The sequence below is a fragment of the Urocampus carinirostris genome, chromosome 10 (genome assembly GCF_059441175.1).
Source record: "Urocampus carinirostris isolate Australia breed hairy pipefish chromosome 10, RoL_Ucar_1.0, whole genome shotgun sequence".
NCBI classification, from domain to species: Eukaryota; Metazoa; Chordata; class Actinopteri; order Syngnathiformes; family Syngnathidae; genus Urocampus; species Urocampus carinirostris.
Window position 1 is genome coordinate 3,156,833 of NC_142358.1, and position 72,089 is coordinate 3,228,921.

Consider the following 72,089-nt stretch of genomic DNA (forward strand, 5'->3'; position numbering starts at 1 on the left):
CCTCCGTTCTGGTCCGGTCACCCCTTCCACTCCAACTCTTGACAGCTTCTTGAGTAACATTTCTGAAAAAATATTCTTAAAAGATCTAGATGTTGAACAAGTATATACCAAGAATACATAGTAAATGTGCATTTCATCCACTTTGATGAGATATTTCTTCTCTCTCAGTGGATAACATTATTAAATAACTACTTCACCATACACATGTATCAAACAAACATGAAGTATGCGCTGTTTGCAATTGTATTTATTTTCAATCTTTGTTTAGATGAAAGGCTCATAATTAACACCTTTAATTTACAATGGCTGAGGGAGGCGGGATAGCGTTTTGAGTTTCAGTATAGTATCATCCAATGTTCGCATGTTTTCGCCACATCACAAACCTTGACAAACACAGTAAGAGGATTCCTCAACAAATCTGTCGTAGGCTTCCATACTTTTGTAATTTTGAAAATCCTTCAGTTCACAAAAGGGACTTGGGTGGAAAATAAGATAGTTAACAAGTTCGATTTAAGTCACACACGGCAACAAATCGGGATCAGACTTCCAGTCCTTGTTTTTAATTTTGTAGGGATCCAATTTTCCAATAAAATGCAACTTCGCAGGTTACCGCTCGCGTGCTTGCTTGTCTAAACTCTCCACGTAGTTTTCCATAGTGTTGATGGACAAAATCCGTACACAAACGAAGCTAGTTGAGTAAATAAATAGACAAACTGAGTAAATATTTGCTCCTCTCGCTATCACCGCTTGTAATCGTCAAGACTTCCAAGATGCCGGCACGAAGCCGTGTTACTATTTTTAGCACAAAGCGCGGAGCCCTCTATAGGTCACCAACATCATTTACTCAAGGGCACAATATTTAAAAAACACCACAAAACAAAAATATATGAAATAATTAGTGCAGATTCTTATTTATCAAAGACGATAGTGTGACGTTTAGCAATACATAGCCTAACACTGCTTCTTAGTGTCGTAAATTCGCAATTGCAGTTGTAAATTGTAAAAATAATAGTTCCCCTTTAAGAACCACTGTCTTAAAGGGACAGAGTGTATTATTTGACCACGAAACGCTGCTGTATTGTGTCGTGCAATAGTAATCGAATGCTACAAAGCACAAGGAAGAATGCAAACTATGGAGACTCAAAGTTACCAAAACGCTCCTTATTACTTTTTAAAAGAAAATAAATGGAACTCGTTTACTTTGTTTTATGTTTTGCATTTGTTGTTTGTTTGTTTTATTTGATATATATTTTTCTTGATATCACTGTTTTATATACTGTGTACAATGACTTTGGGTGTCCTGAAAGGCACTTTGAAATAAAATGAATTATTGGTATCATTATTATTATTACAAAAAGAAAAAGCAAGGAGGAAATGATAAATATTAAAAAGGAAAAGTAAAGAGGCCAAGAGGAAAAACAGCAAGAAAACAACTAAAAAGAAGACAAAAGAAGAAGAAAAAGAAAGAAAGGGTGAAAAGGAAAATCTTTTTTTTTCTGTTTTTGAGGGGTACCTGTTGTGGCAAAACGGGCAAAAAATGTCAGCTGCCTCTTGGTGAGCCTCATCTCATATTGAATGAATATAAATTTCTTCATTTATGAATAATTCAGGAATGAATATTTATATGATAGCTCATGTTTTATTTTTGCTCATCATCTCAGCAGTGTGTTTTTTTTTATTAACGAGTGAAGTTTTTGACCAGTAGAAGGCGCTGAATGACAAGCTATCTCATACATGTATTGCTTACAAGCGGATTTGTTGGTCTTTTTCAGCTACTGGGCCGAAAATGAGCCCAACAACTGGCGCAATAGAAAGGAAAATTGTGCGGAAATTAAAAGTTTGAAAAAAAGTTTGAAAAGAAGGAATGACGACCTGTGCAGCCTCCGTCATCGCTACATCTGTAAACGTGCCATGCGTGAGTACATAACAATGGCTTTTTGTTTTGCTCATCTTGCTCTCAAAAAAGATGTTAAGATAGATAGATAGATAGATAGATAGATAGATAGATAGATAGATAGATAGATAGATAGATAGATAGATAGATAGATAGATAGATAGATAGATAGATAGATAGATAGATAGATAGATAGATAGATAGATAGATAGATAGATACTTTGTTCATCCCCGAAGGGAAATTCACATTTCCAGCAGCATCCCTGAGCTGAGAACAATCGAGAACAATCGAAAATAACACGGGAGCTGCTGGAGTGGCTGCCATTCAAGGGGACCTAGTCCAAAGGTTACCACCATTTATTATGCGTCGAGTTACTTTTTGTTACTTGTTGCATTTCTAAAATATCAACATATCATTCTACTACCAGGTTACCAAATTACCAGGTTGTAAAAATTATAGGGTTAACAACCGCTAAAACATGGGTTTTGAACATACTGCTTGTGAGCTAAATCAGGCCCGCCAAGCGTTTTTATCCGGCATTCGAGACAACACCCAGAGAAGCGCGGGAGAAAAACAAGCTTCAGTTTTTAATATGTCCACTGGATGTCACCAAAGCTTTGCCGATCCATTCCCAAAACAACTGCTGCATCTCTCTCTCTCTCTTTCTCTCTCTCTCTCTCTCTCTCTCTCTCTCTCTCTCTCTCTCTCTCTCTCTCTCTCTCTCTCTCTCTCTCTCTCTATCTCTATCTCTCTCTCTCTCTCTCTCTCTCTCTCTCTGTTTTTTCTCCATCTTCCTCTTCTTTCTTGTCCCTCCTTTTTTCTCCCTCTCTTTCTTCTTCTCTCTCTCTTTCTTTCTTGTCTTTTGTTCTCTTTCTATTCCTTTCTCTCTCTCTCTCTCATGTCTCTCTCTTTTTTGTCTCTTTTACTCATTAATTCTCTCTTTCACTTTTTCTATCTCCCTTTTGTCACCATTTTCTAACAGACCAGTTGATAAGAATTGGTATCAGTCTGAAAAAAAACATATTTGTCTATCCTTAAACGACAGTATCCCATGGGTCTACTGTATTAGATCAGCCCATTTGTGGCCCAGATGGGTTATTTTTGACCCAACTATTTTGCGAGCGTGCGTTTTTGTGTGGCTTTAACAAAGAGGGGGCTACCAAGGTTTCTGACGCTTTTCATGTTGTTTTCCAGCATTGACTTTGTGTCCACAAGGTTGGGACGAGCAGAGTGGCCATTGTTACTTCTTTTCAACCGTCGTGAAAAACTGGTATGACGCACTTTCCGAATGCAGCGACAAAGGAGCGAACCTGCCCAGCATTTGGAGTGAAGATGAGCAGGTCACATATTTCATTTTTTTGTATTTTACTAAGCGTGGGCGATATGGGAAATCTTGGTATCTGATTTCAAGTAAAAATAGAGTAGTAATGATTGATACCAATGGGGTACTTTTTTGCTTGGAACATCATGATCATTTGATAAGTGTTGGGAATAACTTCATTAAGAATAAAGCAGTAACGTTACGGCGTTATTCTTTTCAGTAACGGGGTAATCTAACAACACCCTTACCGATGGTGAAAAGCGGTGCATTATTTACATTTTTGTCTGTGTTTAGGTACGTTTTGTGTATGTTTATATTTGTTTTGTGTTCATTTACAGTGAAAAAATAAGTATTTGAACACCCTGCTATTTTGCCATTTCTCTCAATTAGAAATCATGGAGGGGTCTGAAATGCTCATCATAGGTATATGGCCACTGTGAGAGAGATAAATCCAGAAATCACAATTCATGATTTTTTTTAACGATTTATTTGTGTGATACAGCAGCAAATAAGTATTTGAACACCTGAATTTTTTTTTTTTTAAAGTTAATATTTGGTACGGTACCCTTTATTTTCTATTACAGAGGTCAAACGTTTCCTGTAGTTTTTCACCAGGTTTGTACACGCTGCAGGAGGGATCTTGGCCCAATCCTCAACACAGATCTTCTCTAGATCAGTCAGGTTTTTGGGCTGTCGCTGAGAAACACGGAGATTGAGCTCCCTCCAAAGATGTTCTATTGGGTTCAGGTCTGGAGACTGGCTAGGCTTTGCAAGAACCTTGATATGCTTCTTACGAAGCCACTCCTTGGTTTTCCTGGCTGTGTGGTTCGGGTAGTTGTCGGGTTGGAAGACCCAGCCACGACCGATCTTCAATGCTCGGACTGAGGGAAGGAGGTTGTTCCCCAAATTCTCACAATACACAGCCCCAGTTATCCTCTCTTTAATGCGGTGCACTCTTCCTGTCCCATGTGCAGAAAAACACCCCCAAAGCATGATGCTACCACCCCCACACTTCAAAGTAGAGATGGTGTTCTTTGGATTGTACAAACATGCTTAGTGGAATTCTGACCCAAAAGTTCTATTTTGGTCTCATCTTACCACAAAACTTTCTCCAATGACTCCTCTGTATCATACAAATGGGCCTTGACATGTGCAGGTGTAAGCAGGTGAACCTTTCGTGCCATGCATGATTTCAAATCATGATGTCTTAGTGTATTACCTACAGTAACCTTGGAAATGGTGGTCACAGCTCATTTCAGGTCATTGGCCCACTCCTGTAGTGTTGTTCCGGGCTGATTCCTCACCTTTCTTAGAATCAGTGAGACCCCAGGAGGTGATATCTTGCATGGGGCTCCACTCCGATTGAGATTGACCGTCATGTTTAGCTTTTTCCAGATTTTAATAATTTCTCCAACAGTGGACCTTTTTCACCAAGCTGCTTGGCAATTGCTCCATTGCCTTTTGTAGCCTTGTGGAGGTGTACAATTTTGTCTCTGGTGTCTTTGGACAGCTCTTTGGTCTTCGCCATGTTACAAGTTAAAGTCTTACTGATTGTAAGGGGTAGACAGGTGTCTTTATGCAGCTTACGACCTCAAACAGGTGCATCTGATTCAGGATGAGACATGGAATGCAGGTGGACTTCTAACGGGCGGACTAACAGGTCTTTCAGGTTCATAATTCTAGATGATACACAGGTGTTCAAATACTTATTTGCAGCTATATCACACAAATAAATTGTTAAAAAATCATGCATTGTGATTTCTGGATTTTTCTTTTTAGTCTCTCTCACAGTGGACATGCCCCTATGATAAAAATTTCATACCCATCCATGATTTCTAAGTGGGAAAAATATCAGAATAGCAGGGTGTTCAAATACTTCTTTTCTTCACTTTGCATACATTTTGTGTCCTTTTTACACACGTTTTGTGAGTATTTACGTAAGTTAAATGTGTTTAAGTACATTTTGTGCGCTTTTAGATCTGTTTGTGCGTGTTCACGTAGGTCGAATGTGTCTACGTACGTTTTTGTGCTTGTTTACGCACGTTTTTGTGCGTGTTTATATATGTTTTTGTGTGTGTTTACATACTTTTTTTGCATATTTACATACGTTTTTTTGTGTATTTACAGATGTTTTTTTTTGCATATTTTCATCCGTTTTTTTGCGTATTTACATACCTTTTGTGTGTACTTACGTTTGATGTGTACAACGCTAAAGAACCCTTTATATAAAAGTTCACTATATAATCTGTGTTCAGTGTTCAGATACTTTTTGAGTGGGAGGGATGGGTGGAGCTATGCAAAAAGTGCAAGCACTCCCTCCCATCTCTCGCCCTACTTCCGTCTGCGCCAAAGGTAAGCACATCAGGCTCCCTGTTCTCAGGAAGTTGTGACGTTTTTACAAAATAATTTGTGTAGCATTTTCATATTTCTACTTATGACAGGAGATATATTAAGGAGAGCAAAATCTTTTGGGATATAAGTTTTTTTTAATATATACATTGACATAGGAGCAAAGGAATTTGAATGTTATTTTAATGTTAAGTGGTTTAAGTTAAGTTCTAAGTTGTATAATTTAACAAGATATTTTTATTTACAACAAAATAATAAATACTGTATAAGTAATTTAAGGTTTAAATTTAATATTCTTGTCTGTTTTTATTCATATTTATGTTCCAAAAACATTCAGTTTAAGTGTGTTCAACAAATGTTTATCCGAGATCGGCGTGCAGACAAAAACTCGAACCGCGAGACCAAAACAACAATGGCGGATCTGCCTGATGAAAAGTTTGGAGTGCGGTAAATCTTTGTTTGAAAAAAAGTACCGTATTTTCCGCACTATAGGGCGCACCGGGTTATAGGGCGCACCCCCAAAAAATAGTTTTTGGTCCTATATCTTCCATAGATAAGGTGCACCGGATTATAAGGCGCTACAATGGGAACGTCGACAAAACAGTCAGATGATTCAGTCAAACTGATTACCCCATTAACATTCCCAAAGCTTGCAAAGAAGCAAATACGTGTCGTAGACACGTGCGGACGCGGTGTCCGTACGATGTCACTTAAATGCGTCATTTCAAATATCATTCAGAAGGTTGAAGTCTTGGGATTCAAGAAATGCCAAACATTTCTATGTTTCTATTTTCTTTTTCGCTCACAACTGTGCATATGACAATAAACACTTGGAATTGAGTTTAATTCACTCAACTCATCACAGCAACATCAAGATCTTTCTAAAACAAGATACCGGGAAAATATAAAGCCGCATAACTCACCTAAGTTCTCACGTTCAATAATGATACGCAATCATGGTCTTCTTACAACCATGAGTGAAGTAAATCCAGGAGAGTAGAATATTTACAAATACAGACTAATGAAACATGTTTCTTTATGGCGTACTGTAGCAAGCTTGCTACGCCATTGCTAAACTCGGCCAATTGCAGGGTTTGTTTTGGCCATCTAGCCAATCCGAGGCTCCGAATAACTTCAGCCAATAGTGATCGATTCAAATGATGATTGACACATTGGTTAGCCAATGAAACGCTGGTATATAAATCCCAGCATACACCGCGGACTTGCTACGCCATTGCTAAACTCGGCCGATTGCAGGGTTTGTTTTGGCCATCTAGCCAATCCGAGGCTCCGAATAACTTCAGCCAATAGTGATCGATTCAAATGATGATTGACACATTGGTTAGCCAATGAAACGCCGGTATATAAATCCCAGCATACACCGCGGACTACTCCACGTTCGGGGTAAAATCGAGTCGGCGTTGAGTAAGTTGCGAGACCTTGCGAATTTAATATAAGGCGCACTGTGTTATAAGGCGCATGGTCAGCGTTTGAAAAAAATTAAGACTTTTAGGTGCGCCTTATAGTGCGGAAAATACGGTAATCAGGTTATAATGACAATTATGTGTCAAAAAAGTTGCGTCCCGGGGACGCACGTTGATTTGACACTATGCGTCCCCAGGGAAAATGATGCGACTGGGACGCAGGGACGCGGGCAAACGAGAACACTGCACTTATACTCCTAAATTACGGCAGAAATGCTACAAAAATCTGACAACAGTAATACTACAAAACCAAATATCAATTTTGGTGCTTAAACAGGGATCTAATTTATTAATTTTGCCTTAACTGTAAGCATTTTAAAACCAATTTTATGTAACTCATCGATTTAAAAACAATTACACATATACATATACGTCTAAAATTCGGCATTATTATTTATTCCGGAATGAAAAAAATGGATAGGTCTTCATGATCAGTCCCTTGGCCAGAATCTATAACCGAATGCGAGCAACGATTAGTTGCCCACCCCTGATTTAGACAGTAGCAAATGGTGGTGGGTGAGAGAGAGCTAGAAAGAGAGACTTACTTAAAGAAGTGGTTCTTTAAAAAATTGGCGCTGAGCAAAGTATCGAACTCGGGACAATTGTACAGATCCGATCCAAGTACTTGCTTAGTATCGATAATATTTATATTTGGATCGATCTCCCAACACAGAATTGTTTTGCTCTAGCACATATAATTCTTGTCTTGTGACTTAGTTTCCTTCATGGTTTTGCAGCTCTACCTTGAAAAACAAACTACACAAGCCACTCACTGGATCGGTTTATGGCGCGACGACCCAGAAAGCTCGTGGAGGTGGTCAGACGGACGGCCTTATGTTTCCCTTCAGGCGTAAGTGTCCTTCCACAATAAAAAAAAAACGTTTAAAAAGTTTTGAGCCTTAAAACAGTAAAACACTGAACAAAAAAAGAAAGAAAAACTGAATTGCTATATTATTATCACGGGATGTTTGGCAGACCCAAATGCAGGACAAAAAGAGACGTAAAAGTTGCTCAAACCCCGATAGAACCATTTATTTAAGAAAAAAAAGCTTCACTAATCATAAGGGAGAATGGGACCGGGACTGCTGAGGAGTGAAGACTTGAGAGGGACATTTGAAAAGGAGGTCTAGGGGTGGCAAGAATCTTGAAAGGGAGACTTGCGCATAACTTTAAGACAAGGTTTCTCAAACTCAATTGAGTTGGCGGCCACTGAACCTAGGGTCCAGGTGAGGTTATATCAAATGGGGTTATCCCAAAAAAGGATAAAAATAGTGAAGTCAAGTCAAGTCATGTTTATTTGTATAGCCCTTAATCACAAAGAATCTCAAAGGGCTGCACAGACCACAGATTATTGCTAACCACGGTCTATTATGACACCATCCCCTGATCTAAAACCTACATGAGGGCAAATAATACACAGATATTGTCAACATAAAATATAGGTTTTTCATATGCTATAGAATAGAAGTGTGTTTTAAGCTTAGATTTAAAGACCTCCACTGAGGTTCCGCATTGAATCTCAGAGGGCACAGCATTCCACAGCACTGTTGCCCAAATGGACAACGCTCTCGAACCTGCGGGTTTCTTCTTGGCTCTTGGGATCACTAGTAGACCAGTATTTTCAGAGCGAAGGCTCCGGACCGGGACATAGGGGGAAAACAAATCTGAAAAATATGAGGGAGCAAGTCCATGTATGATTTTGTATAAAACCAACAGAACCTTAAAATCACATCTTAAGCTAACTAGGGAGCCAATTCAGGTGAGCTAAAATAGGGGTGATGTGATCAAACTTTCTTGTCTTATTTAAAAGTCTCGCTGCAGCATTTTGTACCAGCTACAGGCTCTTGATTTTGGACTTCGGGAGACCGGAGAGTAGTGCACTACAGTAATCGAGACGAGAGGTAACAAACGCATGAATTATAATCCCCGCATCCGACTGAGACAACATAGGATTTTAACGAATTTTAGCAATGTTGCGAAGATGGAAAAAAGCTGTTCTAGTAATATTCTTAACATGTGTTTGAAAGGACAGAATGGGGTCAAATATGACACCTACATTTTTGACTGAGTCACTCTGGGTGATATTACATTTGTCTATGTTCAGAGCAGTTTTTGAGAACAAGTCACGGCGTTTAGATGGACCAATAACTAACATTTCGGTCTTTTCGGAGTTAAAGCGCAAGAAGTTGAGTGACATCCATTCTTTTATCTCAGTGAGGCAGGCCTCCAAATTTCCACAGTTTAGTGTGGCAGATACCTCCATCGGAAGATATAGTTGAGTGTCATCTGCGTAAAAGAAATAAGAAAAAAAGAAGCAAAAAAGGCAAACTGGAATAAGAAAGAAATAGGGCAAATACACCCCAAAAAAATAAAGATGGAGGAAGAGAAAAAAGAAAGGGAAGAAAAGAAAGGAAAAAGAGAAAAAGACAAAAAAGGGGTGGGCAATTTTCTATCTTTTTCGTTTTCATTTTTTTGTCTTGTCACTTCTGCCATTTTTTTTAAAGTAATAAAGGTGCATTTTGGTCACTTTAAGTATCTGTATTTCTTCTTCTTCTGTCGTGCTTTTAGCACTCGTTTACTGCAGCACGACAAAATTTAGTGATAAATTAGGGCGGGAGCCTCAAACGATCATCCTGGGGGGCGCAATTGGCCCCTTCTTTTAGAAGACGGTTGGAGTGGTAGGTCTTGGGACGAGGAAGGAAAACTTTAGAGCAGGGGTCAAGAACCTTTTTGACCCAAAGAGCCATTAAAGCAAAAAAAAAAATTTCAAAAATAAATTGAGAAAGCCACACCATATATTTTAAGACAAAATTTAACAAACTGCCAAACACACTCTGTAGACAGAAGCTTATTGTTCAGCACATTTTATTTCACTGTGTGTCATTTGATGATTTAATCAAATGTATGAAATGATAATAATGCCAAATCCTGTGTCCCAAATCAGTGTAAATATGCCATTTAAAAAGTATCTTCCACCTTCAGTTAAGAGTGTTGAGGCTAATTTTTGCCATTAAATTTGACCTTAACGGATTCAAAACAATGTGCATGCAAAGTTCTTTTGTAAAAATATCACAAATTACTGCAAACGATAAGCATATCGTCATATTCACTTTCGGTGTAGACTGCACTGAGCGAGAAAGAGAGAAGGAAGTGCCTTCCGCCCACCTGTACTGCTCACCCAATGAAAGTCGTTTGCCAGCGTTTTTATTTATCAGTTCAAATGGTTTCTTATCGAACTTCTGCATTGAGTTGTTTCGGCTTTATATGTACCAAAATCGCGATGAAATCACTTGACTTTGGAATGCCACAGGGGGATGTGCAATAGTTACATTTTATTTCGGAGCCACATGTAGTCATGAAAAGAGCCATATATGGCTCCTGGGCAGTGTTCCCTCTAAGCTCCGCGCGTGCGCAATTGCGCACTGCTCGCACATTCTCAGCGCACAAGAAAACCTAGCCAGCGCACAAAAATGAGGGCTCAAAATTACTAATTAAGAGGCGACTTAAGTAAAAGTTACAGTGCATGAAGGTAAAAATACACGGGTTCCCCTGACGTTGTGTCCTAAATTAGGTATTTTGAAGTCGAGTCGAAGTAGAACTAAGTTGAGTAAAGTTAGTAGAGATTGTCAAGGACCGGCTTCTTCGGCTCGGCTCACTAAAAGGAACCGGCTCTTTCGGGTCCTAAACGGCTCTTCAGGTTGTTTTTGCTTCTTTAATCCCAACATGACCAAATATTATGTAAAATTATGCACAAAATGACTTAAAGGAAGGGGGAATAGAACAAAAAAGAAAAAAATTCCAAAATGAAAAAGTAGTGAAAAGCTGAGGAAAAAAAGAAACAAAAGGAAGTGAAAAAAAGAAGGAAAAATGTAGAAAAAAAGCCAGAAAAAAAAGAAAAGAAAGAAATTTAGGGAAAAAGTAAATCGAGAACAAAAAGAAAAAAGTAACAGCTCGGCAAAAATAAACTTAATGAGATTTTTTTAAAGGAATTTTTAAAAAAGAAGAAAAAAAACCACAGAAAAAAGAAGAAGAAAAAGTTTGTTTTGCATTCAAATAATTTCCAATTAAATCAAGTGAATCTTGTTGCCAACATTGTACTTCCACTAAAAATGTGATTAAGTACAGTTCTGTATCTTACAACCGACTAAATAGGCCCCCAAAAATGTTAATATTATGCGACAAAATATATCAGGAAATAAAAAGAAATGGATATCTTTTGAAAGAATTGTAAGAACAAACAACTTTTGTAGGCCGTACAACCTTTGCAATAGTACATGAGTCAATTCGTTCAAAAGAGAAAAATAATTTTGCATTGCCGGAAACTCAGCGAATGTAACTTGATGTCAAGTTTTGGACATGTTTGATAATTAATTATCTTGCCACACTTGGGATTATGGTTGCTCACTGTTGTTTCAAGCGTTGCTCACCGACTTTGTGTGAATCCTCAGACCAGTGGAAAATTAGAGGGAACATTGCTCCCGAGCCATAGGTTCCCTACCCCTGCTTTAGGGGTATATTTGGGTGGTGAGGATTTTTAAAAGGAGACTTGGGAATACCTGTAGGAAAAAGGTTGGAGTGGCAGGTTTTGGGACAGAGAGGGAAAACTTGAGAGGGGATCTGAATGTAGCGAGAACCTTCGAAAGGAGACTTGGGAATACCTCTAAGAAGAAGGTTGGAATGAAGTGGATGATCTACTAATGCGGACCTCATGACAAAAGTCTCAGGAGAAGCTTGCTGTTTTGGCGAGTGAATGTCTTGAGCAAGAATCAAAACGCACCCACGACATCAGGTGAGATCCTGGATTATTCATGATAGGTGGCTAATTGTCTGATTGAGAGCATCTGGGCAGAGGAATTGCGAGGTCGACTGGAAAATAGGTTAATGCGGTCATCTCTTGGAGAAGAAGAAGGACTCCAGGCAACCTTAACATATTCGTTCATTCTGCTTACTCAACATTATTGTACCTATATTGATGATAATGAAGGTTTTGTTTCTGCTTTACTTGAGTCAGGTCAAGTCAAGTCACATTTATTTATATAGCCCTTAATCACAAAAATGTCTCAAAGGACTGCACAGGATTACAATTACACAATTGCACAATTACCTGATCTTAAACCAGCATGCGGGCAAGGAACGACTCAAAAACCTCAGCGTGAGGAAAAAAGAGAAACCTTGAGAAAGGACCTCACATGTGTTAATCCCCCTTCCAGGATTGACCAGGGTGAATCACAATTAGCAATTCTGTACACAGAATAGTAAACACTAGGTAAGATTTTGAAAATGTCCGGAAAGAGCATGACAGCAACGACGCCCCCAGCCTGTAAATTATTCCAGAAAGTCTATGACAGCCACGACGCAGCTTCCCATTCCTGCCAGCTGGTAAATGTAGGGGTTGACATGCTTCAGGTCAGACGCTGGTCCGCTGAATCATCTCAAATCGTCCTTTTCCTTTGTATCACCACCAGGCAGGCAGTCGGAAAAAGACAGGACAATACAGAATATGAGGTGGGCAACAATCATAAGCTTTGGAACAACAAGTCAAACAGCAACAAGGTATTCTGCAAGAGCAACAACACCTCTTACTACAGAACCAACAGCAAGTAACGAGCCTGTCTGAGCAGCTGTCAAAATTACTGACGTCACCATTTCCGCATTCCGTCAACCCGTCTCCGAGTCCACAAACACTCCCGGCGAGTCTTCCATTGCCTACCTCGAATGTCTCTGAAGCAGCAGAACCTCATGTGGGCGCACCCGAAAAATTTTGCGGCGACCCTGCCCAAGTTCGTGCCTTCCTCGTAAACTGTGGACTCATTTTTGATCTCCAACCCCGAAATTTTCGATCCGAGGGAACCAAGGTAGCGTTCGTCATTAATAACTACATGACTGGGAGAGCTCGGCTTTGGGGAACCGCTGAGTTTGAACGAGGATCGGTGGCATGTTCCTCGTTTGCACTATTCTCCCAGGAGATCCTGAAAGTATTCGATACTGGGTCTGCCTCGTCTGACGCATCCCGCTCCCTGCTTAACATTCGCCAAGAAAAACGTTCGGTCGGCGATTACTCCATTGACTTCAGAACACTCGCTAGCCAGAGTAATTGGAATGAGGAAGCGTTAGTGGACGCTTATCTCCACAGTTTGGCCGATTACTTGAAGGACGAATTGGTGTCCGATACGCCGCCTTCTAACCCTCGACAGCGTGAATAGACTGTCGGGTCCAAGCATGGCGACAGGAGAGGGGAAGAACAATACAACTCCCGACGAATTTGCCCAAAGAGCCAAGTGGGTTCCAAACGCCCCGATCCCTGATGACAGTTACTCACAGAGCCATGGAGATTAATAGGGCAGCCCTATCGGCCGAAGAGCGCCGGCGGCGGTTTTCTGAGGGACTTTGTCTTTATTGCGGCGGCAAGGGGCATCGAATCTCAACGTGTCCGTTAAAAGGGGGGGGCTCGTTGGACAACGGAGGCGTCCGATTGAGTTCTGCCCTTATCCCGTCCTCCGAAACCTCTCGACCTTCCCTCGAGGTGCATCTCTTGATTGCTGGTTCCCCACAGAGACTTTCCGCGCTAGTGAATTCCCGGGCCGAAGCAAACATTTTGGACCTCTCCCTTGCCCACAAACTCAAGGTCCCATTGAATTCCCTCGCTACTCCTATCACCGCCCGAGCACTAGATGGCCGTCTTCTGGGCACAGTTACCCATGTTACCAAACCGATGGAGATGAGACTTTCTGGCAATCATAGAGAGCAAATTCGGTTCCACCTGCTCCCATCCCCCGGCCAGCCACTCGTTTTGGGCCATCCATGGCTGGTACGGCAAAACCCTCACTTTGATTGGCGTTCGGGGACCGTCATGGAATGGGGCGTCGAGTGCCATCAAACCTGTCTACGTTCTGCATATCACCCCGACCGACCCGTGGCTTCCAAGTCTCCTCCTGACGTGTCCAAGGTCCCTGCCTGCTATCACCACCTACGGGAAGTCTTCAGCAAAGCCAAGGCCACTTCCCTTCCTCCACATCGCCCCTATGACTGTGCTATCGACCTTCTGCCTGGCTCTACTCCCCCGCGGGGTCGTCTCTATTCCCTTTCTGCACCCGAAAGACAGTCCATGGAGGAATACATCTCGGAGGCCTTGGCAGCTGGAATAATTCGGCCGTCCTCTTCCCCGGCTGGAGCTGGTTTTTTCTTTGTTGGCAAGAAAGATGGTTCCTTACGACCGTGCATTGACTACAGGGGCCTTAATGATATAACAGTTAAGAATCGCTACCCTTTACCACTGCTCGCCTCCGCCTTTGAACTGCTGCAAGGGGCCACAATGTTCACTAAACTGGACCTCAGAAACGTCTATCATCTGGTCCGTATCAGGGAGAGAGATGAATGGAAAACGGCTTTTAACACTCCCACGGGGCACTATTTAGTCATGCCTTTTGGTCTAACGAACGCCCCCGCCGTCTTCCAGTCCCTTATCAACGACGTGCTGCGTGATGTACTCAACAAGTTTGTGTTTGTCTATCTGGATGACATTCTGATTTTCTCTAAATCCCTGGAGGAACACACGCAGCATGTCCAACTTGTCCTTCGACGACTCCTAGAGAACTCCCTCTTCGTTAAGGCTGAGAAGTGTGAGTTCCACGCCCAAACCGTGTCAATCCTGGGGTATATCATCGCGGAGGGGAGATTGGAGATGGATCCTGCGAAAGTGTCGGCAGTCACCTGGCCTGTCCCCACGGATCGCAAGAAGCTCCAGCAGTTCTTGGGTTTCGCCAACTTTTACCGACGATTTATTCGGAACTATAGCACGGTAGCGGGTCCCCTGACGGCTCCCACTAGCCCCAAGGAAACTTTCAGATGGTCTCCTGCGGCCGACAAAGCATTCTCTGCCCTCAATGCTCTATTTTCGACGGCGCCCATCATCCAAGTACCTGACCCGGGGCGTCAGCTAGTTGTTGAAGTGGATGCCTCGGACGTTGGTGTTGGGGCTGTTCTCTCCCAAAGGTCAGCCGAGGATCAAAAGATGCACCCCTGCGCATTCTTTTCACGTCGCTTATCCCCCGCCGAACGCAATTATGACGTGTGGGATCGTGAGCTGCTAGCAATAAAATTGGCCCTTGAGGAATGGCGCCAATGGCTGGAAGGGGTGCCAGTTCCGTTCCTAGTTTGGACCGGCCACAAGAATCTTGAATACATCCGTTCTGCTAAATGTTTGAACCCGAGACAATCCAGCTGGTCACTCTTCTTCACCCGTTTCAACTTCACCCTTTCCTACCGCCCCGGGTCCTGCAATGTCAAGTCAAGTCAAGTCAAATTTATTTATATAGCCCTTAATCACAAAAATGTCTCAAAGGACTGCACAGGATTACAGTTACAAAATTACACAATTACCTGATCTTAAACCAGCAATGCGGGCAAGGAAAACTCAAAAACCTCAGTGTGAGGAGAAAAGAGAAACCTTGAGAAAGGACCTCACATGTGGTAATCCCCCTTCCAGGATTGACCAGGGTGAATTACAATTAGCATTACTGTACACATAATAGTAAACATAAGGTAAGATGTTGAAAATGTCCGGAAAGTGCATGACATCAACGACGCCCCCAGCCTGCAAACCAGTCCAGAAAGTCTATGACGGCCACGACGCTGCCTCCCGTCTCTGCCAGCCGGTAAATGCAGGGGTTGACATGCTGCAGGTCAGACGCCGGTCCGCTGACCCATCCCAAATCATCCTTCTCCTTTGTATCAGCCAGGCAGGCGTCGGAAAAAGACAGGACAAAACAGAATATGAGGTGGGCATCAATCATATGCTTTGGAATAGAAGTGTGTCTTAAGCCTCGATTTAAAAACTTCCGTTGAGGTTGCAGATCTTATCTCCAGAGGCAGGGCGTTCCATAACACCGGGGCCCGGATGGAGAACGCTCTCGAGCCCGCAGACTTCTTGGCTCTCGGAGTCACAAGTAGACCGGCATTTTCCGAGCGCAGACTCCGTGCAGGAACATAGAGGGAAATCAAATCGGAGAGATAAGAGGGTGCAAGCCCATTCAAACATTTATATGTTAATAAGAGAACTTTAAAGTCACATCTTAAGTGGACTGGGAGCCAGTGCAAGTTGGCCAATACAGGAGTAATATGCTCAAACTTTTTGGTCTTAGTCAAAAGTCTAGCTGCCGCATTCTGAACCAGCTGCAAACTTTTAATGCTAGACATCGGGAGACCAGAAAGCAATACATTACAGTAATCAAGCCGAGAAGTAATAAACGCATGAATTAAAATCTCTGCATCTGATTGAGACAGCATCGAACGAATCTTCGCAATATTACGGAGGTGGTAGAAAGCTATTCTAGTAATATTTTTCACGTGTAACTGAAACGACAGATTAGGATCAAATATAACACCTAGATTTTTGACCGAGTCACTATGGGGGATATTACATTTGTCTAGGTTCAGGGTAGTGTTTGAAAACAACTGACGACAGTGAGCTGGACCAATAATCAACATTTCAGTTTTACTGGTTACTGGCCATTCTCACCTGGGACATCGAGGACCGCGTCAGGGAGGCCCTCCAAGACCAAGCAGGCCCCAGTACTTGTCCAGAGGGGCGGCTATTCGTCCCGGAAGCCCTACGGTCCTTCAATGGGGGCACGACTCTCGCCTCTCCTGTCACCCGGGTGCTACCCGCACCAGCAACTTTCTGGCCCGACGTTTCTGGTGGCCCTCATTGGCTAGGGACGTCCAGGAGTATGTCGGGGCTTGCCAAACCTGTGCCCGGCAGAAGACTTCGAATCGGCCCCCTGCCGGATTGCTTCAACCTTTACCAGTCCCCAGCCGTCCTTGCTCCCACATCTCCTTGGACTTCGTTACTGGGCTGCCTGCCTCAGAAGGGATGACAACCATTTTGACGATTGTGGACCGGTTCAGCAAAATGGTCCACTTCCTGGCCTTGCCCAAACTTCCATCCGCCAAGGAGACGGCGCAGGTGGTCCAGCTGCATGTCTTCCGCCTACATGGAATCCGAAAAGACATTGTTTCAGACCGAGGTCCTCAGTTTGCCTCGGGATTTTGGAAAGAGTTCTGCCGTCTCCTGGAGGCCTCGGTCAGTCTCTCGTCCGGGTTCCATCCGCAATCTAATGGACAGTCTGAACGCCTCAATCAGGAACTGGAGACGGCTCTCCGCTGCCTGGTTTCCCGTGAGCCTCTTTCCTGGGCGCAACAGCTGGTATGGGTGGAATACGCCCACAACTCCCTTGTCTGCTCCTCCACTGGCATGTCTCCCTTCCAGTGCGTCTATGGCTACCAGCCACCCTTGTTCCCCAACCAAGAGGAAGATGTTTCCTGTCCGTCGGCACTTGCAAATGCCCGTCGCTGTCGTCGCACTTGGGCTCAGGCACGGGCTGCTCTTCTTCGGGCCGTCCAAAGTTATTCAAAGGGGGCTAACCGAAGAAGAATTCCGGCCCCAACGTACCAGGTGGGCCAGCAAGTATGGTTGTCCACCAAGGACCTTCCACTCCGGGTGGAGTCCAAGAAGTTGGCCCCCCGATTCCTGGGACCGTTTCCGGTGGACAAAATTATTAGTCCATCGGCAGTCTGCCTGCGCCTGCCCAGCACCATGAGGGTTCACCTGACGTTTCATGTTTCCCGCATTAAGCCTGCCCGCAAGAGTCCTCTGGTACGTGAAGTCCCTCCCCCCCAGACCCTCGCTTCCTGGATGGTGACCCTATCCACACCGTGCGACGTCTGCTCCGCTCTCGTCGTAGAGGACGCGGTCTCCAATATCTTGTGGACTGGGAGGGATACAGCCCGAAGGAACGAGCCTGAATCCCCACCTGGCAGATCCTGGATCGCTCGCTCATCTCAGAGTTCCACCGCCAGTTTCCAGATCAACCTGCCCCTCGCCGTGGTCGGCCTAGGGGTGTCCGGCCAACGACTACATCTCCGCCGAGTCCATCATCGACTACGCCGCCTGAAGTCGACGATGGAGCATCGGTCCGTTCAGAGGAGTTCTAACTGGCCAGCCTGTCGGATTATGTTCCAGCATGTCGGATTATACTTTTGCCTGTTGGATTGTTAATTTGCCTGTCGGATTATGCACTTTCCTGTCGGATTATTATTTTTTTTCTTTGGGGACTTCTGGAGCCGTCCCCTGAGGGAGGGGTTCTGTCACAATCACCCGGATCGGGAAAACTTTTTGGTCTTAGTCAAAAGTCTATCTGCCGCATTCTGAACCAACTGCAAACTTTTAATGCTAGACATCGGGAGATCAGAAAGCAATACATTACAGTAATCAAGCCGAGATGTAATAAACGCATGAATTAAAACCTCTGCATCTGATTGGGACAGCATCGAACAAATCTTCGCAATATTACGGAGATGGTAGAAAGCTATTCTAGTAATATTTTTCACGTGTGACTGAAACGACAGATTAGGATCAAATATAACACCTAGATTTTTGACCGAGTCACTATGGGTGATATTACATTTGTCTAGGTTCAGGGTAGTGTTTGAAAACAACTGACGACAGTGAGCTGGACCAATAATCCACATGTAGCATCCAGCCGCTTAGCATCCAATTTTTTCTGGGTTAAGGCGTAAAAAATTATGTGACATCCATCTTTGAATCTCAGTAAGGCAAGCCTCCAGATTTCTATAACTTGAATGTCCAGTTGTTTCCAGTGGCACACAGAATTGAGTGTCATTTGCATAGCAATGGAAACTAATATTATACTTGCGGATAATGTCACCAAGCGGGATCATACAAATACTAAAAATAAGGGGGCCAAGTACAGAGCCTTGAGGAACACCACAGGGACATTAGATTGTTTAGAGGTCAGATTGCCATAGTTAACACATTGCATCCTGTCTGACAGGTAGGACCTAAACCACGAGAGTACAGTTCCTGAGATACCAATGCATTCCAGACAAACCAGTAATATGTTGTGGTCGACAGTATCAAAAGCAGCGCTGAGATCCAGCAGCAGTAACATTGATGAGGCACCGGAATCTATTGCTAAAAGCAGATCATTGGTTACTTTAGCCAGGGCTGTCTCAGTAGGGGAATTTGACCTAAATGCTGACTGGACAGTTTCAAAGAGGTTATTTTCTGACATGAAGTCATTTAGCTGTTGTGCAACGACCTTTTCAAGTAAAAATGGCAGATTTGACACTGGCCTATAATTACCTAGGCTTTCTGGGTCAAGGTTAGGTCGCTTAAGCGTGGGTTTAATGACGGCAGACTTGAAGGCTACAGGAACAATACCCGAGGATAGCGATATATTAATAATATTTAAAACTGATGGTCCTAAGATCCCAAACAGATCCTTTACCAGTGAAGCTGGAAACGGATCGAGCAGGCAAGTAGTTTGTTTGGCCCTACTGACGATCTGTGTTAGATTATCAAGGGACAAATGATTGAAACTGGAGAATGTTTCTGAACAGCCACCGACACGGTCCTCACCTAACACCTCCACATCTTTGAGATAGGAGGAGGTTACAGAGCGTTCTTTTAAAATTTTATTCCTGATTAGTTGAATCTTTTTATTGAAAAATTCCATAATGTCGTTAGCAGAATAAATACAACTATTTGGGTTAAGTTGTTGTCTGGTAAGTTTCGCCACTGTGTCAAACAAAAATTTCAAATTATTGTTATGTTTAACAATAATCTTAGAGAAAAATTATGCTTTAGCTGAGGCAAGAGCTACTATTTCAGCAAGCTGTCACACCAGGCCAGTCGGAAGACCTCCAGCTTAGTAGTGTGCCATTTTCGTTCAAGTTTTCTGCAACCTTGTTTGAGTAACCTGGTTTCTTCAGTGAACCAAGGTGTATTCTTCTTAGGTCGAATTTATGAATTAGGGGCGCCACAGAATCAAGAACATTAACCAAAGCAGTATTGAAGTTGTTTGTAAGTGAGTCAACAGACCCAGTGTGCGAAGGGAAGGCTGCAGTTACCGTAGGTAATACTTCTTTTGAGGCTAATACCGTTGTAGGGCGGATATTGCGACTGCTAAAGCCTACATTTTCCTTATCACAGTAAACATTAAACAGCACCTCACACTTAACAAGATAGTGATCAGAGATGGCATTAGGATACGGTAACACTGTAACATTTGAGGCTACTACGCCACGGGTCAAAACGAGATTTTGATTGTTCCCATCTTAATGAGTGGGCACATCAACTATTTGATTGAAACCAAATGTATCAATCAGTGACTTAAAAGCAATTGCAAGTGAATTTGATAGGGAGTTTATGTGAACATTAAAATCACCAATAATTACAACATTGTCCGCATAAGTTACTAAGTCTGTTAACAGTTCCGAAAATTCATCCAAAAAATTTGAGTATGGTTCAGGTGGGCGATACACAACAACTAAATAAATTGGTGTTGACATTAAGGACCTCATAACAAGTGCTTCAAACGTTTTAAAACCAGTAGGGGTATTAGGAGTCAATTTCAATTTACCTTCCGATATAAGAGCAACACCTCCACCTTTTTTGCATGGTCGTGCCAAGTGCGAACTCACAAAGTAAGGGGGAGAAGCCTCATTCAACACTACAAACTCATTTGGTTTTAACAGGTCTCACAAAGGCCAATAAGGTTAAGATTGTCTTCATTAATAAGGTCATTGACAAGTAAAGCTTTGGAGGCTAGTGATCTAATATTCAGAGGCCAAGCTTCAGCACTGTGGACATAGCTAAAACCTTTCGCGAGTTTTGAACCTTAATGGCAACCTTAGTGATAACCTCCACAGGATTATACTGCCGGTCCCGGGTCTTGCATGACGGCAGATGCGGCCAGAATTCCATACCACAGGAATATTGTTGACAGGTGGAGTAGCAGGATGACTATTGGTAGAAAATAATGTTATTTATTCTCCCTCCTCACCTAACAAGGGAGAATCAGAGGTAAGAAGCACAGAAGAAGATGCTATAGAAGAGTGCAGATCAGGGTGTATGGTGCAGTCAATAGAACGCTCTAAACTACAAAAACTATGTGAATTGCATGAATTTAGCATAGCGCTAGTTAGCTCTAGCGTTACAGACTCCACACCCGTGGTTACAGGTTCACTAATCACCCGTGACCTGGCCTGCACTAGTGTACCCTGTCATGGAAGGCCGAAACAGTCATCTATATTTTTAGAAAGAGTGAGAGCACCTTCCCAGTTAGGGTGAAGGCTGTCTCTCCTCAGCAGGTCAGGTTGGCCCCAGAAAGTAGGCCAGTTATCCACAAACCTAAATCCCTGCTGACTCCATAAACTTCCCAGCCACCGGTTTAGCGAGACTAGTCTGCTAACCCTCTCATCATTGCATCTCGCAGGCAGGGGGCCAGAGACAATTACTCGATGCCGACTCATCTTGCTGGCGAGATTACAGGTCCTAGCAATATTTTTCTTTGTAATCACAGATTGCCTCATTTAGTATCATTAGAGCCGACGTGAATGACTATATCGGTGTAGCTAGCCCTGTCCTGGTGTCTAGATTTGCATGTCAGCTCCCTCAAATTAGCCTCAATGTCGGGTGCTCTGGCCCCAGAAATACACGTAACCGTGGCTGGGGTGCTAAGCTTTATGTTACGGGTGATGGAGTCACCTATAACTAGGGTGCGGGAGCCAGTAGACCGGGATGGAGTGGGATTAGCTAGGGGGCTGAACTTGTTATGTGTCTGAATTGGCTCACTGCGATTAGCATGCCGTTTAGGGCTAGTGCTAACCGGACTAGCAGGTTCGCTACAACCCACGCTAGCAGTCGTGTCCGTGGCACCTAACATTTTCCTTTTAAACTGCTCTAGCTCACGGACACGTCCCTCTAGAAGGGTTACTTGCCTACGGAAGCGGGAGCAACCTTTACAACAACCCATACTCACTTGTGAGCAGTCGGATGCCAAAAGAGCGTCTTAGCATCCGTGGGAGGGGATGCCCTTTGACAGCAATCGGCAGCAGCGCGACTGTAAAACAATTGTGCGCGGCACTTACCTTGCGCCAATCGTCCGAGATACATACCTGAAACTTTTCAACTGTTCGAGATTAAAAAGTCTCAGTCCAAAATTCTGCTATAGTACGAATCTGAATCAATCTCGTAGTCGCGACGACGTGAGCATCACAAAAAACTCCTGCCACTCGATCTTGAAAAAAAAATTCAACGGACCCTCTCAGAATACAACACCAATCCATTCTGAGGTGAGGCTGACGAAGTACTGGATAGTCGGGGATAGAAAATCTATGCTAATTAGATAATGAATTCTGTACTCCGTTAAAAGTAGTAAATTCTAACAACGACTTATGTTTGTATGTGCATTCAGTTAAATAACATTAGAAATGAACACACATGTCAAAGAAAAATGACATTTTTATTTACCTCTGGTGTGATGTGACTTGAGCTAGTCGGGTGGAGGAGCGGCTGGATGCTACATGCCAACGAGTAATGCTAAAGACTTCATGTTAACAAGTTATGCTAATAGCTATGTTATAACTAGTCATGCTAACGGGTGAATGCTAACGACGAGATGCTAACTAGTCATGCTATTGGCTACATGCAATTGACGTTATGCTAATGAGTAGATGCTAATGACTAAATGCTAATGACTAAATGCAAAGTACTACATGCTAATGACTACATGTTTCATGCTATTTCAAAATAAATAGGCCCATTTTTTCATTCTTTTGAAATTCTGTTTTATAACGGCGTCATTACCGTGTTACTACACAGTGTAATAACACGGTTTCTATAGTGCTTGTCTTAGGACCAAAAGGTAGCAGGTTTGATTGCCATGTCCTCCGAGTTAAATGTCCTTGGGAAATGCAGTTAATCCCTAATGCCTCCGATAAGCAGGGAGGCACTGTATGGCTGACTCCCTTTCCGTTCGTGTGAATTGGTAAGTGGTGAAATGCATTGTAAAGCGCTATGGTAGGTCTTCAGTGACTTGAAAAGCACTATATAAATGCAGTCCATTTACCATTACTATAGCTAACAACTGCTACTCAATGCTAATGAGTAGATGTTAACCAGTACATGCTAACGACTACATGCTACTGACTACATGCTAGAGCCCAGCCCAAACTTTCACAATTGCCGCGGGAATTCTCTAGTGTGTAGTTGATGTCGTAGAGTGGGTAGAATGCCATAAGGAGGGGTTTGACATTTTTAAAAAGTATCTCTGGAAGTTTTAATAATTCTGTATGTCCTAAAAATAAAATCTTCATTTTCATTCTTCTGATTTATTTTTCTGCTTTCATTTCATTTTCAAAAATATACTACATAGATACTACGAAAAACTGCTACAGTAGTAATACTAGAGTAAAAAAATACCGTAAATTCCGGACTATAGAGCGCACCGCATCCACCAAGTATTGGGTGATTTTACACTTTTGTACTTATACAAGTCGCACCCATGCATAAGTAGCGGGCGCCCGCATTAAATCTTGTATCACAGTCACAGGTTTTACCCAGGCCAAAGTGGGGGGGGGGGATTTTTAAGGGTTATTGTTATATCTTCTATTCTCATTATCCATTATCGGTCAGTTCACAATAAAGTGTGGGGGTTTAGGGTTTTTAAGGGTTATTGTTCTATCTTCGTTATTCATTATCCATGGGGTTTTTAAGGGTTATTGTTCTATCTTCGCTATTCTTTATCCATTATCCGTTATAGGTCAGTTCATAATACGCTACAAAGTCTAGGAGCCGGGACACTTACTCTCAGCCAAAAGGCCAAGCTAAGGTCCTAGCCATACCAGGCCGATGCGTGGAGTGGACAGAGCAAGCTCCTATTCCATCTCTGGATTTCAAAAATCAAAGATCATGGCTACTACACAGAGCAATTTTGGCCAATAAGCTGAAAAGCGATCCATCCAGACATATCATTATCCTTTTTTTTAGTTTGAACAAATTTATTGACACTAATAACAGCAAACAAACAATGTGAGGTTTTAACAATCCTTCTCGACAATCTTAACAGCAATCAAACATATTCACATTTTCGTCCAGTTCCTCAATAAATTCAGTACTACAGATGACATCACTATTAGCAAATGATACCCGTAATTCATGTATGATGCAGACTTCTAAAGTCGGGGTCTCGATGAAAGTGATCCAAGGAAACAAAATGTATATTTCCAAAGTTAAGGGTGGGAAAAATATATACCCACTATTGTTCGCTGCGACAACAGATAGATCTACTGGTAACTCAGCTTTACCACATTTCCCATCAGGCCGCGTTTTCTCCGCCCCTTATTTTTTTATTTGTCCGTAGAACACATAACAGAATAGATCTCTAAAATAAATACATTACAAAAATATACAGTTGCAAATATATATTATACATGGTTACACATATTTAGGAAGAAAGACGGTACACCGAGAGAGTTTTCAAAGCTTTAATAATAATAATATAACTTTCATCCCAAACCGTGCCTTTGAAAGGTACCAACACGCTAGTAGGATCACGCTCTCAAAGTATTAAACATACCTGGGGAAAAAAAAAAGATACTCCTTAATTGTGAATGATTTTCGAGAAGGTTTGTTCAAACCTCACTTTGTGTTTGCTGTTAAAAACGTAATATTGGAATATAATATTGTGAATGTGCTTAATTGCTGTTGAGATTGTCATGATTGTTTTCTGTTTTTAGTGTCAATAAATTTGTTCAAACCAAAAAAATTCATGGTAAATCGTCTTGAACTCTTTTCTAACAATTCCGCCGTTGAAGGCATCTTCCTCAGTATCGGAACGTACCATATTTTCCACACTGAAGGGCGCACCGGGTTATAGGGCGCACCCCCAAAAAATAGTTTTGGTCCTATATCTTCCATAGATAAGGCGCACCGGATTATAAGGTGCTACAATGGGAACGTCGACCCCCTTAACATTCCCAAAGCTTGCAAAGAAGCAAATACGTGTCGTAGACTCGTGTGGATGCGGTGTCCGTATGATGTCACTCAAATGCATCATTTCAAATATCATTCGGAAGGTTAAAATCTTGGGATTCAAAAAATGCCAACCATTTCTTAGTTTCTATTTTCTTTTTCGCTCGCTACTTTACTGTGCATATGACAATAAACACTTGGAATTGAGTTGAATTCACTCAACTCATCACAGCAACATCAAGATCGTTCTAAAACAAGATACCGGGAAAATATAAAGCCGCATAGCTCACCTAAGTTCTCAAGTTCAAAAATGATACGCAATCATGGTCTTCTTACAAGCGTGAGTGTAGTAAATCCAGGAGGGTAAAATATTTACAAATACAGACTTATGAAACATGTTTCTTTATGGCGTAGTTTAGCAAGCGTGCTATTCAGTCATCTTTTTCGGCCAATTGCAGGGTTTGTTTCGGCCCTCTAGCCTATCCGAGGCTCCGAATAACTTCAGCCAATAGCGATCGATTTAACGGATGTTTGACACATCTTTTTCGGCCAATTGCAGGGTTTGTTTTGGCCCTCTAGCCAATCCGAGGCTCCGAATAACTTCAGCCAATAGCGATCGATTTAACGGATGATTGACACATCTTTTTCGGCCAATTGCAGGGTTTGTTTTGGCCCTCTAGCCTATCCGAGGCTCCGAATAACTTTAGCCAATAGCGATCGATTCAAATGATGATTGACGCATTGGTTAGCCAATAAAACGCCGGTATATAAATCCCAGCATAGACCGCGGACTACTCCACGTTTGGGGGAAAATCGAGTCGGCGGCTGTTGCGTAAGTTGCGAGACTTTGTGATTTAATATTGAGCCATATATAAGGCGCACTGTATTATAAAGCGCATGGTCAGCTTTTGAAAAAAATTAAGACTTTTAGGTGCGCCTTATAGTGCGGAAAATACGGTACCTTGAAATTAATGAAAATACACACTATAACTTAGAGGTTACTGTCTTTCTTGGCGCTCATATTCAACTGGTCTTAATCTTACCTTTTGAATTCCTGCGCCGCTCGTGGCCGTTAGAAAAATTCCATAAATTAGCCGCTTCACTGAATAAGCCGCAGGGCTGAACATTTGGGAAAAAGTAGCGGCTTATAGTCCGGAGTTTACGGTACTAAAGAAATATTACTAAAGAAATATTACGACAGAAATACTACAAAAATGTAACGATAGTTATATTACAAAATGACTAAAAAAATACAAAAGCTACAAGACTCCAAAAAAACAGCCTGGAGAAGGATAGGTGCTGCCAAGCTGTACTTGCCCAAGACACACCACTGGAAATGCTGCCCCGACGACCCAGGTGGTCAAGGGATTTGCGAACAGTGAACTAAAGTTATACTACAAAAATATAACAATGAACAATTGACAAAAATACCACTGGAGTAATACTATGTACAAAAAAAATGCAAAAAACGGGAATATTACGACAGAAGTAGTAAAAAAATAACAAATAATGGAATATTATGACAGAAATATTACAAAAATACTACAGATATGCTAAAAAATATTTACTATGCGAATAGTGCAAAAATACTCCAATGGAGAAACTTGAAACATACTTCTACAGAAATTCTACAAAAATACCACCACGGTATTAACATAATACAAAAATGCTGCTACAGAAACAGTACAACATAATTACTACAGGAATACTACTACCCGAACATTAAGACAGAAACTTTACAAAGATACAACTACAGTAAGACTACAAAAATACCACAGATATACTACAAAAGTTCTAGTAGGAAAATACTACAAAAATGACAATAAAGCTAGAGAAATACAAACAAATACTACTATGAAAATACTACAAAAGACATTTTATGGAAACAATTCGAAAATACTTTTACAGAAATACTACAAAAATAATACTGTGGAAATCTAGCAAGAAATGCCACAAAAATCATTCCGTCTCCTTTTATCTCGAGTGACAATGGACTGCGCCAAAACAGTCCCCATGTCAGTTTGATATGAGACACTTCTACAGAAATACTACAAAAATACTACTAGGGAAATTCTACAGGAATACTCCAAAAATAATACGATGGAAATGCTACAAAAACACCATTATAATACAAAATACTACGACAGCTATATTACAACAGAAGCACTGAAAAAGCAGATACAGTAATCCAACAAAAAAATACTTGTCAGATCCAGAACAGATGGTAAACCCAAATGCGTAATGTTTCATAACAACTTAATTGCAGAAGCTGAGAAGTCAAGTACGGGAAAGCAAGCGCCAGAAATCCGGCGATCGCTGGGCAGGAGGAGCAGGGATCTCACGGGATCGGAGCGTGGTCGGAAGGCAGAAACGAGTTGAGTAGCCGGGGCGGGAGAGCAGAGCATGGTCGGTGGGAAAAACGGGTCGAGTAGCCGGGGCGGGAGATCGGAGCGTGGTCGAAGGAAGGAAAAATTCAGCCAGAGATGATTGGGAAGCCGGGGGCAGACGAGTACGATACATGTAAGGACGAGACAGACGGAAGCCAGAGTCTAATGGTGTTTGCACTGAAAAACTACTGCAGAAATACCACAAAATAACAAAAAAAAATTACAGAAAAACTACAAATATCTAAATGCAGATATACGACAAAAGTACAAATTTTGTGTTTAAAAAAAGGAGTTCATTTACTATTTTGCTTTAATTGTGATTGTTTCAAAATCAATTTGGTGAAACTAATCTGATTTAAGTAAATATAACATTTAGAATTCTGCATGAAGATTTAATCCTAAATGAAACCACCTGTGATGCAATGCGTAATTGTGTGACTTTAACACTTTGTTGTTGTTGTTGTTTTCAAAGCCCTTGGTTCCCGGAAGAAGAGAATGGCTAGCGAACTTGAAACTAACAAAATTGTGGCTGATGAGGCGAACTAGTCAACAGGTTAGTTTGCAACTAATGATTTACTGAAATAAGGTATGTATTTTAAAGAGCAAATTGCCTTTTAGCAGGAAATATAAACCTATGCCTGCGATTGGCTGGCAACCAGTTCAGGGTGTCCCCTGCCCACTCCCGATGATTGCTGGGATGGGCTCCAGCACCCCCGCAACCCTACTGAGGATAAGCGGTGCAGCTAATGAGATGAGATGAGATAAACCTATGCTATTTAGTTAATTTGTTCCGGACCCCCCAGATAAAAACAAAACAGGGCATTTAAATAAATAACATTGTAAATTAATATACCGGGAAAAAAATGAAATTTGATTTACCTTTGTGTGACATGACTTGAGCCGGTCCAGTTGAGTAGCAAGTGAATGCAGAGGGGGGCGGTGGGGAAAGAAGCTGGCGACAGCAGATTAAAAAATGAAAAATGTTTTAAAACTTCGACTTGTGACAATCGTCATGCCTTTAAAACAGGCACGTCCAAAGCCAGGCCCGGGGGCCAGTTAAGGCCTGTGATCACATTTTCACTGGCTTGTAGCCTCTGGCATAAAGTTAATATTTGGCTAGCCAGTAATGTAGACCACAGACAAAACATACCGACGACAAAAAGCTAACTGGAAATGAACGCTGTGGAAAGGTGAAGCAACTGGTAGCTGTTTTAACGGCACAGCAGCGTTTTTTGACAAGATCCTGCGACTCAAGAGAAAAAGGCGGACTACGGGGTCGCAACGTTGATCGGCAAGCCCTGCAAACCTTTCACAGAGGGTGAATTCCTCCTAGACTGTTCAAAGAATGCCAGGCTAAATAGTCAGCCCTCACACATTTTCAGCTTACCAAATCTGTCCCGCTTTCTTAAAAGTTTGGACACCCCTGCCTAAGAATATTTCCTTGCATTGAACACCTTATTTTTAATGATACTTTCGATCAGCGATTCGTTACGGCTATGCAACTTTGCGTGGGTATTTCGGATTTTTGTTTTGTTTCTTTAGTTATCATCCTCTTGTTTTCCTTTAGCATAAATTCTGTACAAAAAATACAGTATTGTATCACGAACTAGAAAAGTCTTAACAAAATTCTGAACTGAATGACAATAAAAGTGTTGTGGTAGGTAGTTCAGCAGATTTTTATATGACATGAACCAATAGCAGAGAGGCATCTTAGAGGTGAAAGTGGTCTTATGTACAAACACTGCAAAGTTTGAACTTTGTAACTTTTTGGAAACACAAAATAATTTGTTGTGGACATCATATCGTGGAGAAAATGCCATAACGAGGGCCTGAACAAAGATCTTATTCCACATTCGAAAGCGGGGTTGCCGTATCATGTTGGTCTACTGTATTGGATTGGTCATTTCTTTAACCCAACTGTTTTACAGTGTAATTTTCGCAGCATAGAATCTGAGGATTGACATTTTGTGAGCTACTTTGTTTCAAGCTATTTCTTAGCTGTTGCATAGTAGTGGAAATTGTAAATTAATTGTACATTAGGGGTCTCAAACTCAATTGAGATGGGGGCTGCTGAAACTAGGATATGGGCTAGGTTTGCGGAAATGTTTTTTTTCTGCGGATACAAAAACAGAGCTAATGAAAATATTGCGCTGTTCTTAAAGGGACATTGTTTTACATGTGTCCACTAAATGTTGCTGTAATATGTAGTGCAAACAAAAATCAACCCAAAGAAGACAATAACTACGGAGACTGAAAGTGAACAAAAAAGCACCCTTTTTCGTCCAATTTTCAGTCAGCCTTTCTCAAGAAACACAAAAAAAGAAATCAAATCTAGTCAAGTCAAGTCATGCTTATTTGTATAGCCCATAATCACAGGGAGTCTCAAAGGGCTGTACAGACTATTGCAAACCACAGACTATTATTAAACCATCCTCTGATCTGGAACCTACATGAGGGCAAGGAAAAACTCAAAAACTCAACATAAGGAAAATGAAGAAACTTTAAGAAGGGACCGCACATGTGGTAATCCCCCTTCCAGGATGACCAAGCTGCAATGGATGTTGCAATAACAAATAATACACAGATATTCTCAACATTAAATATAGGTCATCCATATGCTATATAATAGAAGTGTGTTTTCAGCCTAGACTTAAACAGTTCACAGCTAAACAGCTAAAAAGGAAAATAAAGAAAAGATTGAAAGGGATTATATAAAGAAAAAAATGTTTTTCCAATTAGGCACTGAACATGTAGTGTTCCTTCCCACATTCATGCAGACACAGTGCTGTTTAAAATAATGTCAGTGCAATGTGACTAACCATAATATCCCTGGTTTATATTATATTTTTCAGTGATACATGCCAGACTAGTTACCAGTAGGTGCAGTAGATTCTCAGAAAACAAACAATACCCAGCATTTATAATAGGCACGCTCCGAAGGCTGTGCAATTAGGCAAATAGTTCAAAAAGTGTGTGTTCCAAAAAAATAGCATTGTGGAAACCAATCACTGAGTTCATCAATATTGGGGGCTGATTTAACGATGATGAAGCCAGCACAGGTCGAACATGCATTTGAGGAAAATGGGTCGTTCAAGACAGGGCTTCAAAGACCTGCATTCTTTGATTAAAAAGTTGATTGGAAAGAGAAGAACTTATAAAGGGTGCAAAAAATTGTTGGCTGTTCAGCTAAAATGATCTCCAATGCCTTAAAATTTGTAGAAAAAAACAGAAACTCAAAATTTATATGTATATATATATATATATATATATATATATATATATATATATATATATATATATATATATATATATATAAATGAGTGTGAGACACCTGCGGTACATGAAAGAAAACAAAACATTAGCATGTGTTCTAATAAATTATTTTCTTTAACACAATTTGCATACCTACAAAAGGTCCTGCTCCTGTTCCCTGCCCGGAGTGTCAAAATGGCTGCACCTACAAGCAATCTAGGATGTCACCTTCTCACGACTGCCCTTTGTCTGCCCGTCTCTTGAATCAGATCAAATCAAATGTCTTTCTGTGAGCACTCTATATTATTTTTATCTGTATAACTTTGTTCTTGTCAATAACAGGGAAATTATCATTGTGTTTCTGAAAGAAAATGTTTTTCTGGGGAAAGAAAAGTGCAAGGTATTGTAAGTAAAACAATTGGACATTTATTCCCAAAAATTTACTTTCGTTCAACTATTTCATGTGATTATCTGTTTGGGTCCATGTCTGAATGAAAATAAATTTATTAAGAAAGAAATATTTTTTCAGTTGATTCCCCATCTTTTGGGTATTTGTGTAGCAATATTTAGGTGGTGAAGGAACTATTTTAACAAATAATCGATGAACCGATTAAACTAAAAGGTGAGTTTATCATTTCGCCTTGTTGGAATTATGTAAGCAAACTAATTTGGGTCTCCTGTCAGGGAAACCAAAAGAAAACCCTTTTCAACCTTATAATCTAAAGGATTGGCTACATACCAATTTCATAAGAATTTCTTGTCACTGTTTTTTTAAATTTTAGAAATTCTAATTAACATATGCATTCTAAGATTTATAGGATTTTCTTTAACTAACAATTTACTGAAGAAACTTGAACACTAAAACAACCAAATAAATTAAGTTGTTATGATGGACCCTATATTTTCCTGTTTTTTTTCCCTTGAAACATGCTAAAATTGCCATGAAAGGGTGTACACCAGGGGTGTAAAACTCGTTTGTGCTTGGGGGCCAAAAAGTTGAAATGTATTTTTCATGGGGGCCAGAGTAACAGATTAAAAAAAAGAGAGAAAGAAAGCTAGAGATACAGAGAAAGAGTAAGAAAGTGACAAAGAGAATGAATGGAAGAGAGAAACAAATAAATTGAAAGCAATCAAGGGAAAGAGAGGGAAAGAGAAAGAGGGAGAAAGAGAGGGCAAGTCAAAGAAAGTGTCACGAAGCGGAGCGGGAAACAGGAAATAAGGATACATTCGCGTAGACATACTTACAATTTATTGGGGAAAGAAAAGTTGTCCAAAAACAAACGGTTTGAACAAATGTATTGACACTAATAACAGAAAACAAACAATCTCAACAGCAATCATGCGACTTAATATTGATCCATATATAAGGCGCATAGGTCTTTGATGGCGGACGGATCAGGTTAGCACTGCTCATTCTCTGCGTTTATACTCTCATTGGCGTCGGTTTTGAGTGTGTTGTTAACTATTAATTTTACAATTCGAACCATTTTGACAGAGCTAGAAGTAAAGCAGCCGAGTCCTGCCATGGCCGGCATTATGCCGGCGGGCGGAGACATAACTGCGTACGATTCTTGCTCAAAGATGTTGTGGCAATTTCGGAGGGAATGTCAAGGCTGGATTTTATTAACAAGTTTATTGAAAAGCTTCTGAAGTTTAAAAAGGAGGAGATACATGCTGTCATAAAAATGCCTTCCGGCAAGGGCTTTGATGTAAGTTTTGTAACGGCAGCTCTTTATCAAGAGTTTTGGAATCGCTTTGAGGGGGTGAGGCCCCAGTTTTCTGGATTTACAGTGGAGAAGCTGACTGATAATGCTAACAAGATAGTCATTGTCAGAATGTTTAATGAGGTAAGTGCTGATGACGTCTGTTATTGGTTGAGTAGATACTGCTCGGTAAAAGGCCAGGCTATGAAGGTGAGGGATGAGAAAGGCTATCGGACTGGTGCCTGGAGGATACCCATCCAACAATGGCAAGATCCTCAGGGCTTTCAGGGACTGAAACACCTCCCGTCGACTATAGTCCTGGGGGAAAACCGTGGCTTTATCCACTATCAAGGACAACCGAAACTCTGTCGCAAATGTGGTGAGCATGGGCATCTGGCTGAGGTATGTAATTGAATTGTTTGTGGAAAGTGCAGGACAATTGGACATTCCTTTGAGGAATGTACCAATAGCAGAAAATGCAACCTCTGTGGAGAAACGAACCACTTCTATAGGAACTGCCCGAAATCGTTTGCTAACAAATTGAAAGCTAGGAAGGCAGTTAACAAAGACAACAAAGACAATGAAATGATGTCAGAAAACATTAGATAATGACCAAATGAAAATGAACAAGAAATGAATAAAGTTATGGAAATACCCAATGAAGATGAACAGGAAATGAATAAAGTTATGGAAATACCCAATGAAGATGATCAAGAAATGCACAAAGAAAATGGACAAGACAAACAAATTGAAAATACAGAAGTCCCTACCAAAACCCCTGGAGGAGAGACCAAAGAATCAAATTTGAATCAGGAAGGACCTGGAAATTCTAATTCGATTTTTCATAGAATACCTGAATTTGGACAAGACAAACAAATAGAAAAGGCAACTGCCACTCCAAAAACTCATATTAATCATGAAGGGCCTGGAAGAGAGTCCAAATTAGCAAATTTGTTTGCTACGCCACTAGCGGGATTTGGAGAAGACAAACAAATCGAAAAGGCGAACGACTCTCCAAAAACCCATTAGGGCACTGGAAAGAGGGGTAAAAGTAAGACAAAATTGGGGGTGGTGAAAACACCGGAAACAAAGAGAAGAGATTTAGAAGAAAGCCGATTGCCGATGGAAAAGCCCACAAGGGAACTGTATGAAGTTGAGCCGGAGGAAGTCGGCGAGGGAAAAAATCTGACCATTTGTGGGCAGGGAAGTAAGAGACCCCTCGATAGGTCCTCTGACCTACAATGTCCCTTTAAGACTGGCAGACCCTTCAAGACTCGTTTGATTCACGAGCACAATGGTGGGAAATGACAAAGAAACGAACACAGACCTTTTTTAAAAATGCAGGGAAAAACAAGAAAGAAGAGATGAAACGCATGTCGAGACTACAAAGAAGACTCCGACGCTATTTCATCCTAACAGAAAAGGGGATGGACTTTAATGATGAAATCAGAGAGACCAAACAAGAACTAAAGGCTTTGGCGGAAATAATGAGCAAAGGCATCATAATAAGAAGCAGAGAAAGAGAAATAGAAGAAGGGGAAAAATGTACACGCTACTTTTTAAAAAAAAATATGAGCAAAAGTGAGGGGCTTTTTAAACTTCAAAACAAAAACGGGCAAATAACAAAGGAAAGTAGTGAAATAACCAAATTAGTTGAAGACTACTACAAAAAATTATATGAAAAGAACGAAACACATGAGAATGAAATGGGGCATGTATTAGATCATATTTCAAGATCAGTGCGTCAAGACCCCTTTTTAACATCGGACTTTACCCAAGACCAACTGAATGATTACATAAAGACTATGAAAAAAGGCAAATCACCCGGGGAGGAGGTGCTCAACCTCGAATCTACAGGACTTTTTGGGATATTTTAGCACCAGATCATATTACTGTTTTTAACGAATTTTCCAGTCGAGACAACATGCCAGACAGTTTCAGAATAGGAATAGTTACTCTATTGCACAAAAAAGGAGACAAAACTGACTTAAAAAACTGGCGACCCATAATGCTTTTAAACGTGGACTGTAAAATTTTCAGCAAGCTTCTAGCAACACGAATGTCTGTAGTCTTGGGAGACTTGGTTGATCCGGACCAAACCTGTGCCATCGTGGGAAGGAAGATCAGCGAGAGTCTCATGCTGATCCGTGACACCATTTGTTATGCGAAAGACAGAAACATGCGACTAGCGGTCCTAAACCTAGACTTTGAGAAAGCCTTTGATCGAGGGATGCACCAATACCTCTTCAGGGTATTGCAAAAATGTGGTTTTCCCCAAAAATACATCAAGTGGGTGGGACTGCTATACCGAGACATCTACAGCAAATTCATGATTAACGGGAATTTATCAGAAGCAATCGAGATCAACTGCGGTGTACGTCAAGGTTGCCCTATGTCTCCCCTTCTCTATGTTCTTTGCATTGAACCTTTGGCACAAATGTTAAGAAAAGATAGATTTGTCGAAGGGATCAATATCCCAGGAAGTGGGGGACAAATTACCGAGTGTGTTTTGTACATGGATGATTTTAATATTTTATGTACTGACCGCGTATCTGTTAGAAGAGCCCTTGACTTGACTGACCTGTTTGGGAGGGTGTCTGGGTCAAGGCTAAATAGAGAAAAATCACAAGTGAAGTTTTATGGACCGTGGAAAGAGACAGAAAAGGCAGGACTCCCACTGACGGTGTTAAAGACAGACCAGAAAGTCCTAGGGATAAAATTCAATGCGGATGGAGGAGGCGAGACCAACTGGGACAACGTGACAAGGAAAGTTAAGCAAAGACTTGTTTTTTGGACACTAAGAAAACTGACAATAGAGGGTAAGGTCCTAATCATCAAAGCGATCATCCTCCCACTGCTTTTATCAATCAGTTTAGTTTTTATGCCCAAAAGGAACGTGCTGTTACAACTGGACCGAGCCATCTTTCACTTTATCTCAAAGTGGGAAAGGATAAAAAGAGATGCAATGAAAAAGAAAAAGGAAAAAGGGGGGAAAGGAGTGCCTGACCTCCAGCTTTTCCGGGGAAGCAAATATGTCTCTCTCCACTTCCAAAACGCTATGGGCCCACCCAACAACCCGAAAAGTCAAGCGATGACCCGGTTTTGGATGGGCTCATATTTGCGGAAGCTAAAGCTTGAACCAAACAATCGTTTGATTCCAGTTTCATTTAACTTGCCACCAACACATCTCTTTATTCGGAAATTTTTAAAGAAGTTTGATTTAGAAACACAAGAATGTCACACTTTACATAACCACAGGGCCCTTATTGCTATTGTGCAAGGGCGAGCAACAGTAAGTCCTCTGTGGGGGCTTGCGTTTGGCGAACCTACAACGGTTTGGAGCTACGTGAATCATCCTGCCCTTCCACACAGACTACGAGACTTGTCATGGATGGTGGCTCATGAGGTTCTCCCAGTCAGAGCCGCAATGCACCACCGAGGAATGTCAGCGACTTCGACATGCCCTCGACCTGGCTGTGGCGCCCAGGAGTCGGTGAGGCACCTTTTTTGTGAGTGCAGCGCTGCCGAGGACTTGTGGACAATGGCCGACCAACTAGGAAAATTCCCGGACTTGCCAGCAGGGGAGGTCCCTGACGCACAGTACGTGCTTTACGGGGTGAGTTGGTCGAGGAGGTCACGGAACGACTTTGCCAGGGACTGGCTCACTCTCGCCGCCATCAAGGACGCCATCTGGACCTCCAGAAACCTGCTGGTATGGAGGTGCAGGCAGATCCCCCCCGTGGCTGTGCTCCAAATGGCTGCAGATACCATACAATCTGCGAGCGGCGGGCCCAGGACGCAGCCATAAAGAAGAATTGTCTGCACCCACTCGGAGGGGGGAACCGGAGCTACACTGTGGGGGTCCCGGCAGCAACGGCCTGGTTGTGGAAAGTAGAAGTAAGAAGGGAGAGGACTCACACAGAGGACTGGAGGATGCTGCTTGGGAGGGTGGGATTGCAGAGCTATGCCCTTGCACAATAGTATTGCCCTTTACACGTTGGTTAACTACTGTTAAAAGATAATAACTCTGAAATTGTTTAATTGATGTTGAAAATGTCAGGAAAAAATGTTAAAACGTCATATTGTCACGTCATATTGTCAGATATAACAAAATTGTGAATATGCTTGTTTGCTGTTGAGATTGTCGTGTTTGTTTTGCTGCTGTTGGTGTCGGTGGATTTGTTCAGACCAAAAACAATCGACTTTGGCCTGGACGGATCTATTGACACTAACAAAGATGTTATATAACGAAATTGTGAATACGCTTGATTGCTATTAAGATTTTCGAGAAGGGTTGTTCAAACCTCACATTATGTTTGCTGTTAAACGTCATATTGAAATATAATATTGTGAAACAAAGCAGGATCAAACGCAGGCAAATGTACAAACTAGGCATTTTTCAGAGTTAAACAAAGTTTCACCAAAGTTTAACAAACGCTTAGGCAAAGCACAGCTCAAAAGAACGCGTTTAAGTACTCCAAGAAGCAATCAGTCAATGCGTCTCTGCCAATCGGGCGCCATGGCAACCGCGCCAGAATCCGGCGCTACCCGGCTGTGACCAACTGTGCGCCATGGCAACCGCGCCAGATGTGACAGAATCCCCCCCTTTAAGGGATAGCTCCTGAAGTCCCAACAAAACCCAAATACATTGCCCCCCAGAATGGGCTGATGCTCCCGAGGAGGGTGGCCCCACTTCAGTCTCTGAGAAAGCAGGAACAGGGAGAGGCAGGGCCGGCAGGCGGAAGAATCGGAGTGGCGGGCGGACAAACCGGGCTGGTATGTGGATGAATCGGAGTGGCGAGCAGATGAGTCGGACTGGCGGGTAGAAGAATCAGACAGGCGGACGGGTGAATCAGGCAGGCAGACAGGTCGACAAACAGGCATGGCAGGCAAACGGATGAGTCTGACAGGCGGACAGGAAAATCAGGCAAGCAGACGGGAACCTCAGACAGGTCGGGCGTTGCAGGAGAGTTGGCCGAGTCAGACGGGCGAGTCGAAGAGTCGGAGTGGCAGGCAGACGAATCGGAGTGGTGGGCAGACGAAACGGAGTGGCGGGCGGACGAACCAGGCTGGCAAGCAGACGAATCGGAGTGACGAGCCGGGGAGTCAAACAGACGAGCTGGGAAGTCAGACCTGGGAGCAGGGGAGTCTGACCAACAGACGGGTACGGAAGGTTGGCCGACACGAGCGGCGTTGATGCCGACAGGCGCGGCGTTGATGCCGACAGCTTGGTGCCAAATCTTCCCGGAAACCCCATTCGAGGCACAACAATTGCCATGGCGGGCAGGGCCGTGGGTCGGATGGGCAGGAAAGGTGATGGCGCAGCCGGAGAAAGGGCCCTGGGAGGCGGGACCACTGCCGACAGGAGCTCATTCAGCTGACGCGACATGAACTCAGTCCGCTGAGCTAATTGCTCCATCTGGCGCCATATGCTTCGTTGAGTTTGCTCGACCTGCAGTTGAAGGGCTGTGACATCACTGGGCGATCGCCAGACAGCGCCCTCCGTCCGATCCAACTACTGGAGAGCATAGTGAGTGTCTAACTTTCCCTAATCTGCGCTTGTGTGAGCGTCCGCTGGGTCCATGTCTGGCCTGAGCGTTCTGTCACGAAGCGGAGCGGGAAACAGGAAAAAAGGATACATTCGCGTAAACGTACTCACAATTTATTGGGGAAACAAAAGTTGTCCAAAAAACAAACGGACCAGACCAAAAACAAAGCAGGATCAAACACAGGCAAATATACAAACTAGGCATTTCTCAGAGACCTTGCAGGAATCTTACAGAGGGTTTCACCAAAGTTTAACAAACGCTCAGTCAAAGCACAGTTCAAAAGAACGTGTTTAAGTACTCCAAGAAGCAATCAGTCAATGCGTCTCAGCCAATCGGGAGAGAGAGAGAGAGAGAAATGAATAGAAAGTGAATTTCCCTTCGGGGATGAATAAAGTATCTATCTATCTATCTATCTATCTATCTATCTATCTATCTATCTATCTAGAAAGAAACCGAAATAGAGAAAGAAAGAAACATCAAGAAAACGAAAGAAAAAGTTGCTTTGTGAGTGGCAACAACCACAAGTTCATTTTTTCTCTTGTGCTTCTCTTAGCAATGTCTTGATCTGGCCTGCAAGCAGCACGGTTGACACCCTTTGTGTACACTATTGCCTCAGTGCATCACCGGTAATATGCTTTTTATCGTCTACACCTCCGACCCAAAATAACTCATACTGGACTTCAGGAGGAAAGGCAGGAACCCAGCACCACTCGTTCTAAACGGAGACTGTGTAGAGAGAGTCCACTCTTTCAAATTCTTGGGAGTGCACATCTCCGATGACCTCTCCTGGTCTGCAAGCACCAGAGCGGTGGTAGGGAAGGCCCAGCAGCGACTCCATTTCCTGAGAGTGCTCGGGAAAAAACATCTGAAACAGCAGCTCCTGATGTCCTTCTACAGAGCCACAGTGGAGAGCATTCTCACATTTTTTTTATTCTCTCAGTGAAATGTGAACTTGGAGTGCCACGTCCAATTTTGTTGTCACAATATGTTTAACCCATTTTGTAACAACGATAATAAAGGTCTATTCTATTCTATTCTATTCTATTCTATTCTATTCTATTCTATTCTGCAATGTATTATCCTTGATAGTATATTGCTGCAAGAAACACCAGCCAAACCCCATTTTTGTGAGGCCAGGTGGCTTTTTTTTTTTTTTAGCTGTTCTGTCCATCCATTCATCCATTATCTGCACCGCTTATCCTCAGTAGGGTCGCGGGGGTGCTGGAGCCCATCCACAGCGGGCAGTGGGCAGGGGACACCCTGAACGGGTTGCCAGCCAGTTCGCTCGCTCATTCACACCTAGGGACAATTTGGACCGGCCAATTTACCTGACATGCATGTTTTTGGAATGTGGGAGGAAACCGGAGTGCCCGGAGGAAACCCACATGCATGCAAAACATGCAAGAATATGCAAACTCCACACAGGAAGGTTGGTAGCTGGATTTGAACCCATGACCCGAGAACTGTGCCGCACACGCGTTAACCACTGCGCCGCCGTGCTGGCCTAGCTGTTCTGTCCTCTGACAAAAATGAACTGCAATCCATTTTTTCCAGAGCATGTTTGGCCAGCCTGGCAGCTCTTTTTTCACCATTATTGCACTTCGGCTTAAAATGAAGTATAATCGTGCGGCAAAGACCCATTATTTGCAATCCCATACTGCTGGGACTGACAGGGGGTATATACCTGGGTATGCAGCTGGACAATAAACTGGATTGGACTGCGGACACAGAAGTGTAGGAAAGGACAAAGCCGACTGTACTTCCTCAGAAGGCTGGCGTCCTTCAACATCTGCTAAAAGCTCATGCAGATGTTCTATCAAACTTTGTGCGACAGCGTGTATGGAAGGCAGCACTAAGAAGAAGGATGCCTCATCTGAATAAACGGGCTCTGTTGTGGGCACAGAGCTGGACAGCCTGACAACTGTTGCTAAGAGACGTGCACTGAACAAGCTGCTGGCAATTATGAACAGTTCACTACATCCACTACACAGCCTCATGTCTAGACAGAAGAGCAGCTTCAGTGACAGACTGCTGTCTCTGTCTTGTTCCACGGACAGACTGAGGAGATCATTTCTCCATGAGGCTCTTGAAGTCCACCCGAGGGAGTAAAAGCCCACCTTAAACCCCAAAATCACATTCACATCTCATCTCATCTCATCAGCTGTACCGCTTATCCTCATTAGGGTCGCAGGGAGGCTGGAGCCCATCCCAGCCATCTCCGGGCAGTGGGCGGGGGACACCCTGAACTGGTTGCCAGCCAATCGCAGGGCACACGGGGACAGACAACTCACTCGCTCATTCACACCTAGGGACAATTTGGACCAGCCAATTCACCTAAAATGCATGTTTTTGGAATGTAGGAGGAAACCGGAGTGCCCGGAGGAAACCCACGCAAGCACGGGGAGAACATACAAACTCCGCACAGGAAGTCTGGAGCTGGATTTGAACCCACGCAGGAGGTTCCCATGACATGAACTGTGCCGCACATGCGCTAACCACTGCCCCCACATTCACATATTTTGCTTTATTTTTGTTACAGTGTCTATTTTTTTGGAACATGATTTAAATGCTTGTGAGGGCCGGCAGAACACATCTTAAAATGTTTTTGCAACTTATGCTTATCACAGTGAATTGTGTTCCTCATTAATCGCAATAAAAGAGGTTTTTCATTTGTCACACTTGACATGTGAATGATTATTTCGTATTGCTCCAACCAAAGACCGGCAAACTATATCAAGTCATGTTCATTTGTATAGCCCCTAATCACATAAATGTCTCGAAGGACAGGATTACAACTATGCCATTGCCTGATCCCAAATTAACATGCGGACAAGAAAAAACTCAAAACTCCAGCGTGAGGAAAAAAGAAACCCCAAAAAGAGGTCCCACAAGTGTCAATCCACCTTCCAGGATGACCAGGGTGGAAAAGATTTAGCATTGGGTAACAGTACACAAACATAGTAAACATCAATAAAAGAGAACACTGTTGAAATTTTTCCGGAAACTGCATGACAGCAACAACGCCTCAAGCCTGTAAAATAGTACAAAAAGTCCATAACAGCAACATCTAGGTTCAGGGCAGTGTTTGAAAACAACTCACGACAATGAGCTGGACCAACAAACAACATTTAATTTTTTTCCGGGTTAAGGCGCAAAAAATAAGTGACATCCATCTTTGAATCTCAGTAAAGCAAACCTCCCGATTTCTACAATTTAACTGTCCAGTTGTCTCCAGTGGCAGATAAAGTTGGAATCTCATCTGCATAGCAATGAAAACAAATATTGTTCCAATTTTATGTGGCATGACGTATTTTACTGACAGCCGACATTGTGAAATCACGCGTTTGCTTCTAAACAATCTGACGGCCCATCCGAACGTTAGTGGGCTTTAACCAATTTTCCAGCATGTTGAGGTATGTCTCACCATTGACTGTTGCTCTTTCAAACAAGAATGGTCTGCAGACAGCTTCTTCTTCTTCAACAAAGCACAAAACAGTCATCGCAGAAGCTGTTGCATCCATTGACAATGCAACACTGTGACGGGTTTGACAAGAATTTGACTATCGGCTTAATGTGTGTCGTGTAACCAAAGGTGCTCACATTGAAAATCTTTGAACATTTTATATAAAAATTGAGATTACAAGCTCTCTGAATTCACCAAATGTGTTTTTATATCCTCAATAGTTCCCGAGGCTTTTAATGTCAAAATTTGCAGATCCTGGTCTATTCTTGTTTTTTTTTACGTGGCGTCATGAATATGTCGTTTTGCAATTGGCTGAACAGATCACCAAGATTTCCTTTTGCCCAAGGAACTCAGAAATTTTGCCTGGATGGGAAAAAAACCCTCACTAAATCTTACTAGTTCAGATTTGTATGTCCATTGTGAATAACGTCATCACCAGGTGGAGTCAAAACGAAGGTCTTGTCTGAAAAGGAGAGATTGGATTTTCCAAGCAATGTCTTGCTAACGATTGATAAACGCAGGTCCTGACTGTCGTGTATGCTGGCGTGCGTGTTCTGCCCGGAGCAAGCAACGATGAAAGATTTCCTAATGTAACTTGCTATGATGTCTATGATGTATTTTATTACTAGATTTTATTGAAACAGGGAACAAAAAAAATGTATTCTCTGATATACTTTTTTCACTTATTCACTTTGTTATTTGATCAAATATTTACTACAATGAATTTCCAATCAAACTTCAATGTTATATTTCAATGGCGAAATATATTTTTGTTCATTTGTAACTCACTTCTTATAACTCGCTTTTAAAAAGGGGTCACACACTGACAGTCTACAAGAACTACCTCGTAAGCATTACTTATCCATTTGTTGGAATTATTACTTTATCAATACACACTTACATTGGTAATCTGACTCCAATTTCTGACCTTACCCAAACGCCAATCATCCCACAATAGTCATTTTTTTTATTTATGCGTGCTCGTTCTGCAATAGAAAGAAAGAAAGAAAAGAAAGAAGGACCCTGGCATTTCACACACGAGTGGATTTATTCCTAAGGGCCCGGTCACACAGCCGTTTGCGTCTGTATCGCGGGTAAAATTTTGCGGGGTTTTTTTGCCCGTGGTTGCCCGCGATGGAAAATGCGCAAAATTGGCCAACCCGCTGTTCATCGGTGGTATGCCCGCAAAACAGACACCGGCGACTGTTCCGCTACCTGATCCCGTCATTTCCGTGTCATTTTCTCGTGTGGACCACGGGTATATAAGCTGCCGAGCCGGCGTTATGCCGAGAAATGCATCCTTGCCGAGATTTGCATCCCCTCGCTACTACAACCACTTTTACCTCGTTTTATCTAACTTTTATATCACTTTTAGGGAATTTAATGGCGAACATATAACCAAAACCACTTTGTCTTGCATTTGTTGGGAATGTAATACAACTTAAACCATTCCGTCTTTGTATTTGTTGTGAATGTAATCGAACGGTAATGCACGCCGTATACAAATCACTTTTGAGCAGGTAACATGTTTATTTTGCCTTTTTAAATTCAAATCGCTCGTATTGAAACTGTTATGCACTCTACCATAAAGCTTATTTCTGCATAATAAGCTTTACGGTAGAGTGCATAACAGTTCTCAAAAGTGATTTATATACGGTGTGCATTACCGTTCGATTACGTTCACAACAAAAACAAAGACGGAATGGTTTGTTGTATTACATTTCCAACAAATGCAAGACAAAGTGGATTTGGTTATATGTTCGCCATTACATTCCCTAAAAGTGATATAAAAGTGAGATAAAACGAGGTATAAGTGGTTGTAATAGCGAGGGGATGCAAATCTCGGCAGGGATGCATTTCTCGGCATAACACCGGGCTGTAGAAATCATAACCGCTCAAGACACAGTTCCGTGAAGATCAAGATTTCAAGCTATGGCACCGAAGTAGCCAATATGTTTTTATTGTAAAAGTTTTTCATTTTTATTTTATTATCTTGTTATGAAATGAAAATAAATGTCAAGAAATAAAAATGGATTAAGACGAGGTCACTACGGTGACGGGGATCCATGTTCACCCCTTGACGTCTCGAGCACAACTGACGTGTGCTGGGCAAATCGCGCTGTATATACGCGGAGAAAGGCATTTGACCGTCATACGCGTAACACTCTAATTTCACGTAATAACACCGCGATACAGGCGCAGAACATGCTATGACCATGCTCCACCCACGATTACCCGCTGAAATTTCGCGTCCTACCCACGTGTAACCACGCCCTGGCCGCGGCCATAGCACGTCGTTCCGCGTCATTTCCGCGTCATTACCTCGTGTGCCGCCCGCGGTTAACACGTGGTCTAAAGTTTTGAGCAGCGCAAAACTTTTTCGTGCGGCCAACCGCGTGTGAATTTCCGACCGCGTGTAAAGCACTGCTGTATCTCGTCTATATGGCGATCTCAAAGCGTCCAACAGCGTCTGCTTCACGGGCAGAAATTTCTGGCCGTGATCCAGCCTCGATACGCCCTTTCTTTTCGCGCTGCCAACCGCGTGTGAATTTCCGACCACGTGTAAAGCACTGCTGTATCTCGTCTGTATGGCGATCTCAAAGCGTAGCCGTGATTCAGCCTCGATACAGATGCAAACAGCTGCGTGACCGGGCCCTTACACACAAATCTAATTGTCATGGTCGCCGTGGCGACCGGTCTGCCCCGCTCCCTGGGCACCAGCTGAAGCAGATCAGCTAATTGCGTTGGTGCTACTTTAGGTTGGGTTGTGGGTATTGCGGGTGTTGGCTCATTACACATCTTCCGTTCTGTTATGCCCTGTCCTGTTTAGTTCGAGTCGGAAGAAACCTGTACTTGACCATTCTGAGTGTAAGAATGTTTTTCTTCTGTTTTGTTCCGGAGTTTTGGACGACTAGTGCAGGCCAGGTCACAGGTGATTAGTGAACCTGTTATGAGGTCCTTAATGTCAACACCAATTTATTTAGTTGTTGTGTATCGCCCACCTGGACCATACTCACATTTTTTGGAAGAATTTTCGGAACTGTTAACAGACTTAGTCACTTATGCGGACAATGTTGTAATTATTGGTGATTTTAATGTTCACATAAACTCCCCATCAAATTCACTTGCAATTGCATTTAAGTCACTGATTGATACATTTGGTTTCAATCAAATAGTTGATGTGCCCACTCATAAAGATGGGAACACTCTAGATCTTGTCCTGACCCGTGGCATAGTAGCCTCAAATGTTACAGTGTTACCGTATCCTAATGCCATCTCTGATCACTATTTTGTTAAATGTGAGGTGCTGTTTAATGTTTACTGGGATAAGGAAAATTTAGTTTTTAGCAGTCGCAATATCCGCCCTAAAACGGTGTTAGCCTTAAAAGAATTATTACCTACGGTAACTGCAGCCTTCCCTTCGTACACTGGGTCTGTTGACTCACTTACAAACAACTTCAATACTGCTTTGGTAAATGTTCTTGATTCTGTGGCGCCCCTAAAGTATAAATTCCGACCCAAGAAGAATACACCTTGGTTTACTGAAGAAACTAGGTTACTCAAACAAAGTTGCAGAAAAATTTAACGAAAATGGCGCACTACTAAGCTGGAGGTTTTTTGACTGGCCTGGTGTGACAGTTTGCTGAAATATAAAGTAGCTCTTGCCTCAGCTAAAGCTTCGTATTTCTCTAAGATTATTGTTGAACATAAGAATAATCCGAAATTTTTGTTTGACACAGTGGCGAAACTTACCAGACAACAACTTAACCCAAATGGTTGCACTTATTCTGCTAATGACATTATGGATTTTTTTAATAAAAAGATTCAACTAATCAGGAATCAAATTTTAAAAGAACGCTCTGTTTCCTCCTCCTATATCAAAGATGTGTAGTAGAGGTAAGATCGGGCCAAAAAAAAGCACCCGAGCCCGACGCAGGCCCGAGGGGTATTAAACCCGACCCAGACCGAGCCCGACTAATTAACTGGATTTGCTGGCCCGGCCCGAGAGGAGCCCGAAATTACATATTTTATTTATAAGGAGGGGTGATTTATGATAACAAATTAAACTCTGCCTTTTGTTACAACATCTAGGCCTAAGTTAAATAAAACTGTATAAACATATACATCTTTTATATTTCTGTGTCTGCACTGCAGATGTTACATTAAGCGACAATCTGTCATTGACGGTTTTTTTTTTTAGAGGTAGCGAAAACATTTAAGGGCGTCCGTCATTTTGACGACTTGATCATTGGGCCATAATCCACAGCAGCAGTACGTCCTTAAGATTCTAGCGTTGGCTTCGCTGAGTGTCAGTTTGACACTCAGCGAAGCCAACGCAAGTCTGTATCATTTTCGACTATCAATTTGAAAGTGCTCCACAGTTCACTCTTACCAGAGTGTGTTTTCCTTGTCAGTTCTCTCTTTAGTTCATCCTTCACTTCTTGTTGGTCCGACTCCATATCGGGGATACCAGGCCAAAATCATGCGAATTTGCGGAGGGGAAGATTATTAAGAGGAATGTAGCGAGCAGAGACGGGAGTCGTAGGCGGAGTGCCAAACAAAGGTGCCAACGGGAGCTGCTTTAATGACATGTAAACTTGCAATAATAAAACAAACACGGGAGTCGCTAGAACCGGACGAATTAAGAGTCCCCCTAGGAACTCGCTAACTAAACAATGGTTCCGTGGGTAAATTATGTACAACCCACTACAAGGACAACATTCACGTCACGTGCACAGAGCATGCTCTGGCTCCATTAAGTAGCGATTACAGCTCCTTCTCCGTTTTATCCAAATTATTTATTTTATAACAAGTATTCCTTGGTCTAATAAAAGGTCGACTCTCCGGCCTGCCTGTCCGATTCCCCGGCCTGCCTGTTCGACTCCCCTGCTTGCCTGTTCGACTCCCCAGCCTGCCTGTCCGACTCTCCAGCCTACCTGTCCGACTCTCCAGCCTGCCTGTTCGACTCTCCAGCCTGCCTGTTCGACTCTCCAGCCTGCCTGTTCGACTCTCCAACCTGCCTGTTCGACTCTCCAGCCTGCCTGTTCGACTCTCCAGCCTGCCTGTTCGACTCCCCTGCCTGCCTGTTCGACTCCCCTGCCTGCCAGTCCGACTCCCCTGCCTGCCAGTCCGACTCCCCTCCCTGCCAGTCCGACTCCCCTGCCTGCCAGTCCGGCTCCCCTGCCTGTCAGTCCGGCTCCCCTGCCTGCCTGTCCGGCTCCTTTGCCTGCCTGTCCGGCTCCCCTGCCTGCCAGTCCAACTCCGACTCCGCTGCCTGCCAGTCCAACTCCGCTGCCTGCCCTGAGTCTACCTGTCCTGTTTTTGCCTGTTTGCCTGAACTGATTTTGTCAGGTTCTGATTCTGCCTGTTCTGATTCTGTCCTGTTTGCCGGTCCTGATTCCGCCTGCCCTGTCTTGCCTGTTCTGATTCCGCCTGTCCGGTCTTGCCTGTTCTGATTCTTCCTGTCCTGTTTTGTCTGATCTGATTCTGCCTGGCCTGAGTCCGACTCTCCTGATTCTGCCTGGCCTGAGTCCGACTCTCCTGATTCTGCCTGTCCTGAGTCCGACTCTCCTGATTCTGCCTGTCCTGAGTCCGACTTTCCTGATTCTGCCTGTCCTGAGTCCGACTCTCCTGTTTTGCCTGTCCTGAGTCCGACTCTCCTGTTTTGATTCCGACTCTTCTGATTCTGCAGGTCCTGATTCCGACTCTCCTGATTTTGCCTGTTCTGTTTCCGCCTGTCCTGATTTTGCCTGTCCTGTTTCCGCCTGTCCTGATTCCGACTCTCCTGATTCTGCCTGTCCGACTCCCTTGTTTACCTGTCCTGTTTTCGCCGGTTCCGCCTGTCTGTTTTCGCCTGTCCAGTTTGCCCGCCGGACCCCCCTGCCGATGGCGCCTGCCTCTCCCCGTTCCTGCGTGTCCGGAGGAGGGAGCGGGGTTGCCCCAATCGAGATCGTCGACCCATTCCGACTCCACTGCCGATCGCCTGTCTGACCCCCCCTGCCGAGCGCCGATTCCGATCCGCCCGACGCAGATGGCGCCTGCCTCTCCCCGTTCCTGCCTGTTCGGAGGAGGGAGCGGGGTTGCCCCAATCGAGAGCGTCGAACCATTCCGGGGCGCGAGGTAATAATTTTTTCTTTTTGGGACCTCAGTAGCTGTCCCTTAAAGGGGGGGGCTCTGTCATGGTCGCCGTGGCGACCGGTCTGCCCCGCCCCCTGGGCACCAGCTGAAGCAGATCAGCTAATTGCGTGGGTGCTACTTAAGGTTGGGTTGTGGGTATTGCGGGTGTCGGCTCATTACATATCTTCCGTTCTGTTATGCCCTGTCCTGTTTAGTTCGAGTCAGAGGAAACCTGTACTTGACCATTCTGAGTGTAAGAATGTTTTTCTTCTGTTTTGTCCCGGAGTTTTGGACGACTTTTATTTTGTTAAATAAAAGTTATGATTGTCAACGCAATTGAGTTCTCCCTTCCTGCTTCCTGCCTCCTGCCTCCGTTCTGGTCCGGTCCCACCTCGTGACACTAATACAAACAATTGGGTCTCGGGTCCCTCTTAATACAATCTGCATCTCTGTTCCCACCAGCAGGCGCACCCCCCATCCGAGTAGCCTAGCATTAATTTATACTATACAATATGCAAATAGCACAAAAAAACATCCTAGTATAATTCTATTGGCTATGTGTATATTGCAGTTATCCTTAGCTCGCTCTGATTGGTCTTTCCTCTCCTGCAGATCACGTGTTGGCCCCTCCTAGTTGTGGTTTCCTGGCAGTTGTTTACCAACTGCCTCTGAGTCATCACCCTGCTTGTGGTAGTTACTGTTTGTTCTAGAACATTCCATTCTTGCACTTTTTCGCACCACACATCCTGTTCCAGCCGTCACGCGCTCCTGCAGATATCCTCATACTTTCATACAAAAAGCAGCATCATCTAACAAAACACTCTATGCTTATCTTTTGACTTTCTTTAATGCTTGTATTTTGATTTTCCTTTACATTGAAGACTGTATTTTACAAAGAAGTGTATGAGATGTAACCAAATTTTTGTATTTTTGTGCGAACCGCAAGAGCGCGTGTCTGTCAGTATTTCATAATTATTTGCGGATAAGTATTGAAACCAGGTATCGGTATCTCGTGCGACAAAATGGATGTGAGGCCGGATGTCTTGTTAGCGTAGCGACGGGACGCCTCAATCGTTTTGCTAAACGCGCTAGACTTTATAATGATCTTTTTCTTTTTCAATATCTACTTCATATTTATTTGGAGAGTGGATGAGTTCAAAATCAGGTATTAGTATTTCCTCTGACTTATCATCTGGTCTGCTTTTTTTAATGGAATAAGTAGTTTTCAAAAGACTATAAAGGTTTCATATCCGGATGCCTGATCAATAGTAAGGTGGATAAAGATACAATGGAATGATACTGTATACCGTAACTCTTCTTATAGATTATTCTGGTGCCCTCTTGTGGTTAATATGTTAATTTTTGCGCAGAATTTCAAGCTCTAATTGCAAATCCTTCTTTTGTTGATGCTTTGGGCGGCATTAGCTCAGGCGGTAGAGCGACCGTCTTGGGATCAAGAGGTCGATTAACGCCTCCTCCTAAAATGTGTCGAAGTGTCCTCTGGTAAGACACTGAATCCCTAATGCCCCCATTGCAGGTAGTTGCCTTGCATGGCTGACGCTGCAATCGGTTCGTTAGTGTGTGTACAAGTTTGAAGCATATTGTGAAGCGCTTTGGGAGGTCTTCATTGACTTGAAAAGCGCTATAGAAATGCAGACCATTTACATTTTACTTTGTTCTTCAGTAGTACTTGAATGGATTTTGAATTTTTGTATATAATGTTTTATACAAAATAACATACTCTTGTTTGAATTGTTGTTAAATGACAAGCATATGGTAACTGTTCTGGCTTTGATAAGCATATAGAGTGGTCTTCGAGTGCCCTTTAAAATGAAAATAAAATGATCTGCATTTATATAGCGCTTTTCAAGTCAAGACTTCCCAAAACGCTTTACAGTGTGCTTCACATTTCCCCATAGCGGCCGTGCAGCCATGTAGGCGCTAACCTGCTTATTGGGGGTATTGGGGTTCAGTGTCTTACCCAAGGACAATTCGACAAGTAACACGGAGGAGCCGGGAATCGAACTGCGATCTCTTGATCCCAAGACGAGCACTCTACCTCCTGAGCTAACGCCGCCCCTTTTGATGTAGTGACTATAAATGACTTTATCTTACTGTTTTTGTTTGAGGTTCATGGGGTTCATGACGCATTAGCTAATTAGCCTAGCCTTCTATCCTGCGCCATGCCCACCTCAAAACAGATTAATATCATATTCCTTGGTTCTACTGAACCTAACTACTGTACTCCGCTTTAAAGGCTAATTAAGGTATGCCCTTATATACAAGATAACACAAAAGACAAATGTTGGATTAGACATTTTATTTTTTTTTTCAAACAGAGAAAACAGAACACAGTCAAAGCCACATTTCTTGCATCTTCTGCATCATGGATTCGAGTGCCGTTAGGCTACTGTCTTCTGTCGTTCCACGCCCGAATGGCCGACTGCTCAGCCAGTCTGTGCTGCAGTGACAAAAGAGAAAAAAGGTCTTGTTCCTGCTTTTAATAATAAATACCCTCCTTTTTTAAGCACACTTGCCTTAGTTCCTGCTTACCCTTCACTTGGGTCCACCCCCAAAAAAACGTAACACGAGATTGCCAGAATCACTTGTAAGTGTCAATAAGGCATATAAAGCAGCAGCTTCAAACTTGTAACCTGCTGGCAATTTGTGGTAAATCGCGAATACATCGCGAATCTGACCGATACACATACTAAATGTTTTTAAGGCAAATTTCTCTCCATATAAGGAGTTGGGTAAAATGACAATATGTTGTATACATTTTCAGTTGCAGGAAGTTATTCCCATTACAATTTGCCCCTGGTAAACGCTACCTTATTTTTTTGTCTATAATTGATACCAAATCTTTGCATTAATACACATTTCATAGTGCCCCGTTTAGGTGTAACATGCTCCTATCCAATTGGGCGCGACCTGATGGGGGCGGTGACGTTTCATAGGACGATGCCATGCAAACGAATGCTAGCTACCATTAATCTAGAGCACAGGTGTCAAACAGGTGGCCCGCGGGCCAGATCAGGCCCACTAAGGGATTGAATCTGGCCCGCGAGACAAGAGAAGCGCAAGAGAAAAACAAGCTGCAGGTTGAAATATGTCAACTTGATGTTGCCAAAGCCAGGTGCCACTCACAAAGACACTGTACTTGTGTTTATTTCTCTCTCTCTCTCTCTCTCTCTCTCTCTCTCTCTCTCTCTCTCTCTCTCTCTCTCTCTCTCTCTCTCTCTCTCTCTCTCTCTCTCTCTCTCTCCCTCTCTCTCTCTCTCCCACACCTTTTCTCCCACTCTCTGTCTCTTTCTCCATCTGTGTCTTTTTAACTTATTTTGCTCTAACCTCATTTTTTCCTTTTCTCTCGTTTCTCTTCCTCTTTTCCTACCCTTCGCGCTTTTTTTTCTCTCCTTCTGTCTTTCTATTTATCTTTGGATTTCTCTTTGGATTTCTTTCTTCCTCTCTCACAACTTCTCTTTTGTTTTTCACGCTCCCTCCCTCTCTCTCTTTCTTTGTCCCGCCCTCTCTCTTCTTTTCCCTCACTCTTTCTCTTATTTCTTTATCTCTCTTTTTTTTCTCTTTAATCTACTAGTCCGACCCCCGACAGGAAGAAGTGCAAGGGCTAAGTGATTTCACCTGAGAGCAGTGTAATCATAATTTCATGCAGACTTGTTGACAAACATGACAACAATTTCAAGCATTTAAAAGCACTTCATCTAGAATTCAAGCACTTTTTAATCGTTGAAAGGACTAAACTAAAATGCAATAATTTTCAAGTGTTGTTGGTAACAGAGAAAAATGTTTGAATGGATTTGTCTACTATTATCATTCTGATAATTTCTTCTCACATGGGGAACAAGCCTAGCGACATGCTAATACCAATAACAAAGTGTGGAGCGGACTCACCTAAGGTGCGTTTGCATATGTAGCGGAAGGTGAGGCGGCACAAATCATCGTTCCATTGACCTTGAATCTGACTCTTTAGATGAACGCAGTTTTCTCCCCTGCCACGCCAGTTGTTTGGCTCACCGCTACCCCAGAACCTGAAAGAGACCAGCTTTGTTTCATCAGGGATAATGAAATGGACTTTATATTGACCTCTTCAACAGTATAGGCTGTCAGGTCACCTCCATTACCATGTCAGATTTTTGGGGGGTTTCTGGTTTTGGTTTGAACACTTTTTTAGTTGTTTTGAGACCTGGATTTTGTTTGTTTCTGGATTTTGTTATCAAATACCATCCTTATTTGAACACACCTCTCTATTTCCTGTTTCCCTGATGGCGGCTGAACGAGGGATCAGAAGTGGCCGTAGGACCTCCTCGGTGCCAGAACAGACGACCAGGGACTTTTTTTTTTTATTGTTTTGGGACTTAGTTTTTGTTTTGTTCGATCCTAGATTTTATTATCAAGGACAATGTGAGGTCCAAGCAATCAAGGGGACTGATTGCCTAATTAGGCACACGTTGTGCTCAGTAAAACATGGACAGACCTTCAACGTCGGATTGCTCTCCATAAATCCTTGACGCTTCCTTTGCGATTAAGTTAGAATTTGTATACATCCAGCCTTGATCTTTGATCGAGTGTGTTTTCTTTATACACTATTCAAATCCTTTCCTCTACAGAGCCCCTTTTGTTAGTCACCTTGAACTCATTGAATTCTGTCAATCTGACACATGTTTTCGCATTTGTATCTTCTCTGCATATCTCCACATACAATCCTCATTTAAACATGCCTGCCTTGTTTCATGCTTTCCTGCATTTGGGTGCACTCTGAAAAACGAATAGTTTGTGCCATACAAAGTCAGTCATGTTTTCTCACTGGAAGCACACTCACGATAAAGTATGAATGAAAAACCTTCCATCAGACCACATCCAATCTCTACCATTCGCATCCTGACGCCACAAGCCGATCCAGTTAGTTCCGCTTAATGATTGTTGTGCTAGGTAGGACTGCAAGAAAGTGAGGACAAGTGAAAAACTAAAAAACATTGGCATGTGTGACAGAGAGAAAATAAAGGATTACCTGCTCGGTTTGGCTCCAAATGCTAGGTAGGTTCGCACCACTGGTGATACAATAGGAAAGTGCATCGTTCCAGTTCTTTGTGTTTGTTGAAAATAAGTAACAGTGGCCGGCGTTTTCAGTCCAACCCGCCGGACAGGTGGTCACCGCTGGGGAATGATAACGAGACAGTCAGAAATGTGTTCTTTAGGGCCCAGTCACACAGCCGTTTGCGTCTGTATCGCGGGTAAAATTTTGCGATTTTTTTTTTACCCCAGGTTGCCCGCGATGGAAAATGCGCAAAATAGGCCAACCCGCTGTTCATCGGTGGTATGCCCGCAAAACAGACACCGGCGACTGTTCCGCTCCCTCATCGCGTCATTTCCGCGTGTGGACCACGGGTATAAAAGCTGCCGAGCCGGTGTTATGCCGAGAAATGCATCCTTGCCGAGATTTGCATACCCTCGCTCCTACAACCACTTTTACCTCGTTTTATCTAACTTTTAGGGAATTTAATGGCGAACATATAAACAAAACCACTTCATCTTGCATTTATTGGGAATGTAATACAACTTAAACCATTCTGTCTTTGTATTTGTTGTGAATGTAATCGAACGGTAATGCACGCCGTATACAAATCACTTTTGAGCAGGTAACATGTTTATTTTGCCTTTTTCTATTCAAATCGCTCGTTGAAACTGTTATGCACTCTACCATAAAGCTTATTTCTGCATAATAAGCTTTACGGTAGAGTGCATAACAGTTCTCAAAAGTGATTTATATATGGTGTGCATTACCATTCTAATACGTTCACAACAAAAACAAAGATGGAATGGTTTATGTACAACAAATGCAAGACGAAGTGGATTTGGTTATATGTTCGCCATTACATTCCCTAAAAGTGAGATAAAACGAGGTAAAAGTGGTTGTAGTAGCGAGGGGATGCAAATCTCGGCAGGGGTGCATTTCTCGGCATAACACCGGGCTGTAGAAATCATAACCGCTCAAGACACAGTTCCGTGAAGATCAAGATTTCAAGCTATGGCACCGAAGAAGCCAATATGTTATTATTGTAATAGTTTTTCATTTTTATTTTATTATCTTGTTATGAAATGAAAAGAAATGTCAAGAAATAAAAATGGATTAAGACGAGGTCACTACGGTGACGGGGATCCATGTTCACCCCTTGACGTCTCGAGCACAACTGACGTGTGCTCGGCAAATCGCGCTGTATATACGCGGAGAAAGGCGTTTGACCGTCACATGCGTAACACGCTAATTTCACGTAATAACACCGCGATACAGGAGCAGAACATGCTATGACCGTGCTTCACCCACGATTACCCGCTGAAATTTCGCGTCCTACCCACGTGTAACCACGCCCTGGCCGCGGCCATAGCACGTCGTTCCGCGTCATTTCCGCGTCATTGCCTCGTGTGTACCATTTTTGCCGCCCGCGGTTAACACGTGGTCTAAAGTTTTGAGCAGCGCAAAACTTTTTCGCGCGGCCAACCGCGTGTGAATTTCCGACCGCGTGTAAAGCACTGCTGTATCTCGTCTGTATGGCGATCTCAAAGCGTCCAACAACGTCTGCTTCACAGGCAGAAATTTCTGGCCGTGATTCAGCCTCGATACGCCCGTGAAAGGCTGTGTGACCGGGCCCTTAAAGTTTTGAGCAGCGCAAAACTTTTTCGCGCTGCCAACCGCGTGTGAATTTCCGACCGCGTGTAAAGCACTGCTATATCTCGTCTGTATGGCGATCTCAAAGCGTCCAACAGCGTCTGCTTCACAGGCAGAAATTTCTGGCCGTGATTCAGCCTCGATACAGACGCAAATGGCTGTGTGACCGGGCCCTAAATTGAGTCAAAATTGAGTGACTGAGTCCGATTTAAACCATGTAGCATGGTGGATTGTCATTTTGACTAGAATAGAAATTAAATCTCCTTCTAAACCCACTACAACCGAGTCAATAAAACTTTCTTTCATCTCAAGCCAGCATGTCAGATTTCTTTTTAGAGGGCATTTGGTGAGTTGTGTTTCACAATATACTACAGAGTTTCAATTTAAAGGAACAGGGTGTATTATTTAGCACCTCTTCGTTTTAAAAAAAAAACACGTTATTCAAATCATGTCAAGTCATGTTTATTTATATAACCCTTAATCACAAGGGGTCTCAAAGGGCTGCACTGACCACAGACTACTGCAAACTACAGACTATTATCACACCATCCCCTGATCTAAAACCTACATGAGGACAAGGAAAAACTCAAAAACCTCAGCATGAGAAAAATGAAGAAACCTTGAGAAGGGACCGTACATAAGGTAATCCTCCTTCCAGGATGACCAGGGTGCAGTAGATGTTGCATTAAGAAACAGTAAAATAAAGAATACTATAGAGAATAATTAAAGTACAACATAAATTAAAAATTTAAATTTAATAAAATGGATGGTCAGGTTGCAATCGATGTAGCATTAACAAACAATACACAGATATTGTCAACATGAAATGTAGGTCATTCATAAGCTATAGTATGCTAAAATGGCGGCACGCATGGACGCAGTGGTGCAAAGCTCTTCAGCTAATGTTTTATTTATTACGGTTCTCTTGTCTATTTTGCTTTCCCTTCTGGACACAAGCTTCACAAGTCGCGACTTTTTGGGCAATTTTATGCCACCTTTGATACTCCTAAAGATGAAGGGTTATGGGCTCTCCATGGGTGGCCACCCCAATTTAGAAGCGACAGAGACGGAATTCATTAAATAAAAAAACAATTTGGCTTTAAATAAGAAGCAATAGGATACATTACCTTTTGTTTTTTGTTTTTTATTATGTTTGCTGCTAAATGTTATTGCATTTCTTTTCATTGCACTGTTGTTATGATGCACTATTCTTTCTAATTGCATTTTATAACTAAACCCAGTTTTCGAAGCACTATTTATTCTGATAGTCTTTAATCTTTTTTATCTTTTATTTCATATTTTACCTTGGCGTGCCATGTCTAATCTTGTTGCACACTATGTTTCTCAACGTTGTTATCAATGACAATTTAGTTCAAATCTACTTACCCAAGGCACGCTTGCAAATGTAGCGGAATCGGTTCCTGCATATATCGTCATTCCATTGACCTCCAATCTGACTCTTCATTTCAACGCAGTTTTCACCTCTATTGCGCCAGTTGTTTGGCTCATTGTCAGCCCAGAACCTGAAAGAGAATAAAATATGAGCACTGTATACATTTTTCTGCCCAAAACAAAACATTTTTTTCAAAGTCGCGTGTGCTTGTTTTAAGGTTATGATGGGTCTGGAAAAATGAACTAACACTGAGCATGTTAGTACTTGTTTTAAGAGACGTGTAGGTTCTGCCAGAGGGCTTTTAAACAATGCAGCTTTTAGTGCTGTGTTACTGTTGCGTTACTGTTGCGTTTTTAAGGGTTCAGTGTCTTGCCCAAGGACACTACCACATTTAACTCAGAGGGGCCGGCAATTGACCCTGCGACCTATTTTAGTTCCAAGATGACCGCTCTACTTCTTGAGCTATTGCTGATGCAATCAAGTTGAGTAGAGTTGCGATTTTTGAGTCACGCTACATAGATATGGTTATTGTATGAAACTAGGGTAAGGTTTCGCGTTTCAAAGTACTGTCGTGTTTAAAATGTGTTGGTTTGTAACATCAGGTGTTCAGAATTTAATGTTTGGAAGGTTAGAATCAATGTCCTCCAGACTGGACAGAGAGCATCCCATGATTTTTTTTGGGCTGTGTTGATGACTTTGTCAGGTTCTGCTGTCGTGCATCCAGTATACCACAGCCTGATGTCATATCCCAATATGCTTTCAAACTTGTAACTGTCTTTCAAATTAGAGTGTCAAAAGGCCCTAAGTTTTCAAAGGGTAGGGTCACTTAATAATTGAGCAGTTTGGTCGTATTTCTGGTGATTGACAGTTAGCTAAGAGTTGTCATGGGTACAAAAATTGTGAAGTGATCAGGAGGAACGAATCAAATTATTCAGTTCTCAGTAGCTTTGTTGCCTTTTGTAACAAATGTTCACTCACGCATTGGATGCGATGTACGGTGTTCCATCTGACCACTTCCATGCGCTATAAATGTCTTCACGCCACAAGCCGATCCAGTTGGTCCCACTTGCCGATCGTGGTGCCAGGTAGTTCTGCAAGAGATAAAATTAGAAGATATACAAAGGTGGGAAATATAAGGATATTCAACAACTTTGGGATCTTATAAAACTCTTGGATGCCTGTGATACCAATGCCTAAGAAATAATCTATTGTGGGAAGTTGCTGCTACCTTTTGGTTTTTTTGGACAACTACTCCAATTGAATTTCATTAAAAGCAAGGGTTATAGCCAAAGCCCATCTTCTATTCTTCAAGGAACTGTTTGAATTTTCTCTTTTAGCCCAACGGTTGCGGAGTTAAGGTAATTTAAAAAGCCTTGCCAAATGGGGAGCCGCTCCCCCATTCTAATAAGAGGGTTAATGTAAGCATTTTTTGACATTTTCAGCTGTTGGTTGTCTGCTGGATTTTTCATTACAAGAAATGGGACTTTGCCCAAAAAATGTAAAAAAACCAACCCCGCATTAAATTATAAACTTATCATAGTTTTAACATCTCACCCGCACAGGGAGTTTCATGAGCAAGAGAAGTATTTTTGGGCATGGGGGGCATGAGTTACCTGCTCATCTTGGCTCCAAATGCTTGCCAGGTTGGCTCCATTGATGATACAATAATCAAGTGCCTCATTCCAGTTCTTTGTTTCGGCAGAAAAGTAGTAGCAGTGGTTGTTGTTCTCCTCCCAGCCTTGCGGGCATGTTGTCAAGGCTACAGCAATCAAAAGTAGGTTGGTAGGGTCACAAACCCTCGTTGGGAGACACGAAAAAAGACATTTATCGGACTTACGTAGAGGGCGCTTGCAGATGTAGCGAAATTGGCTACTACACAGGTCGTCGTTCCAGCGCCCTCCATTGTAAGCTTTCATCTGAACGCAGTTTTCGCCTCTTCCGCGCCAGTTGTTCGGCTCGCCGGCGGCCCAGAACCTAAAAAAGATCATCTTTGACACGGAACAGTTGCAAAAGCGAGTTTCCTGGAAAGACCCTTACGACTGGGACTCAAAATAGGGCTTCCCGTCCGACCACATCCAGGGGCTGTTGGGGTCGTCACGCCTCAGGCCGATCCAGTGAGTGTTGATACTTGATTGTGTTTCCAGGTAGGTCTGCAACAGATTGGCAAATTTTGAGCAAAATTATTTTTAAGATCTACACTGGTGTCTAGCTGATGAACAAAAACATCATTGACAGATCAATCTTTGGAGGGGGAAATTAAAAACTTGACTACAAGCCGAGGGCCAGACTGATGACATTTTGACAATTTTTCATGTACCGCATATATTCTAGTGAAGCTAATTGAAGCTCCTAAAAACCCAAGAAATGTGTTGCAATATGATCAGATAAATTAATCAATATTTTCTTATGGCTCTGTCAGTAATTTTGAATTGTCAACAGGCACAAAAGGACACATTTTCTATACAGTACCCCTATAGTATGAATATTTAATGAAATAAGCTGCAAACGCTAGTGGCTAATATTGTGCTTTTTGCAGATCACGCCCTATGAAGCTAGTTAAATTCTCACAAGTGTCTTTTCTTTCCTCTGCTTATCTTCTTTCTTTCTTTTTTCTTTCTTTCTTTGTTTCCTTTTTTATTTTTTTCTCAGCTGTCTTTCTTCCTTCCTTCAATTCTCTATCTCTTTTTTCCTTACCTTGCTTTCCTCCTTTTTTATTCCTTTCTTTCTTTATCCCAATAAAGTCCATCTAAAAATGATGTGGTGCTCTGAAAGGTAGGACGGTGCCAAAAAAAATATTAGATAGATAGATAGATAGATAGATAGATAGATAGATAGATAGATAGATAGATAGATAGATAGATAGATAGATAGATAGATAGATAGATAGATAGATAGATAGATAGATAGATAGATAGATAGATAGATAGATAGATAGATAGATAGATAGATAGATAGATAGATAGATAGATAGATAGATAGATAGATAGATACTTTATTCATCCCCGCAGGGAAATTCACCTTTCCAGCAGCATCCCTGTGCTGAGAAACAATACAATTAATCCCATCCCTTCAATTAATTCATTGATAATCATATCCTCTATATCTACATCTACATGTCAAACATATGGCCAGACGGTTGGATGATTTAACCCGACCGGCTGTAAATTTCTAACTATTTAATAAAAAGCCAGTCTCTGGGTCTTTTCCATCATAAGGTATACATCCATCCATTATCTGCACCGCTTATCCTCAGTAGGGTCGCGTGGGTGCTGTAGCCCATCCCAGCTATCTTTTCGGGCAGTGCTCAGGGGACACCCTAAGATGGTTGCCAGCATGTCGCAGGGCACACAGAGACAGACAACTCACTCGCTCATTCACACCAAGGGACAATTTGGACCGGCCAATTAACCTGACATGCATGTTTTTTGGAATGTGAAAGGAAACCGTAGTTCCCAAAGAAAACCTGCATGAGCACGGGGAGACTATGCAAACTTCCGCACAGTCAGGCTGGTTGTTGGATTTGAACCCATGACCTCAGAACTGTGTCTCGCATGCGCCAACCACTGCCCTGAAGTGCCGCCCGCCCCTATCCGAAATATTGTTTTTGTGTTTTAAAAAACAGACCAAATGCTCTCTCTCTTGCTACAGAAATATGAAAAAAGATTTGTGATTGTGATTTGAGATTATAGAATTACAAATAAGGAGTATAGTGCAGCATTACCTGTTCATCCTGGGTCCAAATGGTGGCCAAATTTGCCCCCTTGGAGCTACAAAAGGCATGCGCATCGTACCAGTTCTTCGTGTCCGAAGAAAATAGGTAACAATGGTTGCTATGCTCGTCCCAGCCAGTCGGACATGTTGCTAAAAGAACAAAAAAAAGGTGAAAATCCAGCAGTGGATATTTCTGAGGCCAATTCTTGACTTACCTAGGCAGGTCCAAAAGAGGCCAATAATGAAGACGAGTCTGGAGGTGAATGTCATCTTTCGCTGCGTCACGAAATCTGCAGGAAAAGAAACTTTGCAAGTGAGTTTGGTGCTGATGCGTCGTACGACCGCCGCTTTTAAATGTTTTTTCCACGTGTAACGCACCCAAAAATGTGTCAAACAAGAATGCTGACATTCAATTTGTCAACATGGACAAACTCTTATTTGAAAATAATTGGTAGGCATGTTGACACAATAGAGCAGAACGATACATAAATTATTTAACTGATTATTTAACCGCAGTTTGTTGAAAAGGGGCCAGAGAACCACTAGAAGGCGCTAAGAACTTTATTTAAAATGGTATATTATTTAGTACCACCAAGTAGTTAGAAAAAAACTTCATTAAAAAAAACCCACACAAAACAGTGATTTCAAAATCAATTAAAAATACTTGAACTACCATATACATCAAAAAACAACAGTGATTTCAAACACAATCAGAAATACTTGAACTATCGTTACATTCATAACATTATTGCATGATTTCTTTTTCAAAATACTTGTACTTCTTCTGTACTTTACAACGCAAGTTTTTAGCATAGCAAGTTTAAGCATATTGGCCCAGCATTGCCAGGCTTTGCATTGCTGGGCATTTCACTTGAGCGAGTATGTTGGGGCCACCGTTTTTTGAAAAAGTGCCAGGGAACTGCATGACAGCATGCAGCTCCAGATGGATGGATGGATATATACAGTGGATATTTTATATACATATATATCCACTGTATATATGTATATATATATCCATCCATTATCTGCGCCGCTTATCCTCAGTAGGGTCGCGGGGATGCTGGAGCCCATTCCAACTATCTCCGGGCATCTGGCAGGGGATACCCTGAACTGATTGCCAGCCAGTCGCAGGGCACACTGGGACAGACAACTCACTCGCTCAGTCACACCTAGGGACAATTTGGACCGGCAAATTAAACACATGCATGTCTTTGGAATGTGGGAGGAAACCTGGGTTCCCGGAAAAAACCCACGCAAGCACGGGGAGAACATGCAAGCTCCACACAGAAAGGTTTGTAGCTGGATTTGAACCCATGACCTCAGAACTGTCCCACGGACACGCTAACCACTTATCTGCCGTGCCGCCCCTAACTATGATGTGCTGCTGATTAAATAATAAAACTAAAACAGCTAAAAACATCCGATAGTGTCAACATACTCAGTGACACGTTTTAATAATCTAACACCAGTTACTTTTACTATACAATAATTTAGTTTCTAACTCAGTCACTTTTTTAGAAGAGGTAGTGAGTAACTATAACTAATTACTTTTTTTAAAGTAACATGCCCAACACTGTTGACAATAAAGTCTATTCTTTTCTATTTTAATTTCTTTCACAATTAGCAGTGTAAGTGTTTTATAACACAATGATAAATAATAATTGACTATGATTTTAGTTTTGACCTTGTCTAGGTTCAGGTTTCTCAAGACTCTGACATCCCAAAGCCAATGTGTAAACAATGCACGACAATTTTCTTCAACAGTGCCGACGATTGAATGTGTGACATTGCAAAAATCCCCTTTTGACACCTCACATGTCAGAGGGTGACATCTCTGATGGGAACTTTTAATGAAAGCCAAATGTCATTTTAATCCTAATAATTACCATTTGTGTGTGCCTTTCGTAACTCTCCAGGTCACCCACAACATCAATCAAAGAATATACAAAGACAATTACAATATCATTGAAAACTAACACATCTTTTCATTAGTAAATCTTTGCAATGAAGACCATTACGAAAGCCCTGCGTTTTGAAATCATCATGGTAGAAATCGTGGACAGCTCTTTTAAGGATTCCGATCACATCAAAGATGTATTTAAGTAAGTATGAAAATCAATAAAAAGTTTTAAAAAATAATGAGAAAGACAGAAAATTATGAGGCGTTAAGAAAAAGTGCTTAAAAGTATAGAAAAGTACAAAAACTCGTGAAAAGTATCAAATATATAAATATAAAATACTATGAAAAGTACTGAGAAAACACATAAACTGAAAGGTAAAAATGTGACAAATATAGTGAAAATTATTAAGTTCTACAGTTTAATGTATAAAACGTATTAAAAAGTGTTAAAAAGAAATGAAATGTTAGAAAAAGTACTGAAATGCATTGAAAATTATAAAAACTGCCTTAAAGTATGAAAAGCATGGAAACGTAGAATTTAAAAAACAACACATTTTAAGGTGTATGAAATGGCTCTAAAAAAGTACTCAAAAGTATGGAAAATGTACAAAATCTCCTGAAAAGCGCTCAAAAGTACTGCAAATTATGTAAGTGTATTAAAAGTTCCGTAAAGTATGAAAAAGTTCTGAAAAGTACTAAAAATTTATATGTAAAACATGGAATAATTTACTGGCAAAAATGAAAAAGCTCTTGTTGTATTAAAAGGTGTTAAAAGCTTCTGAAACGTATGATAACTAACTAAAATGTATGGACAAAGTACTGAAAAGTATGATTACCCACTACTTAGTATGAAAAAACACTGGAAAGTATGAAAAAGTACTGCAAAATATGCCAAAATGTAAAAAGATTTGTAAAGTATAAAGGTGCTAAGTGTACTGACAATTATGAAGGAGTTATAGCAGTATTAATTCATATTGAAAAGTCCTGAAAAGTACTGAAAAGTTCTAAAAAGAACGACAATGTATTTAAAAGTACTGAGATGTACGAAGAAGCAACCAAAGTTATTTAGGGAACTGGTCTCCTATAAGTCTTGGACTTTGTAGCGTATTGTGATGCATGGCTTAATTGGTCACTTGCCCTCCAGAAAGAAATTGGACTCACTGGCTGGAGATGAGAGAAGGCTTTAGTGACTCAGCTCAATTGGGTTTGAAGAAGATATTCAAGTTTCTAATCTAGAGATTTTCTAGTCAAAATTATGCCAGAGCAAACAGACCACCATTCCTCACAAAATTGGCCATTTGGATCTTTAGCTCACTTTCAACCTGACATTCTTTACCTTTTGGGTGATTGGTTGGAAATAATTGACAAAGGAAGCGTCCACATTTATTTAGGCTTGGTTCACCTACAGTGGCTTGCGAAACTATTTGGCCCCCTTAAACTTTGTGACCTTTTGCCACACTTCAAACGTCAAGATATAAAACTGTAATTTATTGTGAAGCATCAACAATAAGCGGAACACAATCATGAAGTGGAACACACTTTATTGGATATCTTAAACTTTTTTAAAAAATTAAAAAATAAAAAGTGGGTGTGCAAAATTAATCAGCCCCATTGAGTTAATACTTTGCAGCGCCACCTTTTGCTGCGATTATAGCTGCAAGTCGCTTGGGGTATGTCTCTATCAGTTTTGCACATCGAGAAACTAATATTTTTGCCCATTCCTCCTTGCAAAACGGCTTGAGCTCAGTGAGGTTGGATGGAAAGCGTTTCTGAACAGCAGTTTTCAGTTCTTTCCACAGATTCTCAATTTGATTGAGGTCTGGACTTTGACTTGGCCATTCCAACACCTTGATATGTTTTTGGTGAACCATTCCATTGTAGCTTTTGCTTTATGTTATGTATCATTGTCTTGTTGGAAGACAAATCTCTGTCCCAGTCTCAGGCCTTTTGCAGACTCCATCAGGTTTTCTTCCAGAATTTTCCTGGATTTGGCTCCATCATTCTTCCCATCAATTTTAACTATCTTCCCTGTCCCTGCTGAAGAAAAGCAGGCCCAAACGACAATGCTGCCACCACCATGTTTAACTGTGGGGATGGTGATGATGGTGATGAGCTGTGCTGCTTTTACGCCAAACATAAGGTCTTGTTTGTTGCCAAAAAGTTCGATTTTGGTCTCATCTGACCAGAGCACCTTCTTTCAAATGTTTGGTGTGTCTCCCAGGTGGCTTGTGGCAAACTTTAAATGACAATTTTTATGGATAGCTTTAAGAAAAATCTTCCTTCTTGCCACTGTTCCATAAAGACCAGATTTGTGCAACATACGACTGATTGTTGTCCTATGAACAGATTCTCCCACCTCAGCTGTAGACTTTTGCAGTTGATCCAGAGTGATCATGGGCCTCTTGGCTGCATCTCTGACGAGTTTTCTCCTTGAATGAGCTGAAGGTTTAGGAGGACGGCCCGATCTTGGTAGATTTGCAGTGGTCTGATACTCCTTCCATTTCAACATTATTGCTTGCACATTGCTCCTTGCGATGTTTAAAGCTTGGGAAATCTTTTTGTATCCAAATCCAGCTTTGAACTTCTCCACAACAGTATCTCGGACCTGCCTGGTGTGTTCTTCGATCTTCACGATGCTCTCTGTGCTTTAAACAGACCTCTGAGACACAGTGCAGGTGCATTTATACAGAGACTTGATTACACACAGTGGATTCCATTTATCATCATTAGTCATTTAGATCAACATTGAATCATTCAGAGATCCTCACTGAACTTCTGGACAGAGTTTGCTGCACTGAAAATAAAGGGGCTGAATAATTTTGCACACCCACTTTTTCGTTTTTTATTTGTTAAAAAAGTTTAAAGTATCCAATAAAGTGTGTTGTACTTAATGATTGTGTTCCACTTATTGTTGATGCTTCACAATGAATTACAGTTTTGTATCTTGATGTTTGAAGTCTGAAATGTGGCAAAAGGTCACAAAGTTCAAGGGGGCCAAATAGTTTCGCAAGCCACTGTATGCGTCTTTGACTTTGTAGTGCATTGTGAGGAATTGTAAAATTTGGTCAGATGCACTTGGGAAGGAAATCAAACACGTTGGCTGGGGATGAAAGAATGCTTGTGTAACCCAGCTCAATTGGATTGGAGAGAGATTTTATTTCCAGTCAAAATTCTACCAATTGTTGTTAGTTTTGTGATATGGTCTTCAGTGATGTTAAAAGCACTGTAAAAATGCAGACCATTTAGGATTTAAATTAAATAGGATAAAAAATAAACTCAGGAGGGGGGGATTGGATGCAGTTTTACACAGTTCTGTCACTCCCCCTGGATTTTTTCTCCCCCTTCACCCAAAAGGTAAGCCTATTTCTCAAACCAAAATGTCATTTATAACAAACGGATGGGAAAAAAACACGGCAAAATCCCTTTTATCATGTATAACAATATATAACAGCTTTGATAAAAGACCTGTCATCTTAATTAACATAATGACTTAATTTGTAGGTTCGTCTATTACAATAAACGCTCAATTTATTTTTCCTGTTCAACCAGAATAGAATTTTCTTCCTTGTCATTCATTTAAATATAGTGTACATATTCACAATGCGATTAGGCATGGGACTCTAGGATAAATGTGCAATAAAAGACTTTTAAGAAAAACAAAAATAATATGAAGAATAATATTGAAGTATTACAAGGTAGTTCTTGTGGACTAGCGTAATACTGGCTATTTGAGAAAGGGCAGAGAGCAGTGTTTTTGGTTTGAACAAATTTATTGACACTAATAACAGAAAACAATCATGACAATCTCAACAGCAATTAAGCACATTCACTATATTATATTCCAATTTGACGTTTTTAACAGCAAACACAAAGTGAGGTTTGAACAACCCTTCTCGAAAATCTTATTAGCAATCAAGCATATTCACAATTTCATTATATAACATCTTTGTTAGTGTCAATTGATCCGTCCAGGCCAAAGTCGATTGTCCTCGGTCTGAACAAATCCACCGACACCAACAGCAGCAAAACAAACACGACAATCTCAACAGCCATCAAGCATATTCACAATTTTTTTATATCTGACAATATGACATGACGATATGACGTTTTAACAATTTTTCCTGACATTTTCAACATCAATTAAACAATTTCAGAGTTATTTTCTTTTAACAGTAGTTAACCAGCGTGTAAAAGGCAATATTATTGTGCAAGGACATAGTTCTGCCATCCCACCCTCCCAAGCAGCATTCTTCCAGTCCTCTGTGTGGGTCCTCTCCCTTCTGTGTGGGTCCTCTCCCTTCTGGGTTCCACAACCCAGGCCGTTGCTGCCGGGACTCCCACAGTGTAGCTCCGGCTCCCCCCTCCGGGTGGGTGCAGACGAGTCTTCTTTATGGCTGCGTCCTAGGCCCGCCGCTCGCAGATTGTATGGTATCTGCAGCCATTTGGAGCACAGCCACGGGGGGGATCTGCCTGCACCTCCATACCAGCAGGTTTCTGGAGGTCCAGATGGCGTCCTTGATGGCGGCGAGAGTGAGCCAGTTCCTGGCAAAGTCGTTCCGAGACCTCCTCGACCGACTCACCCCGTAAAGCACGTACTGTGCATCAGGGACCTCCCCTGCTGGCAAGTCCGGTAACTTTCCTAGTTGGTCGGCCATTGTCCACAAGACCTCGGCAGCGCTGCACTCACAAAAAAGGTGCCTCACCGACTCCTGGGCGCCACAGCCAGGTCGAGGGCACGTCGAAGTCCCTGACATTCCTCGGCAGTGTTGTGTATGTAGTAGGGTTGTAGTAGGATTCAAGACAGGCACGGACGGTACATTCATAGAGTGTTTACTTCACTTCTTCCCCGGTAGTTCTCAAGCACAAATACAAGGCTGCACATTGGTATACAGCGACACCGCAGGAAGGGGAGTGTATTACACGACACTACATATTCCCTTTTTGTTAGAATAGGACACAAACAGTAGCATTAATCTGAAATACGCAATAACTCTTCGGTAAGTATGAGTTTATAGAAAACATACATTTCAATATTCATTACCAGATTAGAACTAAATATTTATCAAAGGTAAGCAATATTGTAAGGAACTATACTGTCAATATCGGTAAGCAAAAGTGTGTAAACCTTGTAAACGTAAGCAGACTGTATGAGGATCACATCATAAACAAACATGACAATTTTTTAAGCAATGAACATTAATCATGTCTTTTTTTTTTTTTTTTTTAAGTCACGTAATCTTGAAGCCATGCAGGAGCATGTCGTATTCTCCGTGCACTCGGAGAGGGATGTGGTGAGGGCACAGTTTCAGTTTCAGGTTCAGGTGGCTCAGCACCTTGGTTGCTTGGCAGGAGACAAGCATCAGCATCAGCAGGCTGTGGCGCTGAAGCAGCAGCACAGGTGGAAGAATGGGCAAGGTGGAAAGCATTCCACACCTTTCCATCAGACAGCAGATAAGTGGCTGGACCCTTTTGGGCTACCACTGTCAGTGGCTTAGTGAACTTTGAGTGTCCTTTGGCAATGATTCCAGGTTTGCGGATGCGAACCGCAGAGCCAATCTGGAAGCTCGGTGATTTTGCACCGCGACGTTTGTCGGTGTATTGTTTTGACTTCCGTTGTTTGTTTTGTATGTTTTGTAGCATGTTGCCTTTTTTCAGCAGTGGGGCGCATGGAGTGAAGACCTGTAATGTGAAGCTTTGTATTCAGTGGTCTACCATGCAACAGTTCAGCGGGGGATACTGAAGTCACGGCATGTGGTGTGGCTCTGTAAGTGTGTAAAAACTCAGTGAAGAAGGCTTTCAGTGGTTTACCTTCGATGTTGGCTGTTTGTAGACAGTCCTTGAAGACTGTTGAAACGCTCAATTTCACCGTTGGCCTGTGGGTAGTACACAGAACTGCGACTGTGTGTGATGTTCCTGTCACTAAGGAATGCTTCAAACTCGGTCGACACGAACTGAAGGCCATTGTCAGTAACAATTTCCTGTGGATTACTTTCGCTGCTAAACACAGTGGAAAGAAAAGTCATAACAGAGGCAGAAGTAACATTTGAGCAGAAGGCAATCTCAGGCCATCGGCTGTAATAGTCAATGAGGGTGATGGCGAAGCGGCAATCAGCAGGCGCAGAGTGAATAGGACCAACAATGTCCACAGCAACCTTTTCCCAGGCAGCAGTTGGGGTAGGTACAGGCTGTAACGGAGCAGTACGTGCGGTTGCTGTTTTGTCATGCTGCAAGCAGGTGGTGCATGATTTGATGGCGAGCTCAACCTGAGAATCCATTCCAGGCCACCAGTACAAGTCTCTCAGTCTTTGTTTTGAGCGGACGATCCCTTGGTGTGTAGTATAAGCAAGTTGGATCATTTTTTCCTGTAGCTGTTGTGGTATCACAACACGATGAGTGCCACGCACAATGACACTGTTCTGCACGGCAAGCTCATTTTGCACACAGAAGTATGGCACGATGAGGGGGTCGAGGCCTTTTGCAGTACGAGGCCATCCCTTCTGCATGTAGTGTCGCACCTTCTGTAGCACCAGACATTCCTCACACGCACTGGAGAGCTCATCAGCAGTGTCTGCAGCAAAATCAGGAGACACAGCAGCCACCATCTCCAACTTCATCTCCTCGTGGTCGTCTGTGATGGGGAGAGGCAAACGTGACAAGCAATCTGCAGTAACATTCTCATATCCCGGTTTTGTATTCGTTTCCAGTTTCGTCAGCTCCTCCGACACCTTGTCACGCACGGCATATGGGAGTCTGCGTAGCTTTTGCTGGACTGGAGGCACTTCAGCACGCACTTTAACTTGTGTATAAAACCTGTAGCAACGCCTAAAGCATTTGTAGTGTTGACAGTGTGACTCATCTCCGATGCGGCAGGTGTTGCAATCTGCCCATCTTGTATGTGAAGGCGAAGTGCAGTGAACAGGTCCATTCCCAGTAGTGGAGTACCGTCAGGAACTATGTAGAAGTCAGTATGTGCACTCTGGTTGCAGTATGTAGCAGTAAGTTGAAGACAGCCCAACACTGGAATTGGCTTCTTCATGTAGGTCACCAGGCGTACAGTAGGCTTTGAGAGAGGCACGTGCATGAATGAATGTCTGTAAATTCTCTCTGGCAGAATTGAGACTACTGAACCAGTGTCCACAAGCAGGTCAGTAGTAACTGACTGTTCATCATTCGCATGGAGAGCAACTGTACACGTAAGGCGCTTTGGGACTGCAGCTGTAGAGGCTACATGACACACAGTAAGTTCTGGGACAGTAACTTCTCTCACTGATCGAGTAGGAATTTCGCTGCGGCACACTTTAATAAAATGTCCAATTTTTTCACATTGGTTGCATTTTGCATTTTTAGCAGAGCATTTGTGGTCATTTGCTAGATGAGAGTTGGAGCCACAACGGTTTTGTGTTGATTCCTTTTATCTCTCGAGCGCTGTGTATGCGTACTGCTCCGATTCCTTTTATCTCTTTGTTGCACAAGCTTCACAGGGACGTCGGGCACGTGCACAGGAGCAATAGCCTTAGCTTCTGCCATAGCGGATTCGATCTGTGTAGCAATAGTAATCGCTTTGTCAAGTTTTAAGTCCATTTCCAACAGCAAGCGTTCTCTGATCCTCGAAGAGGACATCTTCTCAATGAATTGATCCCTAATCATATCATCAGCAAACGTGCCAAAGTCACAGTTAGTAATTAAGTCCCTCAATAGGGCAATGAACTGAGCAGTGGTCTCGCCCGGTCTCTGAGCACGCCGACGGAACTTGCTACGCTCAGCCACGACATTCATCTTCGGTACAAAGAAAGTTTTTAGCGCATCACAGGCGGATTTGTAAGAAGTTCCAGTGTCGGGAAGGGAAAGAAAAATTCTCTGCCCTTCTGTGCCTAAACAGTGCAGCAGTAGTGCGCGTTTTCGTTTGTCCGGCATGTCGTTTGCAGTCAATGCTAGCAGGTAATTTTCGAACATCTGAATCCAAGTGATGTACAACATCGTAGGCTCACCCGAGGTTTCAAGCAAAGCAGGAGGTTGTGAGATTCCGATACAAGTCATCCTCGTCGCCAATATGTTGTGTATGTAGTAGGGTTGTAGTAGGATTCAAGACAGGCACGGACGGTACATTCATAGAGTGTTTACTTCACTTCTTCCCCGGTAGTTCTCAAGCACAAGTACAAGGCTGCACATTGTTATACAGCGACACCGCAGGAAGGGGAGTGTACTACACGACACCACATATACTGGCTATTTGAGCAAGGGCAGAGAGCAGCCCATGCTGTTGTCTCTGTCATGAAAAGCTTGGATATACCGTAAAATTTTAAAAAATATATAAGGGTGGATAGGCTATATTTCAGTGGCGGACCGTGCAGTTTACACCTACGCCTTCACTCCAGTCTGAATAAGTGATGTGTCATTCACGAAGCAAACCGGCTTGCCAACAACACATACGGCTTTGAGAATTTCCTTTTATACATATATATACAGCAGCACAGCGGCACAGTTCTGAGGTCATGAGATCGAACCTTCCTGTGTGGAGTTTGCATGTTCTCCCTGTGCTTGCGTAGGATTCCTCCGGGCACCCCGGTTTACTCCCACATTCCAAAAACATGCATGTCAGGTTAATTGGCTGGTCCCTAGGTGTGAATGAGCGAGTGAGTTGTCTGTCTCTGTGTGCCCTGCGACTGGCTGGCAATCAGTTCAGGGTGTCCCCTACCCACTGCCCGAAGATAGCTGGGATGGGCTCCAGCACCCCCGCGACCCTACTAAGGATAAGGGGTGTAGATAATGGATGGATATATATATATATATATATATATATATATATATATATATATATATATATATATATATATATATATAAATATACCGTAAATTCCGGACTATAGAGCGCACCTGATTACAAGCCGCACCCATGACATTTTAAGGGGAAAACCGATTTTGTCCATACACAAGCCGCACCTGTATATAAGCCGCATGCACCCACATCAAATAAACACGAAATTAATCTAAGCCAAACTTCAAGTCCCGCGATTGAAACTAAATGTATGATATAGGTACTTAAAATTTGTTGCAGACCTGCAGATTCTGGGTGTCTGTTTATGGTAATCCAAGAAAAAAAAGGGTATACTTCCAAAGGTAAGGGTGGGAAAAATATATATATTGTCCGCCGTGTCCACAAAAACTCACCTTTACCGGTCTCCACTTTCCCATCAGCCCGCGTTTGCTCCGCCCCTCTTTTTTAATTTGCTCGTGCAGAATAAATGTCTCAAATAAATACAAATAAATACATTACAAAAATATACAGTTGCAAATACATATTACACATATTTACAAAGAAAAATGGTACATCGAGAGAGTTTTCAAAGCTTTAATAATAATAATATAACTTTCATCCTAAACCGTGCCTTTGGGAGGTAGCCTCACGCTACTAACAAGACGCTCGCATACCTGCAAATTAATCTGTTAAGAAAATAAATGCCGTAATCATTAGAATCGCGGCAGAACATACGCTTCATCCTACTTGGTAATGACGTCTAAATTATCATCCTCAATGTCGGAATGCATCTTTATCATGATGACGTCGTTCCACGCTCCCTTACTTCATTACTCCCCAGCAATGTGCTCGTTTGCTTTTGAACCTTATTCTGTGCATCTGTACGATGTGGATATGTTTACGCTCATAAATTGTGATCTTCCTAGGCGCATATATTTCACCGTCTAAATCTTATCTCTCAAACTCGAGCGCCGCTGGCGGCCGTTAAAAGAATTACATAGATTGGCCGCATCTCTGAATAAGCTGCAGGGTTGAAAATTTGGGGAAAAAGTAGCGGCTTATAGTCCGGAATTTACGGTATATATATATATATATACATATATATATATATATATATATATATACATATATATATATATATATATATATATATATATATATATATATATATATATATATATATATATATATATACACACGTATTTTCCGCACTATAAGGCGCACCGGGTTATAGGGCGCACCCCCAAAAAATAGTTTTTGGTCCCATATTTTCCATACATAAAGCGCACCGGATTATAAGGCGCTACAATGGGAACGTCGACAAAACAGTCAGATAGTTCAGTCAAACTTATTGCCCCCTTAACATTCTGAAAGCTTGCAAAGAAGCAAATACGTGTCTCAGACATGTACGGAAACAGTGTCTGTACGATGTCACCAATCACTCAAATGCATCGTTCCAAATACCATTTGGAAGGTTAAAGTCTTGGGATCCAAGAAATGCCAAACATTTCTTAGTTTCCATTTTATCTTTTGCTGGCAACTGTGTGGACAGCAAAGTAAGAATTTTATTGTGCAGGGAAACTGGGTTCTTTATTGTGCATATGACAATGAACACTTTGAATTGAATTCAGTTTAAAAATAGACTCATCACAGAAACATCAAGATCGTTCTAAAACACGGGGAAAATATAAAACCGCATAGCTCACCTGAGTTATCTTGCAGCCTTCACGTTCAATAATGATACGTAACCATGGTCTTCTTACAACCGTGAGTGTAGTAAATCCAGGAGAGTAAAATATTTACAAATACAGAATAGTGAAAAATGTTTTCTCTATGCCGTAGTGCAACCCAACGTGTGATTCACATTGATCTTTTTCGGCCAATTGCAGGCTTTGTTTCGCCCCTTCAGCCTATGCGAGCCTGTAAATGATAAAAAGGATCCGCCCCCTTTACTCCGGAATAACTTTAGCCAATAGTGACTGATTCAAATGATGATTGACACATTGGTCAGGAAATGAAACGCCGGTATATAAATCCCAGCATACACCGCGGACTACTTCGCCTTCGGGGGAAAATCTAGTCGGCGGCCTGTCAAAGCTAATCATATTTAGTTAATTGTGTATTTCTCTGTCTTCTATGTTACAAATAATCCTGATGTGCTTGACTTATATTACAACTCGTTTTCTGCTGTTTTGTACCATTTTTGAACCGAAAGATATATATGACGTCGTTGGTTATTACTGCGCATGTGCGAACTTTGAACCGTAGACGTATGTGTGACGTCATTGATAC

The 72,089-nt window shown here is 42.2% G+C and overlaps 1 protein-coding gene and 1 long non-coding RNA gene across 2 annotated transcripts in view; one reads left to right on the forward strand and one right to left on the reverse strand.

Annotated features, from left to right (window-relative positions):
* The first annotated feature begins 3,120 nt into the window (after window positions 1–3,120).
* On the forward strand, window positions 3,121–30,929 carry LOC148357499 (uncharacterized). Its single transcript, XR_015851474.1, has 4 exons — window positions 3,121–3,235; window positions 7,787–7,899; window positions 27,745–27,825; window positions 30,687–30,929. It is a non-coding gene; the product is annotated as an uncharacterized LOC148357499 (long non-coding RNA).
* An 18,792-nt stretch (window positions 30,930–49,721) lies between these two features.
* Window positions 49,722–72,089, reverse strand: part of LOC148357500 (C-type mannose receptor 2-like) — a 41,521-nt gene continuing 19,153 nt past the window's right edge. Inside the window, exons 2-12 of the mRNA XM_088346113.1 lie at window positions 59,358–59,432; window positions 59,153–59,292; window positions 57,469–57,581; window positions 57,269–57,405; window positions 57,045–57,190; window positions 56,410–56,522; window positions 55,425–55,561; window positions 52,383–52,528; window positions 52,194–52,309; window positions 51,266–51,402; window positions 49,722–49,817 (exon numbers count right to left, since the gene is read on the reverse strand). Coding sequence (XP_088202239.1) covers window positions 49,804–49,817; window positions 51,266–51,402; window positions 52,194–52,309; window positions 52,383–52,528; window positions 55,425–55,561; window positions 56,410–56,522; window positions 57,045–57,190; window positions 57,269–57,405; window positions 57,469–57,581; window positions 59,153–59,292; window positions 59,358–59,412 — 1,254 coding nt within the window. The 5' untranslated portion in view covers window positions 59,413–59,432 and the 3' untranslated portion in view covers window positions 49,722–49,803. The remainder of the gene's footprint in view (window positions 49,818–51,265; window positions 51,403–52,193; window positions 52,310–52,382; window positions 52,529–55,424; window positions 55,562–56,409; window positions 56,523–57,044; window positions 57,191–57,268; window positions 57,406–57,468; window positions 57,582–59,152; window positions 59,293–59,357; window positions 59,433–72,089) is intronic.